Source organism: Phoenix dactylifera, chromosome 1 (genome assembly GCF_051530095.1).
Source record: "Phoenix dactylifera cultivar Ajwa chromosome 1, Ajwa_hap1_PhDact_Kaust_v1.1, whole genome shotgun sequence".
Taxonomy (NCBI): domain Eukaryota; kingdom Viridiplantae; phylum Streptophyta; class Magnoliopsida; order Arecales; family Arecaceae; genus Phoenix; species Phoenix dactylifera.
Window position 1 is genome coordinate 34,203,789 of NC_143190.1, and position 71,855 is coordinate 34,275,643.

The following is a 71,855-nucleotide window of genomic DNA, read 5'->3' on the forward strand; positions in this document are numbered from 1 at the left end:
CAATTCACCCCCCTCTTGGATTGTCTTCTTGGGCAACAAACTTGCATATATTAAATTTATTCAACTATTAGGAATATTATTTATACCATGAATATCAGCTTTGAATTATGATGAGATAAATTTATTTTTTAAAAAATAATCGAATAGCTAATAAAAATGCCAAATAAAAAATATTATCTTATGATTTTATACAATGTATCTACTATATGTTTTGCTGCAAAATGAACATTCTAAATTTTTCATATTTTTTTATCTCTAATTCTAGATTTTATTAAAATTTTCTGTATACATATCCTTCTAAATATTGAAGTTTACGCGAATATTCTCCTAAATTGATATTTGCATATATATATATTCTTATAAAGCACTAAGTTTCTATATATACATCCTTGTTTTTTCTTTTTTTTGTATATATACTCATATTATCTAACGTCATTAAGAAATTAGTAATTTAAATTGAAATAATTAAAATATTTTTAATGGATACATATACAAAAATAAATATTTATAAGAGTATACATGCAAATAATAATTTTGCAAAAGTATTGATATAAATTTCAATATTTAGAAGAATATTTACGTAAAAAATCTTTTTATTATAATTAATGTGTTAATTGAATATGATATACATAATTCAATTCCTATATTCAAGATATACATATGGTATTCCAAAGCACTTGTACGTAGATTATAAATTTAAGAATTACTTAATTAAGATTGAAAGATTTTTATGAAATACTAAATAGATTATTCATAGATATTCAAAGATTTTTTATCACTAAAATATAGCAATACCAGATGCAGTGATTTTAGATCATAATCAAATTATTTTGGAATAAAAATCACCAAAAATCTAAGCCTATTTGGGCCATCAAATGCCATCTTAATTTGCATATTATATATACATATATATGATTCATTTATACACATGTTGTCTAATGCCCGGAAGAAATTATACATTTAAAAGTGAATTAATTAATCGAAGGATTCCAGCTGCCAATATTATTGCTTGCTTTGAAAGCGTTGGGTTATAACGTTTGATATAACGGAAGGTCTATGAGACGTCAAAGAGGCAGGGTGGAAGCATCCTTGGATACGGAGGGGGCCACCGGATCCGACCCTCCAGGTTCCCGTCTGCTTCCGGACCTGTTTCACACGAATCATCCACCGTCCATTCGGGTAGGCCCCCACTCATTGGCGGCAGATTGGAAACAGGGGGTCCCACTTTGAATAAATTATTACTATAAAGCTGGCGGAGTTACCTGTGGGACGGAGAACAGTAACTTCCGTCGCAGTCAAAAGGCTGCCTCCGAGCACTGGCCTCGTGGGGCGTTCCATCCATCAATCATAGCGCGCGCAGGGCGGGTTGCTTTGGCTCTTGGAAGGTCCAAGGTGAAAACCAATGGTGAAACAGGGAAGATAAAAAGTGAAAGTGGGAATCTTGAAGTGCGGTTGCCCTGTACCAAAAAAAAAAGAAAAAAAAAAAAAAGTGCGGTCCCAAAAGGTTGACGAAGATTATAAGACTTTTTGAAGTGCGTGAATTCAGACCGCATATTGTACCATCGAAGACCGACAGATTGTATAGTCGAGGACCACTAGATATTCGTATATTACTGAAAATATAGCTTTATCAAGCCATACGTACCCGTAAAAAAGCAAACGGTGTCGTAAATTGAATTACTTCTTTTGTAACTTATTACTTTAAAAATTTTATCTGAATAAATTGCGAATTAGTGCCAAAGCTTTTATATAATTTTTTATTTTCTAATTTATTAATTACATCCATATTCATTGAGCCGCTGTTGTTAAAAAAAAAAAAAACTAAAGCCTTTGACAGCCTTTTTCTTAGCTTTGTTGAATTTTAATGTTGATTTATTGCCTCAGTTAGGTTTGAATTCGGGATCTCTCACCAAAGAAATGGACATTAATTAGTTGATGACGAAATTTAACGATTTGATGATTAAGAATTTCACATATATCAGCACAAAATCTATTAAATTATTGATTTTATAAGAAAGATTTATTTTTCTTAAATGATACAAATTTAAAGATCGCTGCATGATTTTGTCCCTGACCTAAATACAAGACAGATGATAATCTAAATAAATTTCTATTGCGATGTTAGATAAATGTATTTCAGATGTTTTAAATTCCCACGTCACGCATCTTGTACTTCGATTTGTCGTCAAAATCATTCAAAACCCTCTAAATGCACATCATTAAGCAAAAACTAAACGTTTTTACAATATCTATAAAATATGTGGATTTTGTAATGTAACATCATTATGCGACGTGCTTTTGGATTGACTCGCATTATATTAAGTTATAATTGAATAATTAAAAAAATTTTTGTTATTTTATTTTCTCTAACTTTTTTTTTACCAAAAAAATCAAGTTAAACTTATTCATTTGCGCTTTATATTAAGCGCATCAGTTGTGTTATTGCTAGTAACTAAAACTAAAACTAAAACTAACAAAAGTATTCATGTTCTTTCAGTATTTAAAAGTGTTAGTTATCATGATGATCTGCAAAGAACTCTTCCAACAGGCACATCATCATACCAAGGCTTCTTCGGTTCTTAATAAAAGTTTTATAAAATATGATAACTAGGTTAAACAAATAAAGCGAATAATTGCATTTGTGCGACACTGTGATTAGCAATACATGAGCTAAAACATACATAAACGTTAACTGTTAAATATATGAAAAGTTTTATGGTTTTATTTATTTCACAAAAGAACAAGAAAATATGAAAAAGCATTTCAATTTATTATTTGTTTTTTTTTCTCTTAAACATATAGAAACTAGATGTTGGCCATTCTTATGTTATTATATTTTATTTGGTAAGCTGGGTACATCATACCATTCTAGCATGACCGCATCTAAGAAAATCAGAAAAAGAAGATAACTGAGAGGAGGTGGAGCAGACTTATAGCTATCGCAAAGCTAGCCACCAGAGTGCTACGTAATATACGGGGCAACCCAATCAGCTGCAATGTTCGTCTCTCGATAAACATGAATAATTTGGAAGGCTACATAGTCTCTTAAAAAGTTGCAGTATAGCTCTCGATCTATATAATCATAGTTGTCATGTCTTCTTTTAGGTGGATATGATCTGCCTTTAAGGTGATTTGCTCGGCTTCAAAAGCAAAAATATTATGGAGCGGAGCACCTTTTTTTTATGATTAGTCTGTAATCAGCATCTCTTGTTCTATCTTTATTAGAACAACAAACAAAATGCTTGAATTATCGTGCAAGTTTTTCATAAAATCACGGCTCATAAACTGCGGTCCCACAATTGTGATGGAAGCAGATATTGCGGTGCTTTTCAACTGAGCCGTGCGACGAGAAGACCATGAGGAAGCCCACCCGACCGACTCCATGCAGAAGCGGACTGGAAAAAATAAAAAGAGAAAGGCAAAGTGCGATCCCCGTATCTCGAGAGACACAAGGGACAAAAGAAGGTGCATGCAGAGTACCCATCCGAATCACACAACATCCAGACACACCGAATAAGTTTCTGACACGTACCATTTTTAAATCAGCAATATTCTCGGGGCCCCACCCCGCCCCACCCCACGCAATCTGAGCCGGCTCACGAAGCCGGAGCCGGAGTCGAAGGGAGCTGGGGGGGGGGGGGGGGTGGGGGGGGGGGGGGGCGAGAGAAAAGAGAAAAAAATTTGCATCGCCCCCTCCCGTGACCAGAATCACAGCCCACCAATCTTCTTAAACTCCAAAAAATAATAATTTTTCAAGCACAACCCTACCAAAAACAGAAAAAATAATATCGACGTGTCTGCCCCATTATACTATTAATTATTATATAATATTTTATGAGTCCCAATAAATCTAAAAAATTAAAAAAATATATAAATATTTTTTTAAATATTAAATTTTACATAAATAGCCCCTCAAAATTAATATTTACATATATATTCTTGGTTAAAATATTAACCGTTTCAAATAAAATGAATAAAATATTATGCAAAAATATTTTAAAATTTTATTTTATTCTTAATTAAACAAATATGATTTTTATTAAGTAGATATAGAAATAAATATAAGTCTGAAATGGGTATTAATATAAATTTAAATTTTTAGGAGAACAAGTAACCTAAAACAAAAACACCCACCATTCTCTCTCCTTCTCTTCTCTCGGTCTTCTCATAGACTGCTTCAACTACTTTGAAATCCACAATCACCACCGTCTTTTTAGCCCTTTGCCGCCTCCCTACCCCACTCCCACTCTCTCATGCATTGCTCTCTGGCTCTCTTCTTTCTCTCTCTAAATGTGAGGAGGGGGGAAGAAGAGGAGGGAGCTCGATCCTCGGTTCTGTGGATATCTCCTTCGAGATTTTTTTCGAATGCGTGTTCTTGGACTTGGTAGTCTTCTTCTTCTTCTTCTATCATCAGTAGTACTGGATCTCGAGATCCAGGTACTTCTCTTTCTCCTGATTTCGCTGTTCTCACTGTTTTAACTGTTCTCGATTTCCTTCTTTTGGTTTTTATATAATGCTAGTGGATTTGCGGTCTGTTTCGATGTTTATGCTGGATTTTTTTGCTTTTTTCCTTCCATTTTTTAAAAGTTATTTTTCATTATAATGTCAGTCGATTTGGTGGTGCTTCGATCGTAAGATTTGGCGTTGGGTGATCCATGCGGGGAATTCTTTGAGGATTTTTTTTTCTTCAAAAAATTGCTGTGTTGATGGATTGCAAGTTTGGCGCTAAATTTGAACCACACTTCCAAAAAAATTGCTTTTTGACTGTGATTTCCCTCTGTTAGGACCGCTGGTATCTTTCGAGATTATTGTTTTGTTGTAAGAATAATCCGAGAGGCAAAATATTCCTGTAAATATTGCAGTTATAATTTATAATCACTGGGTGTAACTTTTTGCCTTTTCAGTTCCAGCGATATCTAGGCAACCTTTTTCATTTTTTTTAGTAAAAGTTACAATTTTATTCGAAGCGGCAAATAATCATAGTATCATACACCAAATCTTTTAGTCTATATATAATTCTTTCAAGCTAACATCTATGTTTCTTAATTTTTTTCTCAAAAAACCCTTAGCGATGTTCGCTTTTGATCCGCATTTCACCCTGCTGAAATAAATACCTACATCTCGCCTAGTGGTAAATTCATGGAGTTTCCTTTTTATATTTTTCTAAAACAGGTAGCATTGATTTCTCAAAAACTTTTAGGGGAGCCAATTTTTTCAGAAAAGCAGTGGGCAAGCCAAAGGTCCCAAAATGGATCAGTATGAGGTTTTGGAGCAGATAGGGAAGGGAGCATTCGGTTCAGCTCTACTAGTGAGGCATAAAGTTGAGAAAAAGAGGTGAGGAAGCCAGCAGCCAAACTCCATCTTTTCTGGTCTATTTCCTTGTATTCTCTTGTCCTACCGTTACCCCTTATTTAACTACTGCTTCAAACCCTCTCACTCTTTCTCATTATTTGCCAAAGGTATGTCTTGAAGAAGATCCGGCTTGCCCGCCAGACTGATAGATGCCGCAGGTCTGCTCACCAAGAAGTAAGCATCTTTGCTTAACCTACATTATGATTCAACATCTCATAATCCTGCATCACTATTATCTCAATGCCCTTTTGGGTTGATTAATTGAAGTTCTTGGCTGAGTTTATTTTCTCCCTCTTGTCATTTTTCTGTTTTTCACCTTAGTACTTTTGTTTAACTGAAGTCTTGCTTTCCTCAAATTCAGAGGAAAAAATCTTTTTTATTTTTTAAAACCAAAATATTGGCCAGGAAATTTGGTTATAAACTTGATGCAAAATGCTCATGATAACTTGGAGCTATCGCATGTATAGATATTACGATTTTGAAAAAGAATGCAGTCTTATTGATCGGTCATCAGAAAGTTGGTTATCATAGATAGTTCCAATGTTATTTATGACGCTTTTTTTCTTTTCTTTTTCTTTCATGGTTATTCTGCAGTTTCATGGAAGAGCATTCTTTATTTATGTAGATGATGTTTTGGAGATGCATATTGAAATGCCAATTTGATTTAATCCTGTATTTATTGTGCTTTCAACTTAATTTCTCATCTTCTTTGCTAGTGCAGATGGAGCTTATTTCTAAAGTACGGAACCCATTTATTGTGGAGTACAAAGATTCCTGGGTCGAGAAGGTCAGCAAAGCCCTTCCTTCCATGTGATCAGCAGATGAGAGTTCTAGTTTCCATTTATGGCTTATCTCATATGTTCTTGCATCAATAATGATCATCAGTGAGGTGCAGCTCCTAAAACTCTATTTATATTCTTGCTCCCAGGGATGTTATGTGTGCATTATAATCGGTTATTGCGAGGGAGGGGACATGTAAGTTTCTTTCTGCGGTGAAATCAAATTGAAGATCCTTTTTCCATGAACCTGCAAACCTTTCTCTGAATATGTAAACATCTCCTTTATTTGTACAGGGCAGAAGCGATAAAGAAGGCTAATGGAAGACATTTCCCTGAAGAGGTTGCTTGCTTCAGTGCACTCCCATTATATCTTTCTGACTGTGTGAGTTCTGCTTCAAATTAGCTTCACTCTCTTTGCATTCTTGAGTTCTTTTCAAATTTGTATGCAGAAGCTTTGCAAGTGGCTTGTGCAGCTCCTTATGGCACTCGATTACTTGCATGTGAACCATATTCTTCATCGTGATGTAAAGGTCAGTGTCAATTCTATGTTACTAGTGCGTGCCTTTTTTGGCGGAAAAATTTGAAATCGATGAATTGCTGTTTCCTCATAGTGCTTCATTATTGTTCCAGTGTTCAAATATTTTTCTTACAAAAGATCAAAACATACGGCTTGGTAAGGCATTTTTGTTTATGTTGGAGCAGTGTTGCATCTGTGCTTATTTGCATATTTATAATGATAATCTTAATTATAGCAAATTTAATATTCTGAAATTGTGTATATTGCAGGTGACTTTGGGCTTGCTAAAATGTTAACCTCGGATGATCTAGCTTGCTCAGTGAGTTATGAATTTGGCTAGCTTAACAATCCATATGACATATTTCTGGTTGCCTTGTTAGTGATAATTATTTGCTCCTAATTTAGGTTGTGGGAACTCCAAGCTACATGTGCCCAGAACTTCTTGCTGATATACCTTATGGTTCTAAATCTGATATCTGGTCTCTAGGTGATTTGTTTGTCATTTTCTTACACATGACTGATCTGTAATCATTCTCAGATTTTTAGATTCTATAATTAATTTCTCAATTTATCCAGGGTGCTGTATATATGAGATGACTGCTCTGAAGCCTGCATTTAAAGCTTTTGTAAGTTCCAGCAGCACCTATGTTCCATTTGCAAATACAAGTGCTTTCTATTACAGGCATTTCCTACAAAAATAGTACTAGATGCTTGTGTTCTGCTGCAGATACTATCTTGAATCACATGCTGGCTTGTATATGAGTGATTGCTTGTATTTTATCTTCCATAGAATTTTCATGTCTCAGATGACGCTTTTGAATTCTATATGTGTAGTATAAAAAACTTTTGGTATACAGTTTGGGCAGATTGTATTTTTTTTCTTACTTCATGGATCAAATTCTTGTAAGCTTGCGAATGCTAAGACTTACAAGCACACAGTAACCCCCATCCTTCCTGTTTCGCAACAGAACTAAGTGTTCCCTATTTCCTGACTGTATAATCATTGATGTAGCTATTTTATTTATTACTCTGAGTCTTGCATCAAACTTTGATCATAGTTGTATTCTCACATGAAATGGCTGATCTGTCGTTAACATTTTGAGAAAAACAGATTGTGGTTCTATATTTCGAATCCCCAAAAGTGATCAAGTTGAAATGCTAATCTTAGTCCCTTCTGTTTTGCATTCAACAATGGATGTGTTATTTGATTATTTGCTTTCTTTGTTTTTGTTTTTTTTTTTTCGTTTTTTGCTTTTGTGCAGGATATGCAAGCTCTTATAAACAAAATTAACAAGTCCATGGTGGCCCCTCTACCGAGTACATACTCTGGTGCATTGTAAGCCTGAGCCTTTTTCTGTTTCCATATTGTCTACTCATTTCGGCTATGCTGGTTCTAAAGGAAGACGGATCTTTTGATTGTTATTGATTACTCTGTGCAGTAGGGGACTCATCAAAAGCATGCTGCGTAAGAGCCCAGAACACAGGCCAAATGTATGTACTCACTAAGGGATTATATACTACTGCCGTATAAGCTTGCATGTGCACGTACACATCTATATAAGTGCAATAATTTTTATGTCCATTTTTTTTCCTCAAACAATTTACGGTCTCGTGATTATAATTCTATCACCAGGCTGCAGAACTGCTCAGGCACCCACACCTTCAGCCTTATGTGCTTCAAGTCCATTTAAAGACTAGCCCTACTAGCAATATGCTTCTTATTGAACATCCTGCAAGGAATCATCTAAAGAAAATTAGATTTCCTGACGAGGAAGATGGTTCTGTGTGCAAGGACAAGGAGAAAAGGCAATCTTTTGGCAATGAGAGGATCTTAAAACTGAACAAACCTGCAGCTGAACGGAACTCTATTAGTTCTACACAAAGCATTAATGACTATCCAAATTATCTAAACCAAAGGATAAAAGAATTCTCTGATGGCAGCAATCAAGTTGGAGAGATTGGTGTTGATAAAGCAATCAATACAAAGCTGCCGAACACCACGAAGACCCCTAGATATACTCCTGCCAAAACCTTCACAACTCCAAGGAAGCGAATGGAGCCATCAAAAGCGTTGCATGCTGGACCAAATCGTGATGTGGTAAGCATACTTACATGCTAATATAATTGTTAGGAATGCGATAAAACTATGCTATGCGTGTTTGATGATATGCATCTGTATGAATGAAAAATGAATAATAATTATACATGGTTTTTTGAATTCCTTCATTGAAAGTTATGATTAATGAAGAAACAAATAGACTCCATTACACACTTTGCTAGATATGCTGGTGTAGTAGGCACACTGTTTTCATCGATAATCATCTTTCTTCAGACCCTCATCTGTACTCTACATTGATATCGAGCATGGGCATTTTATATCATTAAGAAGCTATAACAATACTCTCTTTTTTCTTGTTGCAAATATAGGAGTACATTGTCTTTTGAATTTTTTTATAAGAAAGAAACTAAGATAAATGCTCACTGTCTCCTGCTATGTAAGGTTACTTCACCTAACATCTGATTATTTGTGTTTATTATAATGTTACAAATTATACTTTTTTAGCCTGTCCAAAGTTTTTTCCCCTTGAAAAGCTAAGGATTTTATGTGCCAGCATCTTGCATACACAATTTTATAAAATATATTGTATACTTTAATGTGAATCACTGTGTTCTAAAGCGCATGCACCTTATGCATTCTCAATTTTTTGTTGTGCTTCCGATGCAGCTCAAGGCATTGCAAACTCCAGCAGATAGAGCATCTCGACCTTCTAGAAGAGCATCTCTGCCTTTGCCTACATTTGGAACTCCCCATCGGCGTAATATCAGCATTCTTCACCGCATGGATTCTCCTGATGTTTCTGTCAATGCACCTAGAATTGATAGAATTGCTGAGTTCCCATTAGCCTCCTCTGAAGATCCCTTGTTCTCCATCCATAAACTCTCACCAGCTCAAGGCTCTTCTTCCGCTTGCCCTCATTATGGTGACTGTTCCATCACAAAGGATAAATGCACCATCCAAATCTTCCGGCCAGAAGCAGACAATGGGAGCGATTTGTCGGACCGAAATCCAACAGCTGTGGATGCTTCAAGCCGGGGATCATCAGAATCAAGGCAGAGGAGATTCGACACCTCGTCATACCAGCAGCGGGCAGAGGCCTTAGAAGGATTGCTTGAGTTCAGTGCACAGTTGTTACAGCAGGAAAGATTTGACGAGTTGGCAGTGCTCTTGAAGCCATTTGGTCCTGAAAAGGTCTCTCCGAGAGAGACAGCTATATGGCTGGCAAAGAGCTTCAAAGAAACAGCTTTATAATACAAAGGACTTTGGCCTGCTGCCTGCTGCTCTTAAACCAAAGTGTGGTGCTTACATACCACATTGTTAACACTAGGTGTCTCTGGACCTTTTCATCAGTTTTGTGATGTGAAGTAGCTGGAGAGGCTGACAATGTAGAATGAAGTTGGAAGTAGATTTTCTTCAACATCATACTTAGTAGGTTGCAGTGATTTCCTTGTTATTCTAGTCCCATCTCCCTCTTTTCTTGTGTACAAAGATCTCCAGTTTGTTTTGAGTTTAGAGAATATACAGGTGCAGATGCTGTGGAATATTATCAGACCTACAATTACTAAATCTTTTTTTTTTCATCTTTTTCTTGTAGCCGCACCAAAACCTAGTGAGTTGGTGCTAATTGATAAATTTTGGTTAGTGTCATGACGCCGGGCTTCTATCATGTTGGTTACGTGGGTCCATCTGCATCAGCAACCTTGTCAATGTGAGAAGAAACAGAATTGTTCTGACTCATAGTTTTCCTACGAATTTTCGAAACAGATGGGAGTACGCTTTTGAATTTGTGCTTGGAAAGTGATGGGACCTCTCAGAAAGGTTAACTACTCAGGATTCTGAAGTAAAATCATATGTTGCCAACATATGAAAAAAGGTGAATACTTTGTTTCTGGGGCGGTAATCTGGAGAATGCTTGTTTCTGGGGTCGGAGCCTGGTGTATGACTGGTATCTTGATTCGGTAGTGTTGCAACGAAAATTTGTAACCTAGTTTTGGTTCATGTGTAATCACACAGATTATCATCTGAAACAAGCCACTCCTAGTAGGAAGCTGATGTTGAAATTTTGATTTTGTGAATTTTGTACATTGTTGAAAAGCCACCAAATAGGGTTACTAGTTTGCTAATTACTATGGTTTAGGTGCTTATGCCGTGTAATTTAACTAAGCTAGAAGGAAAAAGACCTATTAAGAAAACAGTAGAATAACCAGAGTAGGTAGTGAGTTATCGGGCCAGTTTTGTAGTTGGTCTGTTGCAACATATAGCCTGCACATCCAATGCAAGAACGGCTAGCTCTTTTGCTTGTGACTGGGGGAATGAAGGGAAAGGCAGGGTTTCCACTTGGAGTTACTTTGTTCAATCAAAGAAGTGGAAAAAAGAAATCTGGGAATTGCAATGGCTAAGGGTATCATACCCAATTATAGTGCTGGTCTTTTGAGTAGTTAAGGGCTGCTTGGGAGGTTTTTTTTTTTTTTTTTCCTTTTTTTTGCTAAAACGGGGTATCATACCCGACGGGAACGGATACACCAAATAAGGTCAACAAATAGGATACTTCGAAGTGCCAAAGGCAACTCCCCATCATCAATCCACAAGGTGCCTTCGGAATGACAAGCTACATACGCAGCTATCCAATCCGCGGCACCATTACCTTCACGGTAAATATGCTTGGCCTGAAAGGCCCATCCATCCCTTGCCATCGCCCAAATATCACGAAACAAAGGATGATCACTGTCGCCATCCCTTGGACCTTCTGGATCCAACTGATGACAGTGGCTGAATCACCCTCCAGGATGATGGACTTAGCCTGTAAGACACACCGGGCATGGCAAAGGCCCGCCCAGGCTGCTCTCAGCTCCGCACTCGGAACCGAAGTGTCAAATAACTGACTGCCACCGGCAGCTACAACCCTGGCAGACGGGTCCCGAATAACAAAACCCGCGCCACCCCGTGTGCCACCATCCATGACAGACCCATCAAAGTTAACCTTGAGGAAACTCGGGGGTGGGGGCTCCCAGGTAAAAAACACCGTACGGAAAACTGCCGAAGCAGAATGAAAATCCCAGATGTCCCAAGCTATTAAGGTCCCTCCAACAGGGATGGTGTAACACAGCTCTGCCGCCTGAACGCGTGCATTTTCGACCATAAATCGCGGCAACATACGTCGTTCGTCGAAGGTGCGAGCATTCCTAGCCAGCTAGATCTGGTAGGCAGTGCAGCTCGCTCAAACAGCCTCCTGACGAAGCGTTGGGGATTCCGAGCCCTGACGCATGGCCTGTAAGAACAGGTTCCTACAGCGCCATACCTCCTATGGGACCCCTGCCAGACGCCAAGTACTCCTAGCCCATGAGCACCGAAACAGGGCATGGTCCACCGTCTCGGCCACACCACAATCCTCACACACCAATGGGATTCTCAAACCTCGACCTCCAAGTACAGCTCTCGTAGGAAGACGGTCCCAGACCACCTTCCAAAGGAACAACGCTACCCTCGGGTGAAGCTCCAATCGCCAGATCCAGACGCAATTTGGGCCAGGCTCGTACTCCCGCCTAAGGATGTGGGAGAGGTCGCCCATCCTGACCCTGGATCTGGACGAGGACCTCCACACACGTACATCAGGTCCACCACTCTGTAGAATAGAGAGTGAGCGGACCCGCTCCGCCAAATGCTGCCCGAAGTAACGGGCCAACCGAATCTCATCCCAGCCAACCGCCCCGGGAATCATGAGATCACAGACCAGTAGACCCTCCCCAGCCTCGACACTAACCATAGTCGGCTAAAGCCGCAGAGGAAGGCCATCGACCCACGGGTCCCCGGCCACGTCGATGCTACGCCCGTCACCTATCAGCCATCGGGTGTGACTCGACACCAATGGCAAGTACCTCGCTATCTCACGCCATAGAGAGGAGCATCTCCGCCCTCCCCAGGCCCAGCCCTCTGGGCCTGCCCCCCATAACGGATAGTCATGATCCGGCTCCAAAACCCCTGCGGCTCCAAGATGAAGCGGGAGGCATGCCGGGCAAGGAGCAGCTCTCGTCTCTCCCCAAGACCACCCTCCCTGAGGGGGAGGCAGATACTCTCCCACGCCACCAGGTGCACCACACGACCCCCACCCAATGAGCCCCATAAGAAGCCCTGAAGGAGTCGCTAATCCTCATTAGAACAGACCTTGGCACCACCGTATTTGCCATAAGGTAGATGGGCATGGAACCCAATACAGATCGAATCAGCGTGACTCTGCCCATCATAGATAGGGACGCTGTCCGCCAACCCTCTAGTCTGCTCTGAACCCTTTGCACCAGCCCGGTGCACTCGAAAACCCGCAATCTCCTACCCGAGATCGGAACACCCAGATAGGTCCAGGTCTCGTCCTGCTCAGGCATCTCCAGGATCCTCCGAATCCCCCGTCGAACCCGGATTGACGTACTTGGGCTGAAGGAGATGGAGGATTTCTGGGTATTCACTCTTTGACCGGATACAGTACAGTAGACGGCCAAAACCCTCCTAATAGCCTGAGCGTCCGCTATGCGAGCCCGGGTCAGGAGGAGGTAGTCATCGGCAAAGCTACAGCTTCTTTTGGTTCAGAGTTCAGACTATGAATTTATTGTTAAAGCGTGATGCAATGACCATAATTCATTGGAGCTTGGATTCAACGTTTTGCATTTAGGGCTGGGATCCTAGGGACTTTGGGGCTGAACTGGAGAGATGCAGTCTTGCAACCGTGGCCTTCCATGCAGCTTAATGACCATGACTGCATGGCCTAACGTGGTACATCGCACTGCATGCTGAACTCTTTGGAAAATGAGCCGATGTAATCTAAGATTTTGGATCTATGTAAGTATGTAACAGAGGATTATTTTTGTTGCTGCTCCGCACCCCACTTTATCTCATCTTGCTAGGGCAGACACCTTCTCTAACGTTGATGAGGCTCGACCTCGTTCCCTGCCAAAGGGGAAAAAGAAAAGAAGCTGGCTTTTGACAGCAAATTAGTTGCCCATTTCAAACCTAAATATTAAATGGATATATTATAGTCCCATCAGAAAATTTACCCCACGCTGTACTGTGAAGAAACTCAGTTTTGCTTGATCAAATATTAATCTGCCGCCTTTGTTCATTGTTTGGTTGCTAATGAAAGTGATGCCTGATTTCTCTCCTGCACCATTTCACAAAAAATGGTTCAGAATTAGGTCCACCCACCTTGAAAATGGTGTGCTATGCGAAGGACTTATATCAGAGTATGAATATAACCTAGGATCAAGTATCCTATTTAAGTGGTGATTCAAGGAACCTGACAAACTAATCTTCCTCCTTGCAACTCGTAATTTATTACTGATCAAAAAGTTCCCATCCAACTGCGCATATGTCACAACACATTTCAAAAAAGGAATGGCAAATTATTTTTCATCCACAGTTTTTTCATGTACACATGTTTTGGAGAAGCCTATTAAGTAATAATAACTCTTCCCATATCAGTAAGAGGTCATCATGGCTTCAAGCTATTGAAAATAATTCCTTGGCTAACATGTGTGCATGAAAATGCATCATTAAGTTCCAATATACAGAAAAGGAAACTCTTCTCAATTTCTTGATAGACAAAATTCAACTCTTGCATCACCACTAAACAGAATGGAAGGTGAAGAACACCTCCACATACCACAAAGGCAATTCAGGAAGTGCTACTGGCTTCAGTGTCAGCCTCCACATTATGGATTTGTGTTGAGTACTCGGTACCAATTTCAGAAGACGAATCTGTGGATGATGAGGATGATATGCCAGGTTGTGAGTTTAAGAATGAGGGTTTTCTCTGTGATTGACTCCTGAAACTTTGGGAGTTCAGAGGTGGAGGAGTTTGGTGAGGTTGATTATATCTCTGGCCCGCATCAGCAAGTCTTTTTAGAAGGTGCATAGTTGTAGGAAGAAACTTCGATGACAGTGAGAGAAGCCCTGAGAGCTGCATATGGACAAGCATCAGCCAAAAGGGTCATATAGACCAGAAAACTTGAGTGCAAACAGCATCATACATTGAATAGTTTCATAATGTTAATCATTCATACAAGTTGTTTTCAGATTTTCCTGATTTTACCATATTGCACCTGAGATATTTCTGCTGACAATTCTTGATATCTGTGGCATGATGTTCGCCCATTGCCATTTATGCGTATGAAGTACCACCACTGCAGGTGGCTAGCATATTCTGAAAGCTACCATTCTCTATTCCATTTGTCGTGAACAATATGACATAGCAAATGAAATGCCGTAGCAATGAAATGGTGACGGAATTTTCATCTTTTACATAAAAAAAGGAAAGAAAAGAAAAGAAAAGAAAACATCCACTAGATTTTCCAGGATATACTGGACATCACTAAACTAGTGTTTAAAAACAGTGGCATGTTTCATAGGTTGATTGTCAGATCACATAACAAGAAGGTTGTGGAATATATTGCAGTTGAGCTATGATCAAAAGTCTGAAACCATGACGTTGAATGTACAAAACATGCAACACTTTATACGTATAATAAATCTAATAACCATATCATACTATTACAAACAACAAATTTTCCCATGAAAATGTTTAACACTTATTTTTATTCATAATATTTCTATATCCTCTGAATAATTTGCATAATTTGAATAATAAGAGCTTGTTATAAATTTATGGTTTGTCAGTATATCTTATCCATGCACTTGTCTTATTGTAATGTAGTAGATATTGCCCTTGTATATTGACTCTTTGAATGTTACATACACGTTTCTTTACAAAGAAATATTTGTGAATTAGAATACCTCTAGTATCAACTGTTGTATCTTAGAATGAGAAATACTGATATTGTTCGAGCACTGTACTCACTTCCTCCACTAGACTGGGATATCATAAATCACTAGGTAAGTTGGTTATGATCATCTAGAAGAGTATCTTAATGACCAATAAATGTCATTGTTGGATTGCTTAAAGTATGCCGGGCATCATATTATCATGTTTGGTGGGTCCTCACCATAACTGCATATGGCATGTCTTCACAAACATGTAAACGGTTTGTTAATTAAAAAAGTAATTATTCTCTAACTAAAATTTCTCTATTAAGATGTCACGTTCCATAAGCACATTGTCTACTATCAATATACATCTTGTGATTTGTTTAGCTTCAAGAATAATCACATTTCTTCAATCCAAAAGCAAGTGGTATGCTGAGAGCAACAGTGCATACTGATTCATGATTGCTTTGCTTGAGGGGTATCGAAAAGGATGTAGTCAGGTCCACTGCTTTTAAAGTTTATAAGTTTCATCGCAGACTTAAATGCAAAACAAATTCTCATTGTTTGTTTGGTTTTATTTGTCTTTTAGTCTAAATTATGCAATTTAATTGATAGGATGATCGTGACTGTTACTCAGAATAGCTTTATCTATTTCGTCCAGTCAATGATTTAAAGGCAACAAGCAAAGGCATCTATATTAGGGCTTTTTCCTAGTGCATCAAGGATCACAATCAGGATCGGCTAACTCAGCAAGTCAATCTTTTTCTATTGGTTGGTTTTTCTAATGTTTCAAAATGAGTTGGAACACATGGCTATAAAATACATTGCTATGTGATTTCACCCCAAGGATCATTTGAACATTAGAAAGTGAAAGTGAGCCATAAAAGTTGCAATGATGGGACTAATTGCAAATCTTCAATCGTCCTCAAGTGGCTCAAGCAAGTCAATCTTTCATGGCTTCTTTTAATTGACCATTGTAAGTTGTTTTTTTTCTTGTTGTTTTTTCTTTTGTTCTATTGTTTTCTGAAAAAGGAAAGGGCAGAAGCATGAGACATATAAGGATTTTAGCTGAGAACTACAGTGGGAGAAAGCCCAGCTAAAATTGGTTGAGGGCAGGATTCAAACCCAGTTCACTTGTATCAATGCCTAGTGACTTTACCAATTGAGCCACTTGGCACCCTCAAGAGTCACAGGGTTCTATTGCTGCTCTTCTCCACAAAAAGATATATTTCATGTTTCTTAGTGAATATTTGTCTTGATTAGATTTAGAATTTGGTTGGCTTTGATTGTTAAAACCACAGATCAACTTTGTAGCATTCAACCCTTACCATTTCTAGCTTTGAACAAAGCAAAACCTTTAATTCTATGATCATGATTCCTATATCCCCCTTTCTTGCTTTGTGATTCTTTTTTGTTTTATTAGGAGTTCATACGATGATCCATATGCAATGTACCAATGGTGGACTTAGAGGGTGCCAAAAGTGACCATGACAAAAATGATAGACTGAAGACCTTCATACTCTTCCATCTCACATGGCCATACTCATAACAGTCTCACACTCACTTTGCATCCCCACCATTAGAAAGTCTTCCAGATCTAAAGCCAACCATCACTTGAATATCTCTTCCCGTTGCCATACACCCCATCACCGTTCCCTTCTTTTCCTTCTTAATATTAATGAGAAAAAGATATCGTCTTAGTAAGATAAACAGCCCTTTATTATGGTCAATGCCGTTGATACATGGGATCTCTAAGAAACCAAATATTAAAGGACCTTATTTAAAGGAAAATTTCTTGCTATATCATTTTCAGGAATAATGCCCAATTTGATTTCTCGTGATCATGAAAAGTAATATCTCAGTTGATGTTCTCAGACTCTTCATTTCTTTTTTTTTGGTTGTTTATTTATTAGAAATTTTATCCTTAAAATATAGAAATTATCATATGCATTTATTCATACTATGTTACGCTTTTCTTTTTAGTTTCTTTAACGTGATCGAATATTAGAGCATTAGCTCTGATGCTTAAGAATTTCTACTTAAACTCTATCAGGAAGGGTCTTTGCACACTGGAATCAGCAGCCCAGGCTTGAATTGCTTGTCTTGGCCTGATTCGGGGTGAATCCAGCATAGCATCTCACCCCGAAACAGAACTGAAATGAACACTACAACATCACATCACTTGAGTTGATTTTATTTTAATTGGTTTTTTAGCTTGTTCTCAACCATTTCAAGGTGGCAATGAGCTGAGGCAGAAGCCAGGAGTTATTCAATTCCACTTTCTGTGAGATCAAAGCAAGGATCATTGATCATTTATGTTAGGTCCACATTCCAGCTGAGCAACTCACCTCACCCCCCCTCCCCCCCCCCCCCCCCCCACCTTTCTGGTTCTTGAAAAATCCAAGAATAAATTAGTAATAAACTGAAGAAAACTTGGGGGGTTGGGGGTGGGTGGGTATACATTTTTGGTGGACTAAACGGCCTTTGATCACTGGATTCATGACTTAGAGAAAAAATCTGGGATCAGAATAAAGGAAATTTATTCATTTTAAAACAAAATTTAAATGTATCTTTAATTCCAAGCATGTTGATGTATATTCTTTGTTGATATAGTGTGTGATGTAACATGTACCTTCCCTTAGTTTACATGACTTGAAAACTCAATATTTGAATCTTGATCTCAGCATATATATATATTGACTGAAAATACATCTACAAGTTTGTCTTTTGACATTTGCTTGATCACTATCAGCATGCAGACTCTCCACGATTTATTCCCTTGTGCACCATTAATCTTGCTCATGTGCTTCTATAGCTAGGCACATGCTTGTGCAGCCTATCTACCGACCACAACCTATGAACAATGTCTCCTGGTGTGTCAACTTATGTATAGGCCTTATTGCACTTAATTGTAGCAATCATGAATCATTTTTGGTGATGCCTATGCTCAACCATTCAACTATGCCATCAAACAACTTCACAATGAAATTCTTACCAGATCAACTCATGACATTTCATTATCTCCATAATTTTCAAAGCGTCCTTTATTTCATACTTAACCAATGGCACTTATATCATTGTTCTACATCCAGCTCCAGCAGTCCTTATATATCCACCTGACGATCTTGCACATAGAGCACCCTAAAGTCATGCCTATAGTTTGCCAACTATCGACCTATGAGGCATGATTCACCTGGTCCTCTAACTTGTTATTATCAATTCCTAACTCATTTGCTCACCAAATCGATATGCCTAGCTAGCAACTAAAAAATATATAATTTTTGAATCAAGGCTTTGTTTCTCAACCATTCAAGAGCATACACCCTAAAAGTCATGATGACATTGATCAGATTAAATTTACAAAGCAATAACTTCATCCACCACAAGACTGACATCACATTTCCAACAGCTTGATGGAACTTTACATGAAGCTTCATCCTACAAGATATGTGACTCAAAACACTAGTCGCTGGATTTGCCGCATCATTTTCTTAGAGTCTCCATCACAAGGTCCATTTGCTACCTTCATGGCACCAATTGAGAGTACTCGTAATGGCTTCATCCCATCTCTTTAGCTCCACAGATATACCACTGAAGGCTGGGTTCAGCATCTTCAAATTGGGCTCCACCATTTTCATTTAACTCTAGCATCTCGAAGACCAAAAGCTGAAAATTGTAACTCATTTCACCTTAGACACCTAGCATCATGACCTATACATACTACTGTGGAGCTTGTCTGTAGTTACATCAATTATCAATCTCTCATGAAATGACAATTGAGATTGATTGTCATTTTGGCCATCAAATCTTATCCTCTTCCCCAATTTCACGGTTTGACAAATCTTGGTTATAATCCATCATGTGTTTGCAGGGTGTAAGACAGATCCAAACATTTGTCATTATATTGACATTTATATGCATAATACCTAGCACCATTTGTAGATGACTAACATGAATCTCTTATTTGTATCAAGCTTTCTGTCATGGCTTAAAAAATATAGAATGATAATTCAACTATATAAAGATAACCAGCCTCTCAACACTGCATTTATTATAACAACATATTGTTCTCACCGTGCCATTGCGAAATTCTCCAGAGATATCCATCTGTAACCATAGGGCTCTAGACAATAAGAAAATAACAAAAAGTACCAAGAGGTATAAAGGATTCCTGTTCATCATAAAATGAACAATAGCATTAGCTGAGAAACCGAATATCAATATGAGCAAGTTAATTTTATGGGTTGTAAGATAGCTTTTGCAGAGCTGCACATGATGGAGGTAACAAATGCAAATAATTACCTCAGAAGCATCATAAATTCATTAAAACCAAGAATTGCAATTGTAACAATTGCCCATGGAGGAGGTAACATGCTGTTACTGCGCTTGTGAGCTTCCTGGAAAAACAAGGAAGCAAATGCAGTGAAACATCAAGTAATATGAGAAAACTACTAGAACGACTACATAACCTACCTAATTGGCCACCGCGCTTAGCTGTGTCATGTGAACATGAAGTAATTGAAAGGAAAGTGCACACATGACATAAATGCAGAAAAACATTTTCTTTTTAAAATCGAAAATGATAAACATGGAAAATAAGCTTCCCTGTTAGATCTTATGACTGAGAGAGGAGTTCATTCATCTAGATACAACGGCAGGGGCACAACCATATTACAAGCAGGTGGGTCCAATCCTCTCCACGACCAGTTCAGATTTTCCCTAGGTGTCTTTATCATATCCCCCCCCCCCCCAAACCAAAAAAAGAAAAAATTCCATGTAGCCCCTCTAGGAACTCCAAAGAACATGGAACAGTGGCTTCTCAATGTGCACGAATTTCACCACATTCTTTTTGAGATACTTACAATAGGGGAAAAAAAATAATCTCCTTCCATAATAGATGTCCATATCAAGTAGAGATCTCCTCTCATAGGAGCCCATCTACTATGGGATAAACAAATCAGGATTTTTTTTTTCCCATTTAAAGCTTGCTTAATAGTGCCCAAATCATTCAGAACTCTAAAAGAACCTGTTTGAATATTTAAGAAAAATCAAAAATTTCTAAAAATATAAAATTCAATTATTGGAATGATAGGAAAGAAATAAAATATGGAAACCCACATTTTGTTTCCTCACAAGATCCCAGAAAATAATTTTTAAAAAATTTTATTTTTTTAATGGTGCAGAGATCTCCTTATGTTCCCCCCACAAACTTCATTTCTTCTCATTTTTCCACCCTATGCCCACTTTCATGTCCTTTGCCCTATCATGTAGTTTTGCCTCCCTGTAGCAGAGTCTAGTTTCTACAAAAGCCATTAAGCATTTTAAAGGTATGAAAATTGGGTCTTTCTTTCTTTCCTTCCTCGAGCCCTATTGCCTTTTGTTGATATCATGGAAATATAAAACTTGGGCTTAGTTTTCCATTTTTCTTTTATTGATCTCTTTATGGGATTTGAAGCTTTGATTTTCTTATAGATGACATATGTTGTTTTAAGCTTTAATAAAAATATGATATATGCAACCTTTGGATAAATTTTTTCTTTAATATCTTTTTTTTCTCTCTAAGCAAGTAAATAATGTGTTTTCCTATCTAAAATGTTGTAAAATGGACAATTTATATGTCCCACTAAGTGATTTTTTATTTTCACAAGAATTATATACTACAATACATGATTTAGCTGAAATTGATGTAAAGATAAGAGTTTTCTTAAGGAAAAAACAATGAAACAAAAGATTAAATCCTTTTGATCGATTTTTACAATTATTCTATACTTCTCTTTACAAGTAACTTTGCCCCCCAACAATGAATTCTAGCTCTGCCCCTGTAGATTGGTCCAAAGATAAGATGGAGAGAAAGAAGATATATTTCCCAAGCTATAGAGTTCTTAATGACTGCTTTCCTGACATGAATAACAGAGTTTCACAAACTCCTCAACAATCAAATTCCCTATCTCCCTGCACTACCATATTAGGTAAATTATCTCCTATTGTTCGCAGGCCTAACACGTAGGTCATCAAAGCTTTTGTATTTCCTAAGAATTCTCAACAAGACATGCAAATGCAGTCATATAAAGATCCATTTGTCATTGAAGGAAGAATTCTTGTCATCAAATGTCCAGATATGGAATGAGAAGATTGCTTTGCAGACCATGCATTTAATGGCACAGGAATATTCCTCAATTTATGTCTGTCATAAGAAAGTGAATCCATATGGGGCGAATAAAAACAGAAGCATTTGCAGATGATATATCTTCCTATAGTCTCTGCAACCTGCATTTTCATTTATCTCTTTCTCCAGAGAAGTAACCAGGGAATCTCATGATATTAGAATCTTATTGCAATCTACTGAAGATACTAGATGTATTATTGTTATACTCTACACGCTGTTGCAGCAATGGAGAGACCTTTGTAAATGGAATGATCACTAAGACAAAATAAAATAACTGTGCGACAATAGAATATTGGTCTTCGTTTCACATCTAAATGAGAATTCGAAATGATTCAAAACAAGTTCAGAAATTAAGACCAATAATTTTCCAAAGCAGTTACTCTGCATGTAGCAAATGTTAAAAATATTTTCTGGAAATTATGAAAAAAAAATAGATAGAAGGGATGAAAAGCATATAAAAGGTCAGTGAGTGGTTATTCTGTGCATAATAAACATTACTATCTTACTGGAAAGTAAAAATAGAACAAAAGAGGAAAAACATATAATAGGTCACGTGACATCAGGCAGCAATAGTTAAAGAGGAAGAAGTACCATACGGTTACTAAAGTAAATAAGTATGAAGGCAGAATGAAGAACACATACTTGTGCAGAAATTGCTTGGGTGATAGCAAAGTCAGTTTCTGTTTTGAATAGTCTCCATAAAGACTTGCACTGCACTGGAGTGATTAACGTATTCTTTGGAAGAATCTGGACCACACAAGCACTGAGTTATTATTCTACCATGGTTAATTTTTTAAACAAAGTATAAGTGGACAATAACTAAAAAGACCTCTTCCCATGTACTAGCAGCTAGTGGGTCTGTTGAGGCAGCAATACTCCTCTCTTGGGCTCTTGGACCATCTGCAAGTGTTGTATTAAGAATGTCTTCAATCCTATCAGGTTTGTCATCCAGACGTATGGCAGCTATTACAGATAAAAACTTCAGAGCCTGCATGTAAAATAGACCACACGATCATCATTTGAAAAAGCAAAAACACATGCAGACAAAATTATAGTGAGATACCACAGCACGGGCTTCTTTTGTGATCTTGCGGATATCTTCCTTTCCTGTCCAGACCCTAGGCATTGAATCCTTGTCATGGCTAAACACTGTTGAGAACCTGCAAGAAACGTGCTACAATCATAGAAGTGAGGGGAAAACTACAATATGACTGAAAATGGATATGGATATCTACCTGTCCTTCATATGCATCAAAGCCCTGCCTGCTTCTTCTCTTGCTTTCTTTTCCACCAGATTTTTGCCATACTCCTTTAGATTTGCCACCATTGTATCCAATTTTCCTATTTGCAGTTCAAACCCAGAAAGAGAAGTCGAGAACCCTGACAGAACATTCTCCATCTCACGTTTATAAAGCTTCCTTATTGATGGCCAAGTATCTTGACCAGCAGCATCAAAGAGAGACACCACAGGTTCAGCTAGGGCTGCTGTTAATTGTGTCTGTATAGCAACAAACTCTGAAATATTATCTTAGTTGGAACCAAGGTTCGCCGTACCAGTACCGGATCCCGTACCGGTGCCACACTATCATAGTATAGGTACGGTACGGTATGCGGTGCGCCACCAGTACCGGTACCAAACCCATATGGTACATCCGGTACCGTTCGGTACTGTACGGTACAGTATACCATGCTTGGAACTATACTTACTGCTGCAAATATGTTATAGACAACTAATGACTCAAAACATTTAGAGATAGCTAACAATTAGAGAATGATAACAGGCTCAACAAACCTCATAATGAGTTGTCAATTCCGACAATTTTTCACTACAGACAGAGGCTGCATGAGCTTCTATATCACGATGAAGCTTTTCTCGAACTTTGAAAGTGTCCCAATCGGCCTGTTTGATTGCCACATCTAAAATTGAAAAACTCAAATCAGTTTCTCTAATTTGCCATACTGCTGAATTTTGAAATAACTAAACTGCATGTTGTTTGCACACTGGAGAACTATATGGAGACACGGAAAGAGGGATGATTTGAAGTCAGCAGTAAATGCTGATACAAAGATAGAACTGCATGGAAATACAGATACCAAAACCATAACCAACAAGCCCCATTCAGTTTCCTAGAACACAAATTTATTAATTTTCCATTTCACCTCTCATTCCTATTAGTGGTGTCTCGTCTATCACTATACATAAATTCTCCTTGAAGCCTTCATTTATATTTGATCAAACCCAGCACTTTCCAGACCTGACACAAATCTAAGCCCATGCTATTACTAGCGCCATCTTAAGGATTCATTGATCATGAAAAACCACCTCTACTATATCTGCATCACTTCATCCTCCATTAGAATGACATTTGAGCTTCCAGAAAGCATTTATTCTGCATTACATGCCTCCAACTTTTATCAAGCACTGGTGTCACTATCACGACCCTTATCTAATGATATTAATCATGATTGTGTTTTAAAAAGTATCCTTGACTTACTATAGTGTTGTGATCACTCAAAACTCCAAAAGCACACTTAACATTGATCATCTGGTATAATGTCATTAGAAGCATATTCAACAGATGCGATAGCATTAAGGTATCAATTGGTCATTAATTTAGATCAAGAAAGCATTGTGTATAACCACAACTGCTAGGACTTGTCTAAACGATGTTGTTTTGTTTGTGAATCCTCATTCATCAAATTCCCATTAAGGCCAAACTCCCTGATATTGAGAAGCTTTTTCAAGATATTTCTCAGAGCTTACATTGTGTTAGCCCAAATATGCACCTTCTATTGCTAGGCTAATCAACAAAGCATGGTATGCCATACTAGCCCAAATTGGGCTGTATGGGGCATACTGTACCGTACCGATTCGGTACCGATATTCGGTATGAGTGGCGTACCTACACTCGGTACACTAAAAAAACCTAGTACCGTACCGATACTGTGCTAGTGTGGTACTAGCACAGGTTCGGTACCGAGACGGCAAACCTTGCAACAAAGATTTGAACACTTGTTTGAATTAGTGCTTCCTCATCTTTGTTGAAGGCAGCCATACCATCTTAATCAGTTCTCCATTAATTCATCCCTAATTGCTCCCCCTCCATCTCCTCTGACATACTTGTTCCTCCAACATGCATTGAACGTACCCAGTTGCTAGATCTATTATAAATGTCTTCATATCATTACATGTTTTTAATAATAAACCAAACACATTATGGTAACACTTGGTCTAAAAGTTGACTAAAACCTTGCTTCACTCCCAATTTAGATGCATATACTGTACCATCATTTTAGCTTATTGAATTTAGATCAAGATTCGCCGAACCGGTACCGGAACCCATACCGGTTGGCACCTGATATGGTTCGGTACCAGTTTGGTATTGTACCAAATTGGTATGGGTAGGGTGTGCCGGTTCACAGACCGGCACACCTATTTTTTTTAAGTTTTCAGGAATATTTAATTGGTAATCACTCTTTTTGAACTTTTTCAATGATTTTAGATCTAATTTTATGTTTTTTGATTTTGTTTGATATTTTTTGATGTTTCTATGATCCTGATTTAACCTAGATGCATCTTATTGCTTTAAAATGATACAAATCATAAAATGATTAGTGAAATGTTGCACTCTACAATAAACAACATAAAATATTCTCAAATCAAGTAGTGACATAAAAATTAAAAAATAATACAATCAATTACATACATCTAAATCCAACATATATACCGATATCTAAAATCGGGTCAAGTGACGATGCCTCTCGAAGATATCCAAATCATCAGCATAGTTAGGAGGCACATCAGCCCACTCCTCTAACCAAGCGACGTTGTAGTCTTATACGTTCATCTCATAAGGAATGTGCGCCGGGTTATAAACACTCTCGGATCTCTCGCTGAAGCACTAGCTCTAAAAGGTGTCCTCTGGCTGATAATACGGTTGTGGAGGGGCCCATCCAAATATGCTGGTAGCAAAATTTGCCCCGTAAGATACTTCGGACTGTATAGAGTAGTAGCCACTGGAAGATGCCTCAGTCACACCATATCCATATCCGTATCTGTATGGATCATAGGCTGTTTGTGGCTACAGATAATAGAATCCAGTATATGACTCAGAACCTGATATATCTATGAATCATACTCCACAGGTGAGGTCATTTGCAGCTACATCGTGTCCTCCTAAATGACCTCGAGAAGCCCATTTTCTATATGCAATCGTATCCTCGCAAGCTCTATCAGATCGTGCACCGTGGTCCCTATTCTGTGTAGCATGCGTAAACTAGAACTCACCGATGAATCGAAAATCATTCTACGGTCGTCTCTCATAAACGGTGGTCTCTTGTTCTCCATTCTCTCCCTGGCCAGCAGATCCATGACTACTAGAATTGTCATCACTGCTGCTCTTGATTTTTGAATCTGAGTGTACTAACTCCTCGACACTTTTTATTGGGGTTATAGGTGGCTTTTGTTTTTTTTTTGGTATGCTGGGCAGCTGTTTTCTTATCCTTCATGCCCCTCTTTGCCTGGTTATGCTACAAGGATGTATGTCGCCCTCCCGACCAAGTCGACCGGATAGCGTAGTGGCCTCGTCTAAGTATCTCTCGATCATATCTCTAAGAGTGTCTCGGACAAGCAGTCATATGGTGACCGGCTCTTCTGTGGATGTGGCTGATCAACTGGCTAATCATATGCCTAGCCATCTCATTCTGCTGCCACTGATCATCCAAGCTCGTCTGCATGGCATCCTGGATCTATGCCTTCTCGTCATTTGGAGCAGACACCTATTTTGACTCGCTAGAGTGATAGAAAAATTGCTCTGCCGCTCAGCATCCGCCTCCACCTTCTTAGAAACTCTCTCCTTTGTTACTCTGAAATCAGCAAAGTACTTCATCAGCTGCCGAACCTCTTGTGGGCATTTCTAGCACAAATATGTCGAGGTAACCACCAACTAAGTGCTGCTTCAACCTAGTTACCGCTCCTCAATTAAACTGTCCATAATCTCAGCCAATGTCATGCTCTGGATCCTTCTTTTTTCTTGATGACTGCATTCCTACAAGTTTATCAAGTACGTCAATTTATCAATTATTTAGAAATAGCAAAATTTTATTACAATGAAGATAATTTTTTATCTCAAAAAATACATTTGATTTATCTAATACATAACCCTAATTTTTATTATTTTATTTATCTATTTATATATTTTTAATAATTTTTAAATTTAAAAAATATGTTTAAATATTGTACATTCAGAAAGATATGATTTCTACCTCATAAATTACTTCTAAATTATGTAATACGTACTACTAAAGTTTTGTAATTTTTCATAATTTTTTGTATTATTTACATATTTTAAATTATTTTTTAAATATAAAAATATTTTTTAAATATTAATATGTTAAAAAATTAATTTCAGCTCAAATTCATGTAGAATCCAACAATGGATGCCATATGTATTTTTTTAGGCCCTTGGGCATGCAACAAAGGCTACTTATTTATCGATATTTTTTAAATTCAGGCCTACGTCACTGTGCGCATGATTGCATCAAAATTTGAATGAATGGACACCAAATTTTTATAAAGAGTAGCTTGCATGCCCCAAAATATGTTTCTGATTTTACAATTTTTTTAATTTTTACCTATTTTAAAAAAATTATTTTTTAATCTAAAAATATATTCTTAATTTTAAAAAAATATATATAATCCAAAAATCAAAAAATTTTATGTCAGCATGTAGATCATCCATAGATATACAACATATAAAAATTCAAGCCTAAATCAAAAATTTTGGCATGATCTTCTTTTATTTTGCAATTTTTGAGCTATTTTTTAACCTCCCCCCCAAAAAAAAGAAATGAGATAAGGGAGAGGAAGCATACCTTATTTAGCCTTGGACCTTCCTTCTAATAACCTGCAAATGCTGTTGGGAAGGCCTTCTCGTGCCTTCCCATCAGGTGGCTCCACAGTGTCAACCCGGTTTCGAACCGGGTTGACTCGATGCGAACCGGCCGGTTCCGGCCGATTCGGACACTTACCGGCAGGTTCTAGTCAGTAAGGGACCAGTTCCGGCCGCTTCAGTAGGATTTCGGCCGAAACCAAAATTATAAGGCCAACGGACCCGATTTCGCACTGTGTCGGCTCGGCATTGTCCAAACTGGGCGGTTCAGCCCAATTCGGTAGACCATGATTTAAACCCTCATCCTCCTAGGCCTTCTTCTAATGTTTTAGTTTAGCATTTGACCTTGTCCTCTTCTCATCATTTAGTTCTGTATCATATGCAATTAGTGCCAATCTATCACTATCATTCTTGCATATTTCTGGTTATGAAAAAGGGAAAAACAATATAAGCATCATCAACTTCAGTAATATCAATAGATATCCTATTAATAATAGCATATAGTATTAATAACATAGAAAATGTTACTATCAGTACTTATATCTGATCTTATACCTGATCATAGAAACATAATCTAAAGAATGGTACTTCTCAATTTTTTTTAAAGACTAGATTAAAGGTTCCAATCCATGAAATCCTCAAGTACCTATCCAAGAGGTTGGATATAGGGAAAAGAGAATGTAAGCTGATAGACCTACTTTCAACAAGAAGTAATTGGCTAGCAAATATGAATAAAAAAAAATAATGCATTTCATCAGTTTAGTAATAAATGTGTACACCAAGTTTTCCCAATGACTTGTAAGAGCACAATTCAATATAATATCGACATTGTAAGAGTATATATAAAACAGAAGAAAGACACTTATGGGGTAAAAGAAATGCCCTGGAGGATATGCAGCAGCTTTTTTGATAAAGGGCAGCCTAATATACAAACAAAAATCAAAATCTAGCATTCATTCTCTTCAGTATAAATGTATTGGGATGTTACCAGCACATTCTTGATCAAATACAAGCAATGAAGAGTGAATGCAATCACGAACGGATGCCGCAAATCCTTTTCCTGTCTTAAGTGACCGTTCCAGATCATTTTTAAATTTGTCAAGAGCTTTGGTACGCATATGTCCCAACATTGCATGGAATGCAGGATGTACAAGCTGCAAAGAACACGAATGATGAGTACTAGACAGTTATTAAATCACAATTAGACAGAATCATCACATGAATAGAACTGGAAGTTTAACTAAGAACCTGGTGGTGTGCCATAATGTGTTCATACAAGTAAATCTTGGTCAATCCTCAAAAGAAAAAAGAGTAAATCTCTGGTCACAAATTATAGTCTTCCAGGATTAATATTTTGTATAGACCAGCTGCAATCTTCCGCATCTTTTTCTACAGTAACTACTTCCCTTCAAATTGTTCTCATTCTTTACAACAACAGAAAAAACGTTCGATGTGGACAAGAGTTGCAACAATTATTTACTGACTGAAACCAACAAGCCCCAAATAACAGTCCTTAAGAGTGAAGGAAAGAACATGTTTTACTGCCTTTCAAAAAGCCATTTACTAACTGCAAAAATAAAAAAGATTAATTCGAGACCTTTATCTCATTACACCAACAAAAAGGCTGACAGCTGACTTGAAAGGCCACATAACTTCCTAAGCCCCTCTCCAAGTCCAAACCCAGTACTCAGGCTTAACTTAAACTCTTGATTTATCAGATCCAAAACATTTTGAATACTGCAATCTATTTGAGCTGCAAACTGATTATCTCTTGACAAGGTCCTATTCCACCATGAAAATTCCTGTGGCGGTATATGCTAGAATGGTTGCAATTCTTTTCTGCTTTACCATTTCATTAAACCATCCTTCCACTCTCTAAATGATACTTAGGTGGTTTGCTTCAGAAGTTGATGTCTATGTTCGAAGTCACCTTATCAATCAATAGTAACATGTGGAAAGGTAAAAGTTTGTAAAAATTAAAAAGGTATTCCAACAATCCAAGCAACGTGAAATCTTCTCATCCATAATTGTAAACGTGTAATTCACTAATGTTTCACCTCAAAGGCTCAAACTTTTCAGATATGCGTAACTTGTAAAGCAAGCAGCTTACTCAATTTAATCAGTGAGTCCATGTGCATGTAAAAAAGTCCCTTTGTAATAGTTTTAGCAAAACATTTATCAAAATACTCTGAACTCCTTTCATATTCCATGTTTTACAAACTTTTGAAATGCAACTGTGAAATATCTAAATGCACTTGGCAGATTTTGCAAGCATGATGCTCCATGTTTTGAGGTTCTGCTCTAATCTACTTCTTAAAGCCTTTTGAGTACTTTTGTCATGTCATAAAGTACATTTTCAGTCCATTTTCACTTTCAAATTCTTCTGTTCTTTACCTTCATCTACCAAGCCTGAAGCAATCATCTGCCTCAATCATTTCACAGGATAAATGAATCAGAAAAATACAGTTTCTCCATTGATGGGTTCTATAAAGTAGAAATCAAGAATTCAAAAGTATACATTCCCTTAAAATAAGAGGCAATATCTAGACAAGTCATCCCCTTTTTCTTTACACTCTTAAGTGGTTCACAAAATTTTTACTAAAGACTGCAATTTCATTTGAAGATTGTGCTATAATTTGACGCTTGGGATTTTATTGTACATTAGAAATAAAATATAGTTCTCATATCAAACCCTGTCATTTTCCACTTTTATCTGGACTCTTTCCAATTCTAGAGAAATTTTAGATAGCCGCTGCTTAATTACATAAGCTAGAAATACAAGCAACGTGTTTGGCCTCTCTACACACCAACCACCAATCTAGGTTTGATGACTGACATGGCTCTTGCTTGCAGTTGCCTTGGCCAAGACTTAGCCGTGAGGCCCAGCCTCACGATAAGCCAGCCCAGCCCCTTGGCCCAGCCTTGTGTGAGGAAGGAAGGCCCAAAGGCCTGCTCTAGAAAAAAAGAGAGTAGAGCCCTACTCAAAGAGAAGACAGAAGGGGACTCCGTCTCCTCCTCAAACTCCGACTAGGAGTCGTTTGCCGGCCTCTGCTCCTACTCTATTTAAAGCCCTTCCACCTCCCCTTCGATTTCACACCAAAGACCCGAAGTTCGATGGGGGTTTGACTGAGTTTTCGTTCGGACATCGTCCGACACCATCACGGCCAAAACACCATCGGAAGCTAGGTAAAGATCCTAAAATCTCTTAAATAATCCTTACCACACCCTCCTTGACCCCCTAATTCATTGTTTTTGGCCGGATTGTCGCCATATTTAGGTTGGGAAGAAGGGCCCTGTTTCGGTTTAAATTTTTCTTGTTTTTCAGCCATTTGTTTTTGATTTTTTTTGTACACCGATCATCACCACTGACCGCCAGTTGGAGGATCTTCGATTGTGCCTTCGTTGCCCGCATCACCGGCCATAGCCATCGCAGGCCACGAGGCCTCTCCTGTTTCAGAAAAAGGGTGAGCATGAGCTCCCTTGTTTCGCCAAGCAGCCAAGGAGAGAGGAAAAAAAAGAAGAAGAGAGAGAGAGAGAGAGAGAGAGAGAGAGAGAGAGAGAAGTTCCGTTTCTCTCTTCTCTTCTTCTCCCTTTTATCTCTTCTCTCTCTACTAGGGTTTGTTAGAACCTAGAGAAGGATCTTTTTCTCAATAATTTTGATCGACCTTGGTGAAGGAGGTCCTTATCCATGGCCGCCAAACAGAGTACCAGCCCCCACCCCAATCCAAGTCGGGCACTGCTGAGTGTTATTTGCATCTTAGCATGACTCTGGAATTGTAGTTGATCAATTGGATGATCTAAATTGGACCGACCAAAACGTCAGGCACTCCTGCTTGGCCAACCCTATGAGTTGTTGGAATTTAGGATTTCTATTCTTAAGAATAGCCATGACGAAATTTTGATGAGTATATAATTTTTGAATATTAGGCTTTGAGAGGAACTTTCAGAATTTATTGGATCTGTCAATTAGTTTCGCTTGCAAGGTAATCAATCTAACTCTTTTTCTAGATTTATCGATAAATTATAAAATATTTTCTATATGGAATTATTAATGATTTATGAAATTGATGCATAGTATTTTTAATTATTGAATATGCTCTTGTTTGAAATATTAAATGACTCATGATCGGAAGTATTAATTTAATATGGATCATGTCTGATCGATTTTCATGTCACATAGTTTTATGAATTTTTCAATTTGGAACATGAAATATGTTTTTGAGAAAAAAAGTTTTAATTCGAGATAGATTTGGACTCGCAGCCAGACAACGTTTCGATACTCTGCCAACGGGGGTTGTATGTTGACATTTTGATACCCTGCAAGTGGGGGTTACATGTTAGTACTTCGATATCCTGCAAGTGCAAGTTATATGTTGGCACTTCGATACCCTACTAGTGGAGTTTATATGCTGGCATTTTGATACCCTATCAGTGAAGGTTATATGTTGGCAATTTTATACCCTGCCATTGGGGGTTATATAATGGCACTTTGATTACCACTAAGCTGATATTTTGGCCTAGCCACAGGGTATAAATGTGGTCATAGTGTCTGGCTATAGAGATGAACTTGATGTTGTGAAAGAAATTAACTTATGAACAAAATTTGAATTTTGAAGTGACTGGATTCGCTTGTATATTGTTTCTGATAGTGTTGTATATTTAGATTTGATTTTGAATTGATATACCTTTCATGCTTATTTTCAGTATGTTATTATTTATTTTATTGCTTGAATTATCTAGCTAAAGTGTTCATTGCTTATTAGGTTGTTTAGTTCCTTATTTTCTATTCCATTATTTTTACAGATTCGGACAACTAGTTTGACTGGGATTTCGTTATAGGAGAGCGACTACACACAGAATTTTGGCAATTATTATTTTAGATTAGGGTTTATTAAAGTTGATGCAATATTTTAGAATATTGCTAGTTTTGTGAGACATTTAACTTCAATTTAGTTATTTAAATTAAAAGTTCGAACGCTAATTATTTAAATTTATTTCACTACTTGTTTATGATATCATGTTGAGATACTTTGCATACTTGTGGGGAGAATTCTTTATGAGTACATGGCGGTTGCCGCGACCCCCGGCTTGCAATCTCGAATTGGGGGCATGACATCAGCATTAATATTTAGAGATTTGACAACTTGACATCGATGGAAAGACAATTATATAAATCTAGTCAATCCTTCTATGGAGACTTTGGGATGTTGTGCTCCAAACGTAATATCTGACTCCAGCAACAATGGTGATGACAATGCTGAGGATTGCAATCTTGATTAGATGACATAGTTAAATGCATGTGTTTATATTGTACAAAATGGCAAAGCAAAAGATGTTTAGACAACATCTGAAGTTCACCTTCATTAACCAGAAGACGTGCAACCGCATCTTCCATTTTAATGTGTTGGAAATTGGAACCTCACTCAGAAGTAGATTTGATTGTGGATGCTCTGCAATTGCTTGTCTTTTACTCGCCTTTCCTCGTGTAATATTTTTTCCATTGCCTACTAAGCTCATGGCCACTTATACCATTCATGTAGCATTTCTTTACTCATTTCTATAGCAACATAAGCTTTTGGCTTGAAGTTGAAAACCTGTCCTATGCTTGTGTTTATATCTGAAACAGTGATTGAATATATCACTTTAGTTCTTTTTTTTTGTGTCCTCTAATATATGACCTAGTAATGCTAGAGTCATACTGATTGACAGTGCCAGTTGCTAAGAATTTACTGTACCAGGGTCAGCAAAGAATACATTAGTGACATGATTCACCCAAAAATCCATTTGAGAGGTTCTTGATAAGAGTTAATTACATCCTATAGGATAAATAGAAAAAGAATTTCACTTCCTATTCCAGAAGAAAGAATAAAAAAAAAGGTATTTCTAGGGGACACGGGGAAAAATGAAGTGGTGAGTCTCCTCACTTGCAATACTCTGGATTCCAGCTGTTGCCGTTTTGCAGTCCTGACACCTTCATCAAAGTAGACAGCTTCCCCATCATACCTATAAGAGAAGGAATGCATACAAGATTTTTAGCAGAAGTGAAAAATTCAAGTCCAACTGAAATTCAACTGATTCAGGCAACTGTCTTGAAAAAAGTTCCACAAGCAAAAACAAATGCACATACCAAGATACAAAGAGAATATATTAGTTGACAGAATAAAAAACTAGAAGGAAAAGCCTCCATGAAGAAATGACTTTGGCAAATAGTTGGCCAGTTAGTCCTGATTTTAAAATGATGCAGCTAAGAGAGAGACACTACGATTTCATAAGTCAGTTTTAAGCATTATAGAAGTACATATTGTACAAGATTATGAGTGTATTATATAACCCAGCAATAAACAGAATCAATTCTAATCACCACAAAGATGTGTGGTAGATCAAGGTCACATTCTTTTATAAGAGACATCATCTAAAGATTCTAAACCATATGTACATTGCATATACTAAGTGCTTCACCACTGTGAAGAAGTTCTAGGTTGAGCTTCAGAGCTTTAGATTTTTAAAAAAATTAAGCATGTTGTCTGTTTTCAACCACTTACATTCATGAACACAGATCAAAATACAACTACTGATGCAAAATTGATAAAACACAGATACAACATGAAATAGTGCGTTACTAAGGTTGCATCATTGAGTTATGGCTCTCTACACAAGCCATATCAGCACTATTTTAGCACTGTCATAATTAAAAAGAAACAATTCTTTAGTGCAATATGCTATCTATCTGTATGTACAAGTGCATGCAAAGCATGCTAAAACAATACTAAAACACATTCAAATTTTAAATAATAGTTTTAAATCTCAACTACTTGGTTTGTGCTGGTGTTGTATTGGTGTATTTCTGGGAGGTAATGATAAAAAATCAGTACATTCTCTTATAAACTGCTAGAAATAGTAAATTGGATGAGGTATGTATTCATGCTAATACAGTGCCAGCACACTTATTTCCAATTAATAGTTTTAGAGTTTGATTGCTTGATTCACGCGGAGCTTGTCTTAATTGCGTGCTGGGAATTAATGATCAAGAATTGAAGTATTATTTTATGAATTAAAACTGAATGAATTGGAGCAAACAGCTAGCAGAACTCATGAATTGTTAGACTGCTGCACATCTTGGGTGCAAGAAAAGTATAATATAAAGCAGAATTTGTGAAAGACTTACTCTGACATATAGGCATCCAGAATTGATCCAAGTTTTCTCCCAAAGCCCGAAACATGACCAGATTGAACAGTCTTTTCCAATGCCAACCAACCCTAAACCACATTGCAAAGATATCATATATCAACATTTGGAGAAGCTTGCCCACAAGAACAACAGCTATGAAACTCTAAATGCTTGATTACCTCGTCAGAGGTTAAACAATTGAACTTCTCATTCGCAATCTCTTCACACCGAACTGTAGCAACCATAACCTGGTAAATTGCAGCAGAGTGAACATGTGGAAGGGCAAACAATGAAAATCTTCGCTGCTCAGCAAGTTCTATTGCTTATATTCATCAAATGAGTGATTTAAGCAGAAGGAATAAGTGATATATGGCTGTAATCCCATTGAGATAATGGGTTTGTCACCATAGTAGCTGTCCTGGTACATGTATTTCTCTTGTTTCTGTCTCTAAGAAAAATTATCCTGAGAGAGATGCAATCAAACTGGGTTTATTTGCTATATATATTGGAATGTTTTATGAAGGATTCACAGCAGCAGTTAGCTTCAACCAAGCTCCGACATATAAAACAGAAACAAAAAAATCAATACCTTGTGAGCAGGAAGGTCAAGGTCCTTATTTTCTCGTATAACTTTCCAAATTTGTTCTGCACTAAATGAAAACCCTGAAGCAGGCACAACACCTCTTCTATCGCCTGCAAGACCTCCTGGAGCAATTGAATGGACAAATCTCTGCCTTAATTGCACAACCTGCTTAAAACAAGGAAAATAAGGCATTCCAGAAACCTGATAAGCATTAAATATATATATATATATATACACAAACACAAAATAAAGAAACTAATTGATACTTTAGACATTGTTCAGAGCAGCATCATTATATCAACGATAAGATAGGTGAAGTCACATCATATATAAACAGGGTTTTGTTGTTTATCGCCACCATATATGCTGTTTAAAAAGAAAATGGGCATTTTTGGAAGATTGATATATTGGTCGATTGGCAGGTACCTGCTCTTTGAATTGTTCTTCCTTCTCTTCATAACTAGGCAAAGCTGTGACCTCCACCTTTATGTCATAAAACAAAGATATAAGAAATGGATATGTCAACTTTCCTAGGTACATCAGAATACTTACATTAAAAAATTCACTGAGTGAAGTGTCCTCGTGAGCCTTGGGCTTAGGAACAGTATCCCATATCTGCAGAAAATGGCAGCAATCATAAAACCAAAGAGACAGGAACTAAAAAACCTAGTAAAGAAAGAAAAGGTGAAGAGGTACCTTTTGTATATCCTCCCTTAAAACTGGTTCCAAATGTTCAAGTGGAGTCTATAAGGAGCAAGAATAAACACAACAAAAACAACTAAAATAGTAAACAATAAGCAAGAGATGTATCTGAAGCAAAGGAATGATTATAAGTAGGCACCGCAACTTCTGAAGAAGATAAATTAATTGAGACTAGCCAAGAAAAGAAACAGAAAGAAAATTGAAGATTTGAACCTTTGTTTTGTCACGAATAACAAATAGTAATGTTGTCTTGCGAGGACTGAACAAATGCATCATAACCTAGAAGAAAAGAATATAAGATCAGTATATCTGGGTCTACAAGTTGAGACTTTTTACTACAAAGAGTAAAGAAAGAACACCTGAAACACCGTTTTCAGAAGTGGCTTGTTAGCAGCTTGCTCCCGGCCAATATCATGGCACCACCTGGACAAATCACATTTAACAATAAAGGAAGATGAAATCTGGAAGACTGCATCAAAAACTGGCATGCTGCAATATGTAGCAATCTCAGTTGAAAAAAAAAGTTGTTAGATACAGCAAAATGAAGCTAAAGTCGTCGACTCACATATTTATCAAAACAATATCTGAAACTGCCAGAGCAAAAAGTGCAGTTTGCTTCTCAAATGCAGTATCATCCTGAAGATGAAACACCAATATACTCATCATGAGAAACAAGTGAATGACAGAAGTACAACTATATATTAATGCTCAGAGAAATGCTAGGTCATCCAGACTCATCAACTCCATCGAAATAATGATAATGCATTTTAAGAACTACAGAAAAGACAAATTTAGTGAGGGACATGCATAATCAGGGAAAAACAATATATACCTTGTTAACAGATGCGCACAAGACTTTCTGTTGTGATGTTTGAAAAACAAAAATTTACAAGATTACAGATTCCAAATGAACAAATAATTGGAGAGGCAAAATAATTTTTTGGTGAGGGACATGAAGACAAGGGAATCTATAAAGAAGTAGAAGTAATAAACTTTTTAGCATTTTATGCCATATTTAACTTGGTGCATAGTAACTGGAATAAATATCTACAGGCTCCACATGATCAGAACATGCCACTGAAAAGAAAGATGCCAAAATTCAACATTAAGACAGACTTCAAAGCTTGAATAGAGTTTCAAATGCTAAATTTGGTTTTGCAGCAAACAAAATAATGACTATCTTTTTAATGCAAAGAACTTGGTGTACAGTTAATTATATAAGTAGACTCACAAACAGATCAACACGAACAAGAGCTAGGTGGTGTCAGCATACTAGCAACTTTATTTCAATTTGGCATTCCCATGACATCATAAAATAAATATTTGTTGAACACCTGTTTGGACTTTTTCCTAGAAAATAGCAGCCATGAGCATGGTAAAAATTTGTTTGTTGCTTTGTCATAAATTGTACGACCATAAATGAGCTGAAATAAGTAGGAGTACATAATTAGCTCATCACACAATGACATGTTAAGTCCAGCTTTTTTTTCCTTAACTAAACAATCCAAGCTTGAGCTCAAGTTTAATTTTGGCTCAAAGACTTGTTATAGGTTGGATATAATCAAAAGATTTTTAAAAAAATTATTGATATGGTTTTTATAACAAAAGACAGCCCAGTTAACTCAATAAAACATGATGATTTATGACATAATAGAGACTCATATAGTTAGCACCACCATAAGCGGTAAGCTCAAAAACCATCCAAGCCTAGCTGGTGAATATTTGGGCTTGGCTCATTTAAAACTAGAACATAGACACGTAATGTGGCTTGAGTTGGTTCATTTTCTAGTTGCATGAACTGGTATCTGTGGTGAGCCTGATCCCATCATGAGCAATTCAATTGAATTGCAGTCCCACTTGGTAATGTGGAGCAACTGTATTATAGTTTGACAGATAAAAACTGCGCCAAGTTACATTAAGTACTTGAACTAAAAACAATATTATCTAAATAAATTTCCTAAAAAATAAAACATTGAACATAAGAGAAGCATAAGCTCAATTTTTCAACTGACCAAATCATGGCATGGAAATCATAATGACTACATATAAATTACAGATCATCCAGAAAGTTTTTACAAAAAAAAATTCCTAGCTGCGACAATTATGATAAGCAAGTCATGTTCTATGGAAGAAGTGGAAGCGTTGAATGTTATTCCAAATAAAGTTACTAGATTAAATTGAGGTTGACATTTAATCTTCATGAAAAGTGTGGATTATATGCTTACTTATATACATCTTCCTTCCATAAGAAGCAACAACTTAACTAGAAGAGAAAAAAAAGCAAGACAATGTAGTCAATGCACCCATTGAAAATAATTATCTCTTTCTGTGTTGACAGAAAAAACAAATAAAATACATGTAATTCACCTCTCCTCTTTCCCTTCCATCAGTACCCTCCAAATCCATGACAATTGTACAAGGGTCAATGCCAACACACCTTGCTATCCAAATACCCTTCGTAGTTTGGCTCCTGGTGGAAAAGAAAGGGGGAAAATATACATGAAGAACACCAAAAATCAACAAGTAAGGATAAAATAATATGAACAAATCTTATTTTAAAACAAGAGACCTACCTTCCGCTGAAAGCATCCATCTCACTAAAGTCAGTGCCAAAAAGATGGTTAAGAAGGGTGCTTTTCCCTGCTTGGGGAGAAATGGACCATTTTCTAAATTAGACAAATATTGATGAGAAATTTTAAAATTTAAAGGGTGCATGGATGTATTGATAATATTTCATGTTAAGCATTTAAAGCAGCTACAATGTAGGAAACCTAGAAACAAGGAATTCTGACATTAAAATCAAAGGTCCCCAAATTATTACCCTCGGTTAAAAACTGACATATTATATATATCTACATTGATTCATATGGCCTGCGATGCAATTTGGCATCATAGCTCTACTGATATTATCCATTTTATGCGTATACAATGCATACATAAGAAACCTTTATAAGCCTGATTTTCAGCTTCAAGATAATCTAGATGTTACTGTTCATGACTAACAACATAAAATGAAGAAATAAAAAAATATATTTTTATTGATTGAATTGTAGCTCAACTCCCTCTCTCTCTCTCTCTGTGTGCATAGGTGTGTGTTTGTGTGCATGGATAAATGCGTGTTTACAAATGAGCATGCATACACACACATGTTCAACTCTCTCCCTCCCCCCCAATCTTGGGAAAGTTTGTGCACATGTGTGTCTGTCAGTGTGTTTGCGGGTGTGCGTGAATGTGTGTTCACACATGAATGCATGTACTAATACCTTTAACCCTTCAGCAACAAGGATGAAAGCCATATCCATTTTGTCAAGAAGGGTCTCTTGAGGGGAATATTTGAGACCTTCCATCATCAGTTTATCTTTTTTTTTCATGTGTGTTTATAGGTTCGAGTAATGATTCCAATGTTGGATCCCATCCTCACTGCCTTCTGACCCTTCTCCAAGTAGTACGTTCTAATCCTAAAAACTAAACATTCTTTCTTTTTCCATCAAATCATGAATCCAATCCAAATTGCAAATCACGAATAGACAGAATATTCAGAGCACTTAATTAGGAAATCCTAGTCAGTAGTGCAGAAATCCGGGGAACGAGTCTTATCAAACTAAAATTTGAACTCCACCATACGCTGCACCCACCGCCAATTTAACTATTCAAGATTTCGAACCGATTACTTTATATAAAAAAGGACAAAAGATAAGACAACTTGAACCCGTAAACAATGCAAGACCTAAAATTCCAATTCATGTACAGCATTGAAGGCATCCAAGCTTATAACTATCAAATAGCATTCGAACCCAAAAAAGAACTCTTTCTTTTCCAAAGAATCTCAACAGACTAGTAACTAAAACATTTAAAGAACGAGAACAAATCAAAACAATTATTCAGAGCCATGGAACGTGATCGTTTTGCCTCACCGCTGCTTTGGGGTCCCATGATGGAGACAACCGCATAGGAAAGCCCACACTCGGCGAGCCTCACGGCCTTCATCAAGCTTTCCATGCCCAAGGCGTTGAACTCCCCCTCCCCATTGATCAGTTGCGTTGAACAGCACTGCTCGCCCATCCCCGATCAAACGCGGATAAAGACCTAGAAGAACAAGAAGATAAAAACCTAAACAAATTGCCGGAAAGCGGAGGAGAAGAGATCAAACGCGGCTCGCCGGATATTGCAGAACGCGAAGGGAACGAAGGGAGAGAAAGGAAGAGGTCACCGATTCCGATTAAACAGCAAGAAGAGGCGGTGGCTCGTTCCTGCGTTTTAAAGTGGAAAATGCGCTCGGGTATCGGGATCGCATTGGTGCGGTACACGTAGTCTGTGGATTAATATATAACAGGACGCAAACAGATTACTGAGGCCGTCTGATCAAACAGAGAGTTAAGTCTCGATCCTGCATTGGCCACTTCAAGATTCGTGTAAGAGAAGTTCGGAATGCTCTGAGAACTGTGCAGAGAGTGATCCAAAGGTCATCAATCATTCTTTCATACGAATGATACAACCCGTACTTAGCCTTAAAGCAATGTAATTTCCGTAAGCCCATGGCGACTTGCACGGAATTGGTTCCACCATAGGAAAAGATATAGATCAACTATGTAACCTTTTTTTTCGGTATGCTCATGAAATTTTTATGTCGCCGGCCTCTCCTTTTGCCATGACATGTAATGATGTTTGCAATGGAACAATAGGGCCACACAGTGACAATTGCATTAGTTGATGTGATGAGTGTGATCATTATGCTTCAAGATTGAATATATAGTTTTATTTTTTTACACAATTATTTGATGAATGCCTCTATTATGACCATTATAGTTTGAAAATAATCAAATTATGGTATGGCAAAGTTGGCAAGAACTCGAAAATCTGATTTTAAAGATAGTTTATGAATTTAAAAAAAAATTGGTCTATTTTACAAATGATTGAAATTCTTTGTTAGGTTGATTGACTAGATATTTATCTCGTATTTCATCATTCTTGTTGTTTGCTTGAAGCAATGTGATGTATAAAAATGATTAATATTGCAAGAAAGTCATACTATAAATTATTTCATAAGTGAACAAATAAACACGTTAATTATTATAATTTTATAATTTTTTAACAAGAAATACCAAAAAAAATCCATCAATATTTCACCGTTATCATGCAATATAGTGAAGATCATCTATACTCCAGATAAAAAACTTGGCAAATTTATATTTCCTTCCAATCTCTTATCCTATTCTCTCACTTTTTATCCTATTAGATATGTATTCATTATATTGATGAACCAAGTTGTATATAAGCTGTCATCCTCTTTATTGGCTATTAATATGGATAACGAATATCACATCATCTTAACCCTCCTTTTTACCGTATTGACTTAGTTTCATTCATCAATCATGATATATGATTAGCGATTAGATGTTAAATTATTTTAAGTATATATACATATATAATAAAGACTTTTTGATTTATCGATAATGAAAATGTTCTATGTAGTATAAGGTATGAAATGATAATATATATATATATATATATACAACTTATATATATATTAAAAATTCTATTTCTCGAATAGTGCCAATGTGGCACTCGTTAATCCAGCTAACTAGCATGTATCTCGCTAACCTTTGCCTATCTCACCAATTATCACTGGCCATGCGGTGCACAGAACTTGTTGTATTATATCAGGGAATTAAATAAATTGTATATATTCTGCAAGGATTTACATGGTAGACTTTTATTATTAATTTCAAGCTAGTCTCGGCACCTCCATTGACGAGACTAGTTCAAATCCACTGAAGGGTCTGCAAATGGGCAAGCGATCCTATACCACGAAAATAAAAGATTTGCATACAACGAGGATTCATATGTAAAATACCCAAGAAACGCGGCGTGGCGCGACTGTTCAGAAATTACCAAAGCGCTTACGGATGGTGGGGTGATGGGAACTCAAATGAAATATCAATCCAACACGGAGGTTTACATGTAAAACGTCCAATGCCGAGACTAGTCCAGGAACTGGCCAAGGTTTGCCGAATCGTTTGCACGTGGTGGGGTGATCTTCAAGACAGGAACTCAAATAAAATATCAATGTAGTAGGGGCATCTACACGCAAAACGTCAAAGAGCTAGCCTCGTCATCCCGAGTGCCGAGACTAGTTCATTAACTACGAGAGCGTTCCCTCGCGATGGAGTGATCTTTAATAATAGATCAACAAAATATGGGTCTAAATGCAAAACATCTAAGAAACAGTCTTAGCATGGGAATGCCGAGACTAGTTCAATAAATACCAAAGCGTTTCCACGCGACGACGGAGTGCCCGTAAGATAGGAACTCAAATAAAATATCAACAACACAGAATGGGGCTCTATATGCAAATTTCAAAGGACTAGTTCCCACACGCTAAGTGCCGATAGGGATGGCAATGGGCTAGAAAGGCCCTGTCCATACCCGCCCCTACTTGCCTCGGAGCGAGGGAGGATAGATAGAGTCTCAGGATGGAGCAGGTTGAATAGAGTTAGATGGGATGAGTTGGATGAATCAGTTCGGGTAAAGGTACTTTTTCTTTTTGCCTTGAGGAGGAGATTTTTGAAGAGTTATTATACATATATCTCGGCTGGATTGGGTGTGGATTTTGCCATTATCCACAACCACCTCGGAGGTTGGGTAAAACCTGCCCATTAGGATTGGGCGGGGCACTGGATGGGATGCAATAAATTGCCATCCCTAGCTGCTAAGATTGGTTAAGAAACTAGTAAACTACCAAGTGTTCGGGGGATGAAGGAGAATTTCTATAATAGCCACTCAAATAAATATTTACATACGACAGGGGTTTATATGTAAAATATCAAGTTTAAAAGTTAAAACCATGAAGCCTCCTTACCCTCTCCCCCACCTCTCTTTCTCTCTCAAATCTAAACCACTTTCTCTCTCATGCTGCCCTCCTCCCAAAGTCCTAGCCAGCCCTATGAGAACTTGTGTGTGTTTAGTCCCACATTGGTTATGCACAGGATAGATCTCGGTATTTATGTATAACCAAAAAATCTAAATAACACCTTCTGGCTAGCTTTTTGAGTGAGGACCTGGGTTGTTATAAATGGTATCAGAGTTGTTATGATCCATGGCCTATATCAACTATCCATTTGGGTTAACTATAGGCTGATTTGTCGTGTTTACAATTGAATTTATGATGTTTGTGATTGCCTTGAACGTGTTTGGACCTTTAGCATGGTAAGGATGCCAAGATTTAAATAAGAGGATATGTGAGGACCCCTGCAGACATGTGTTTAGTCTCATAGTAGCTATGCGCTAGATAGATCTTGGATATTTATATAGGGCCAAAGAATCTAAATAATGTCTTTTGACTAACTTTTTTAGATAAGGTCTTGGGTCATTACATAATCATTTTCCCTAAGTACGTTTAGAAGCGCTTTGAGCAAGAAAGAATCAAGAGTTCTTGTTGGATCGTCACTCGACGGCCATCAAAAATCCATGCTAGTGTATAATGCAAATAATATTTTTAATGTGGATAGAAAAAGTCTCAGTCGTCTAGAGCCTTTGAGAAAAGGTCAAGAATTATGGTGGTTTCGAAGGTATACATTGATCTTGATGTAACAGATTTAGGACTCATTTGGTTCGTAGGAAAAGGAGAGGAGAAGTGTGGTCAAAGGAAAAATTGAGAAAAAGCTTATGTTTGGTTCGAGTTTTTCAATAAGAAAGATTGAAAAGTAGCATTCTCATGGAAATAAGATTTCCATATTTTATAAAAAAAAATCTATATGAACATGGAAAAGTTCAATTCCCACTAGCTAGAAATTTGGGTAATTTTTTTCTAAATATACCCTTAAGCTTTTTAATAGAATGGAGTAAGGTCTTTCCCTTTATTAAGGGCATAACATGTATTTTATGCAACTTTTCCAAAAAAGTATATGCTCAACCAAACATAAATTATTATGGAATATACCCTTTTTTTATGGTCAATCAAATATGCAAAAATCATTTTTCCATGCATTAGCCTCCTAAAAAAGTATTCCAATGAAAATTTTTACGAACCAAATGAGTCCTTAGGTATTCTGAAACTTACATGAAGCCCTGCAAGATTCATAACTTGATGACCTGAATCATATTGAAATGCTATTTCTACATAAAGAAAGTGGGTGAAACCAGGCCTTGATTAAGGGGAAAAAAAAGCACCCTAAAAGCATGCTGTTATGCCTTGTGAAATTAGAAACCACTACAGTTCTCATCTTACCCAAAATTATTTTGATGTTGATATTGTAACAACCCAGGACCTCACAGCTAGGCGGAAGGTATCATTTGAGTTCCTTGATCCTGTATAAATACCCAATATCTCCTCGGCGAATAACCAATATGCGACTAAACACACGTCCGCATAGATCCTCACATACTCTCTCCGTAAAAGCCCTGACGTCCTTGTCAGGCTAAGGGTTCAAATCTATTCAAATCCAATCACAAACACCACAATAGGCCTATGGTCAGCCTTCATGAACTTGACTGTAGTGTTTTCTAGTCTACATAGGCTATGAGCCGAGTTCGCTCTGATACCATTTGTAACAATTCAGGACCTCACCCAAAATAGCTAGCCGGAAGGTATTATTTGAGTTCCTTAATCTTGTATAAGTATCCAAGATCTTTTCGGCGAATAACCAATGTAGAACTAAACACACGCCCGTACGGATCTTCACAGATATTTAGTTCAATTTAGATCCTAAAATGATATCTAAAATCTAGTCAAAATTTTGTGCATGTCTTTTCAAATCCAACCTAGAACCTTGATCATATATGACTCACCTATGTATGAGCATCATGATATTGTATATGTACAGCAGGTACCTTAGATATCACTTGAGTATATTGTAAGCTCCAATTCTTTGGGTACTCTGTAATAATGGCCCAACACTTTTTTTTTTTTTTGGTGAAAACGGCATTTCATATATCTCTAACTTGAGTACATGCAACCATATCAAAAGAAAGTAAAGATAACAACGGGGTGGGACACTCAGCTACTGATGTCCAAAGAAACCCTCCCGAGTGCCGGGCAACATAGGAGGCGATCCAGTCAGCAGCTCTGTTCGCCTCCCGATACACATGTATAGCATGAAAGTCACCCATCTCCTGAGCCAGTCTCCTAGTCTCAAGGATGAGTGGATGGCCATCACCGTACCTATCCACCCCCTGAATCCAGTCGATCACCACCGAAGAGTCTCCCTCGAGATGCACCCGGGCAGCATCGAGAGCCCTCCTCGCAAAGGATAAGCCCTCCCAAGCAGCACACAACTCTGCCCCGACAACGGTAGGTCCTGAAATGCTACGACCCCCAGCGGCTATCAATCTACCCCCACAGTCTCTGATCACAAATCCCACACCTCCAGAGACACCATCCACCAACCGACTACCATCAAAATTCACCTTGAGATGACCAAGGGGTGGGGGTACCCAAGAAACAAGGGCGAACCTGGGCGCTATAACAGCGGAAAGAGTACCCCAGATGTCCCTGAAAAATGTAAGAATCAACCATAATAAATAACAGATAGTCATAACAAAATATAAAAACTCTACAAAGTAGAAGAAAAATTAGAGTAAAAAAGGAGTGAGCTGGAAAAATTAGCTTATGCGCCATTTTAAGATTATAATACCAATCTAATGCACCAAAAATAAACATCCATGTTGCAACAACGAGAATTTTCTTTATATTTTTATAATGACATATGCTAATTTATGAATTTCAGTTAATTGTGATACTTCAACAGAATGCAGATGAGGTTTATAGGATCTTGTTAGTTTAAATCGATGTAAAATAATGACATATCTCTCCTTATTTTCTCTATCAATCTAACAAACACACATGTATAAATCCCCATGAAACTCACAAATATATAGTCTGTTCTTCAAATAAATGCTTTCAGAATTCTTAATTTTTCTCCCAGGAGCAACCTCGACTCAGAAAATTGAGACATGAATCTAATGTTCTGCTGCTGTTAATTGTTTATCACTTCACTACAAGAAAAACTATCTTTTCCGACTTTTGTCTGCCGACGCTAAGTAGAAGCGTCGGTAATTTTTTAGGAAGTCTGGCTTCCGCCGACGCTTATAAGCGTCGTCGCAACCCATAGCTTGGGCCGACGCTTTTAAGCGTCGGCGGAAGCAAAAATTCCTTTTTTTTTATTTTTTTCCTCCCAACGACGCTTTAGAAAGCGTCGTCAGAGGTCATTATCCCCCCCTCCCCTCCTCCCTGCAAATTCCTCCCGATCCCGAACCCATCCAGCCGCCCCCCTCCCCTTCTCTCTCCGCCGCTCGCCCCCTCCCCCCTCCTCTCTACAAATCCCCTCCCCTCTCCCGATCCCTCGACAAGGTCGCCCGCGCCCGCTCCCTCTCACTCCTCTCTCGCCCCCATGACCACCTCGTCTACCTCACCTTCTCCGCCCTTGCCCTCCTCAAGCTTCGCCGCCCTGCCGACGCCCTCGCCGAGCTCGACTCCCTCCAACCCCTCCCCACCTCCCCCGACCCCTTCGGCTCCCCCCGCTTCCTCTTCGAGTCCTACCCCCATCTCTACCCCGGCCGCTAGGGCTCCATGCTCCCATTCTCCCTCCGCCTCCTCTACGCCAGCCTCCCCCAGTCCCTCGGTGATCGCCCCGAAACCCTAGATCGTCTCTATTCCCTCCTCGATTTCGTCCGCTCCAAGAACCGCGGCCACCAACGGCCGTCGAAGGAGAAAGACTCCTCCTTCGCCGCCGATCGGTGGCGGAGGAGGGAGGTGCTGGTGATGAGCTCTCTCATCTGCAACCACTTCTGCCACCGCGAGTTCGACGTCGCCCTGGTGCTGATCTGCGATTTGCTGCTCCGATCGCCCTTCGATCCGGTGCTCCTCTCGAGACTGGCCTACATCCAGCTCCAAATTGGGGACCTCGATGGAGCCAATGCTACGTTTGCGAAGGTGGAGGGGTTGAGGAGTGAGGAAATGGGGGTAGAGTTCGAGAATTTGGTGGGGAGGAACCGGGCACTGGGGTTCTTGGTGGCGAAGGACTTTGCATCGGCGGCGAGGGAGTACAATGAGTGTATCGAGAGAGATCCGGGGGATGTGGTGGCTGTGAACAACAATGTCGCATCGGGCATTTGCAAGGGCTGTGTGCAGAGTGCTTCGGCGGCGGACAATCCAGAAGTGGCAGAGGCGGAGATGGCGGGGATCATGAGGAGGCGACGGCGGCCACGGCGATGGCTTCGGCGGCGGTTTTCTTGGGTATTTTTATATTTTTTTTTCTGTAAAAAAATTTATGACGACGCTTTAAAGCGTCGCTAATTGAACTGGTTGAGAAATTTTAGCGACGCTTAAAAGCGTCGCTAAAAATAACCTTTAGCGACGCTTTTCAAATGCGTCAGCAATTTTTTTTCCACTCCGACATAGCCGACGCTTTGGTGACGCTTTGAAAAGCGTCGGAAAGAAAATTACCAACGCTTATAAGCGTCGGTAAAAGCCTCAAAAAACATCGTCAAAGCTCCTTTTTCTTGTAGTGCTTATTGCCAAAATAATTTTATCTTCAAGAATTATCAGCTCGACACGAAAAAGAGCTATCATAATATATACATGTAGGGTGTTCACCAACAGCATTCTGGTAATAATGGGCATTGTCAAAGGAGTTGGAGTTTATTCTGCGGGGATTTCTTGTTGGTTTTCAGCTCAGCATCACAAAGCTACAGATAAAATGAGACTAGAACTTTTAAGAGATGTTATGATCCTAATTAGATACAGGTTGTGGACAACCCTGTTTGTAAGCAATCAGCATTTGTTCAATTACATCATGATCTCCAGTCAGAACAAAATGATGCATCACTTGTTTCTCCTCCAAGCCTTCTGAAAAAAGAAAAGTGGGGGACCAGAAACAGCCCAAGCTAAAACCAAACATTGGAATGTTCAAATTCAAGGGTCCCATGGGTCAACAAAATCTAATCCCAGAGTACTCAATAAGTTTCTTCACTTGCATTTCTTCTGGAATCCTTTGCCCAAGAAAACTTTTACAGTTCACATAATTCCTACAACTTGTTGCCATTGCACATTCCGGATTCCAAAAGTTGACAGGGTGACACAAACTTCAGTTAATGGAAGTTAGGAGAGATGGATATGGAGAGAGAGTATTTAATATCATGAACCTGAAACCATCAAGAGCATAACATTTTAGTGAACCATATCCCTCTTGAAAATGCAGCCACCCCACAGAAGTAAGGGATTGCTCATGGATTATTATGTACTAAGCTCATATGCCATTAGAGATCTAAAGTGGTTGGTGGTACTCAGCACAGTGCTTGTTGAACCACGTTTACCGTCCTTAAGAGGCACGCTGGACTTATCGAGCTCGATCGACCATGGATACTGATAAGCTGTTGAGCCAGCATGCGAAGATGATCGTTGCACTCGTACACTTTGCGGAGTATTCCTTCCTTCCACCCATGTCCTCCTTCTGCTTGGTTGCCTCTCGCATGAATTGGGTCGTTGCTTAGGTGCGCTCTGCGACCGAGCCTTAGCTCTTGAAGATTCTGTGTAGGCCATGTAATTAGGATAGAAGGTTGTTTCATAAGGTGTAAAAGAAGCTGATAAGTATTGAGGGCTGCTCTGTGCTGTGGGGAAGGAAAAGTCTTCAAAGTCCCCACTGTAAGCTCTTGGGCCCATATCAGTTAAAGCTGATGGCGAAGGTGACACCTGTTGGAGGGGATCAACCTTAGAAGGTCGACGCTTATGGCCATATTCTGATTCCGTTCTCTCAGTTTGTTTAACAGTGTAGCTGTTTCTGCTCCTCGAACTACTCCATGACACTCCATGATCCATCTCCACAATTTTTATGTTCTCTTCCACATTCCTATCCACCTCCTAAACACATGAGGCATAAGTTTAGGTGGAATCTATTGAGATACTTTCAATTAAATCTCTGTAGCATTGATTTTATGCCTTTTTTCTTCATAACTAGTCCAGAAAATGCAGGCAACAGCATTATTCCAGGAAGGATTACTTACATGCGATTGCCGGTTTCGGGGTGATCTTCTGGAATTGGATTGCCCGTGCGAGCTGCTATGTGCTTTCTCAAGCATTCGAATCCGCTGGGCACGAGCTCTGGCTTGTGCTGTCAGCAAAGCCTGCATACGCCGGAGAGTATTGGCGGCTCGCTTCCTCACCAGGTGTCCTCTCACCATGGCTTGCATTTTCACTAGACTCTTGAGAGCGCATAAAGCTTTCCTAGCCTGCAAGAACGTTTAGGTTTTACCTTTATAATATATCCATTGTCAATTTTATTCTAGCTAATTATTTCTTTCTACTCTTATATTCTTCATGTTAATTGTCACACGCCCGATCCGAGTTTGTGAACCAGAGGTTGTGTCAACCGCCGCATACTCAAAAAGAACCCTCCTCACAAGCATGCGGGGCATCTCAACATGATCTCATAAATATGTTGTGGAATAATAATAATATGCAAACTTTATTTTAATAACTAGCTTAACATTTAAATGTCTTGCGATTCTAACAAGAATAGTACATCATTTCAAATAAACTCTATTCTAAAATAATATGTGCCAAAGTTTTAGTAGTCGTTCTTCCCTATTGAAAGTTCCGATCATGCTAATTCTCTGAATCTGTAAAATAATAAGAAATCGTATAATGAGCTAGATAGTCTAGTAAGCAATGATCACTTTAGCTAAATAAATCAGGCAATTAAATAGATAATAATTTATAGAAAATGAGCAAATGCAGTACTAATATACAAATAAATCTTTCTTAAAATATTAAATTTCGTTCATGCATTCAAATTCTTTCAAATATTCAATTCATCTTATCGATTCTGAGCTATGACCAAATCATCCTGTAGTAGGGTCATAACACCGACTAATCTTCTTGCGGTGAGCTATGCATTATCTTACAGTAAAGTCCTTCAGAACTATTAGTCTGCTGACATTATGTCGTTAATTATTTTGGACACAACCTTCAGAACAAATATGTGCCAATATATTAGCTTCTGTTGGTGGGGTCCTCAATGTAGCAAGGTCGAAATTCAAATAGTTTTAGATTTTATATTTTAGTTCTAAAATCATGAGTTGTCAAAATCAATCAATCATATCCATAATAAGATTACATATTGTCATATTATTTCAAAATAATATTTTTCATAATAATATACTATCCATCAAATTCATCATATTGTGATACATTACTTATTAGCGAGCAAATCCAAAGAATCAGTCCAATCAATTTCAAAAAAATCCTTCTAAGATCCCAATATTTAAAAATTATATTTTTATCAGAATTCATCATGTTTATTCCAAAAATAGAAACCCCAATTCCAATATCCTTATAGGGCTAACCAAACGGGAGTGCCCGACACTCCGGTTGGTCAATCAAGGCAAAAGTCATATGATCATATTTGAACTAGGTTACAAATGGTTCAATAGAGATCGGAGATAACCAAATTTAATAATATCCTAGAAGGGCTTAGATGAGGGATTGGCGTGTCTGATGAGTTACGCCCTGTTCGATGTGACGTTCGCAGCGGAATTCGAACGGAACGTCGTTCATCGTATGAATGCGCCTCGGATCGTAGAATTCAAAAAATTTTCTGGATTCAAATCCAGATGATCTTTGAACTCATTAGGAAAAAAAAATTAGGATATGAGGAGGGTTGATTAAGATTTATAAAACTGAAACAAAAATCAGAAGTTATAAATTTGAAGATTTCATCTTCAAAAATTCTGCAAGTGTAAAACACCGCAGCCCGATGATCTTTCTAGGTTCCTGGTTAAGCCGCACATGTGTCTGGCCTCTATAGGTATCCACAGAAGGATCTAATCATTTGAGATAAGGTCTTACCGGAGTGCTAGCTCCTTGCAAAGATCTCTCATGACTATCAAATAGATTGAAAGAAATCTGCAATATACCTCCTTGAAGAAGAACCCTTTCTTCTTTGATCTTACTCGCAACGGAGGAAGAGGAAGGAGGAACCTTTACGCGTGGATCTTCCTAGCCTTGATGCCGTGGAAGAAGAGGATGCAGAGGACCCCCTTGCTGCCATGGAGGAGGAAGAATGGGCTTGGGCGTGGAGGAAAAAACTCCTTCCTTCCTCCTAGGTTCTTCTTCTTTCTTTCTTTCCAACACTTAGAAGAAGATGAACTTGATCTCCCTTGCTGCCGTGGGAAGAAGAGGGGAAGCCTCTTGCCACCGTGGGAAGGGAGAAGAAAAGAGAAAGGGAGGCGTGGAGAGGAAGAGGAGAGAATTGATTCATAATGTCTTCCTTGCTACCCTTTTATAGATTGGTTTTAGGGCTTCTCCTAATCTTATTAGGAGTATGAGACTATAATCCACCCTTGAATTAATGCCAAGTGTCCAATCCTTGTGCTCATAGATACATGACATGTGTCCACTTAATCAATTGATTAATTTTCTAATCACATTAGGATTCCTAATCTCATTAGGAGAATTAATTGATTTGGGAGCATGCATCCTACGACGCCATGTGGACTTTAAAGTCCATATAGTGTGAACATAACTTAAGTCATATTTATCCTACGACGACATGTGGTCTTTCAAATCCATCCAAACCTTGGTTTAATCAAATTGACCCAATCATGAACCCAAATCAATTTGGTTCGAACTCAATTTGATTTGGTTCATTAAATCAGTCCAATTGCAATCCAATTGCAATTAATTTCACTTATTTTTCTTTCATTAACTCACTAACACTTAGTGGGTTAATTCAATCACTAATCATATTGATAATTGATTTCAATTGAGATTCTAAATCACAATTATGATAGTCTGACTAATTAAATCTTCTATATGTGTGACCCCGTAGATTCTATTCTGACTGATAGTGAGACATATTGAGATCTCCATCTCAATATCACTGAAACTCTTTTCAGTGGACTGAAATGATTTCAGTTCTATTCTCAGGGTTCACTGATCACCAAGTGAATGCCTTCGAGTCTCACAATCCACTAGTGACACCTAGCAATATGTGGTGACAATCCAGCAGAATGGAATGTCTGAACCTCTTGGTGCAGTTAACGTATGATACAGTCCCTCTATCATGCATCCCAACGTGACGGAGGTTATGGATATCTCGTCAAACCTCATTGTCCGTCATATGTCAAATTTATACGACTTCCAATTAAAGATCTGAAAAACTCTTTTTCCAAAATATCTGGCTAGAAATTTATCGAACTCAGTCTCATAAATCACATAGGATCACTCTTAATCTATCAAGGTCGATAGATCCGATCTAGATGCAACTCTATTCCAAAATAAACCTACTGTAGCCAATCCGTACTACAAGGACCTGAATGGCTAGAGCCCAAGTTCACATGCTCGTCAAACTACAGCAACCTCACAGTGAATAGCTGAGGCATCGCAGGTCAAAGGACCAGTCATACAACTGCAGCATAAGTAGTCACTGATAAGTGAATAGACATCCATGTGACTAATATCTTTGGTCACACTTAGTAACTTGTTCTCTAACAAGTACTTGCATAATCACTCCAGTGTCTCTACACCGTGGACTCGAGACTCGTCCATCTGACTAAGTGATCTGTGCACTAATCTCAGCAGATCGATCACCGTCCCTCGTGATGGATCCATCGATCAAGAGCATTTAGAAATTAATCCCTAATGACACATGCCTCAAATTCTCAACTTTTTGAGAATATGTGTCATCATCTATTAATTTCTTGGACGATTCATGGACACATACAAACATGAATAAAAAATAAATTGCCCAATCTTATTTATTAATAAGTGTCAAATTACAAATTTGTGCCCAAGATTACAAATATGCGTCAGCCACGTTGGCTTTTAGGGCATACTTCTAACAGTGTCATCCGCCGAACATGTATTAGTGCCCTTCACCGGGGTAGATCTAGAATCATAAAGAGAGGTGCTATGCTAGATCTAACTTCTCTTGAGAGAGTAGAGAGAGAAAGTTCAATAGGGAGAGTTCAGTAGAGAGGATCAAGAGAGAGCAAAGATGGAGAAGAGAGAGAAAGAGAGAGAACAAGCTTCTCTCTCCAACCAAGGAAGAGGAAGGGAAGGGGGTGGTTGTAGGTGGTGCCCGGGGTCAAAGACCCATGGCCAGCTAAAAGGCGGTCGGTGACGACTGGTGATTGGTAGCGCCAAAATTAACAAAAGCAGGGGTTCCGACCCCTTAAACGGTGAAATCCACGGCATGTTGGCGGCTTGAGTTTCGGCCATGGCTTCCAGCCACTACGAGAAATTCGAGGAAGGCCTCTGGCGACAAGCACCGGCGATGGAGGCAGCCAAAATCGGAAGAAAACAAGGCCAATTTCCGAAAAAAGGGGAAGCAGAGCATCCCCTTTGTGTCCAACATCCGACGATCATCGGCCGACATCAAGGCTTCAAAGAATCCGAAAGGAGAGAGAGGATGGCTCGAGGGGGGCAGGTTTTTTACGTGGTTTCCAGCAGCATTTGGACACGGCAGTGACGGGATGGTGATCGAGCTTCAGAGAGAACAAGAGAGATCTTCGGCCAAGAGCTCCGATTGGGGCTGGTTCCTTGGTGAGGTAGAAGAGAGGATGGGGAGGAGCTCTAAATAGAGCTCGGCCACAACCGGAATCCAACCCGAAATTAGATTTTGTCCGACCATTTTTTTGCGGCACGTGCTAAATCTTTTTTTTTTTTTTGGGGGGGGGGGGGGAGCCGAGTTAATGGTTTTTTTTTCTTTTTTTTTTCTTCATCTCATTCGCTTTCCTGGGAGTCTAGGTTGATGATGTTTTGTCGTGATCGTTTTGTATTCAAGCATCTTAATGGTACAACAAAGTGGAAAGTAATTAGTTTTTGTAATTATAACCTAGCAGCATATATTTATCGTCATTTTTACTCTTGATTATGTTATTCAAATTGGTATTACCATGAAAATCTTATAACAGAAAAAAAAAAATCTATTAATTCTTTTGTAGCAGCAGATATTTAGCTTTACAAGATGGTTTGGATATATGAGAATTTTAGATTCAGTAATAGCAAACCAGAAGCCTGGATTTCGGATACAAATATCCACAGGTGGAGAGAGGTAAAGAGCGTACCAAGTAAGATCGGAAGGCCGCTTGAATCCTAATGGCAGCGGCCTCCTCCTCGCCGGAACTGCTTCTAGTGGGGGCTGCGGTGGTCAGACGGATGACAGCCGCTGCAGCCCGTGCTGCTGCTACTGCAGCATCAGCGGCCGCCGCTGCCACGGCCATGGCATGCCTATTCCGGTCGATGTCCGAGTCCAAGAACCCAGGGCTTGATGCAGGCGCAAGCATGTCTTGAGAATTGAAGTCCTTCCCCATGACTGCTGATCTGCGGAAGCTCCATCTCCTTTTCTCGTTAGCGGCCGGCACTGATCTGCTGATCTTCTCCTTGTCCTTCTTGTCCTTCTCCTTCTTGCCAAATAAGAAGCTTCGAAGCCATTTGCCAGTCTTCCCCATTGCTCCTCTACAACTTTCTGAATGCAGAGGTCACAAAGCAAAGAGACTACGTGAGATCAAGGAAGCAAGAAAACCAAGGGATGGCAGAAAGATCTGCATCTACTTCAGACTTGATCTGTATCTATTGTTTTCTCCCTCCTTCCTCTCTGTCACAATCTGTCTCTGCGTGCATGATCTAGGCTCTTGTTTTTTCTTGGAAGTGCAGGCCTGTTGGAAGAGAGGAGAGGAGAGCAAACTATGGGGGATTTCTTTGGGACGCCACTTGCCCGGCTCCAGTAGATTTCACTAAAAAAGATTCCTATTGACCAACCTTTTCCTCTCAACTACCCTCTTCCTCATGGAATCACCAAGAAACAATCCCTTCGTCAGAGGGCATTTATTAAGACCTTTTGGGGAATTCTAGTTGAACACTTGTGGATGGAATCAGAAGGCCATGTGGGAGGAGACCTTGCCGGCCTACATCCGAAACACTCTTATTGCGAGGTAGCCAGCCGGCCCTCCTCGCCGACATTTGTGCTGTAATTAGCTAGAAATCCTGGGCCCGGGTTTTGTGATCTTTGTGTTACCAGTCACGATCTGACACGTGGGCTTTGGTGGCATCACGTACCAACTACTTTTGGCTCGGGATCCAAGAACGCCTACTAGATCCTGTTCTGCCTCTTCATTCACTGGGGGCGCTTTCGGAAGTAGTTATGTGGTGCGGTTGAATTCCCTGGGTCTCAGATAAGTTGGCTTGGAGGAATTTGTGTGGGAGTCCATTGGTGCGAGGGGGAACTAAATGTGAGAGCCTGGATTGCCACACGATGCAGTGAATCAAATTAAGGATTGTTGGGAAGAATTTACCCTAATAAGGGACCAGTTTATCTCATTAAAATTGGGCAGCTTTGATGTTGAGGTGGTTGGTGGAGGTTTTAAGGGTTGCTACTACTATCCGGTAGGATAAAGATCCGTTTAGTTCGCGGAAGTAATTTATTCTTACTGAAATATAATTTTTGAAAATATAATATTTGGAAAAATAATTTTGGCATATTTAATTGATCATGAAAAAGTAGCACATTTAAAGTGACTTATGTTTGGTTGAGCATCTATCTTCTTAGAAAAGTTATATGAAATACCTATTATATTTTTAATAAAGGAAAAAACATTATCCATGGATTTTGATGGCTTAAGCGTACTTTTGGAAAAAAAAAAAGATCCCAATTTTCAACCGGTGAGAAAGTAGTTTTTTCATGCCTCTTATGCGTTTTTCTTTCCCATGAAACATGTAAATGTTTTTGCTATGTGAATGTTACTTTTTCATCTCTTTCCTTTGAAAACTCCAATCAAATAAGAAGCATTTTTTTGTTTTTTCGTTGACCATACTTTTTTCCTTCTTTTTCTGCAAACCAAACAAAGCCTAAGTGTTGTTTGAGATGGCAGCCGCATGGACATGAGAAGTAGCACAGACAGTTGATGCATGAACCTCCTGTTTTGGTTAGTGCACTCACTCTGTCTATCCAAGAGAGCAACAAATGAATGTTGTTTAATTTGAAGATAGTTTAATGGTTATAAATAATATGTTCTTAGTGTTACCTCAATGGTCATACCTGCTACTTATAACAAGGCTCCAGAATTCTGTCTTGGAGTGATACTATCCCTGAAATTTGGGAGTTCCTGGTTGATTTATGTATGGGTTTGGCTCCCGGCAGTACTCCCTCCTATTCTCAAAGAATAATGGTCGGGGATAACAGTAGGGTAAATAGAGATGTGCAATAGCTCTCAGAGAACTCCCAAAACTTAGCACTATGAAAGTGGGATAAAGGTAGGAGTGTACTGAAATACTAGTGCTGGTAGATGCAACGATTTGATTTAGCCAAGAGGAAGTAGCATTCAAATGGCATATTTTTTTGATGACAACCGAGGCCCAAAAAAAGGCCACCCAGCCAAAGTTTAGCAGTATATTAATATGTTCTTTTTTCTTGTTATATATACTGGAGAATGCATTTAGGTTTTGTTGTTGTGATGGTTGCCATTTAGTCGTCAGATCTTAATCAGAATGAAAACAAATATTAGTTCCAAAATATCAGCTCCTTGTCGATGAGCTTGACCCAGGTTCTCCATCAAAGCACATAATTGCGTTGTCTTCCTGGCCCCAATTAAATGGAGCCAGTTGTGGTTGGCAAACCACATGCTGTTGTTTATCCTACTTATTACGTGGTGGGAAGAGCGTGGCAGAAGTACTCCTGAGTGCTGAGTTTGACCATGACCAAGTTGATAGCTCTCATTTAAGAGTTCTCCATGTAGTCTCCCAAACGTGTCAACAGATCTTTCCTCAGGATAATGGCTTAAACAACCAAAACTTATTCTAATGATGTCTACGATCATGGACAACGGAGAACAATTTTAATCATTTTTCTTTAACAGACAAACAGCTAATCATCTGCTTAAATCTGGACTTCCTTTGCAGTGTACATGTTATTAAGTATTGCAGACCTTCCTCCAAAGGGGATTAAGAGTAGCATGATCAACTAGGGACTGTCATTAGCCACTGCATTTTATTGCACCTAGCACATGCAAGAGCTTTTGCCGGGTGGGTCATCTTTCAATTTATCCTCTCAACTAAATAATAATTTAGTGGTTCAGAAATATATTTTGAGAAACTCACTAAGCTGGTGTGGAGGTTGCCATTGTTGCTGTGCCTGCCAAGATGTCCAAGGAGCAAGTGAAAAGTTTTGTAACCTATCTGTCCAAGGAGCAAGCAAGAAGAAATAAGATGCACATAACAAAAAAGAAATTTGTGGCATGAGATGCGAGAGTCAGGAGATTTTTCTTTTTTTTTGGATTAAACTGAATATTTATTTCTTGGTGTTTACATTTTGGTTAGAATGATTTAAGGAGCCAACTGAATAACGGGTTTGAAGCTTGTTGGTCGTGTTTATTATGCAGTGCTGGAATGCATATACTTGGTGTCTACTAAAATTACAAGTTCAAATTTAATATCGTTCAATCACTTGTTCATCATTTCTTTCCTGCTATTCTTTACTTCAGTTAATGACGGGCCTCTTGAGCTAGGCAAATGGATTCTTGCTTACAGAGAGGAACAATATTGGAACGGATGCCTACTTAAGTTCTTGGCTTACTGATATGCGCGCTAAGTGTGGACGTATTCAGCTATCACTTGAAGTGTTCGATAGAATGGCGGCCACAAAGGATCCATTAGCTTGGAGTACCATGACTGTATATAGGATTGGCCATGCATGGCCACAGAAAGCTTGCTCTAGAATTCTTTTAGGAAGATGGAAGGATACGGAGTGTAACCAGACTCCTGTTACATTTGTCGGATTTTTGAGCGCTTTTTGTCGGTCCAGTTTAGAAGATCAAGGCCAAGAGTATTTTGATATGATGGTTAAAAAGCATGATATTGATCCTACCACTGAACGTTGTAGTTGCATGGTGGATATGTGGCCGCCGAGCCCTCTTGAAGGAGGTCGAGGGATTCGAGACAAGACAAACATTTCATTAAAAGGGGAGGCTATTTGGGGAGCTTTGCTTGGTGCCTGCAAGCTTCATGGAAATGTTGAACTGGCTGAGTATGCTACAGGCCATCTTACCGAAGTGGATCGAGATGTGTGCTTCCGTCCAACGTATACGCTGATGCTTTACAGTGGGATGATGTTGGACGGTTTCGAAATACAATGTAGGAGAAAGAAATTGATAAGGTTTCTGGTTGTAGCATATGTTTAGTTTTGTATTGGTTATTCGTCTGTCTGAGAGATTTTGGATACTTATATAAAACCATGAAACCCAAAAATATCTTTCGGGTAGCCTTTTTGGGCGAGGTCCTAAGTTGTTACAAATGACGTCGAAGAAAATCCAGCCCATAGCCCATGTAGACTAGGGAACACTACAATATAGACTAATTGAGGCTGACCATAGGCCGATCATGATGCTTGTAATAAATTTTGAATGGATTTGGACCTGATGTGGACACCAGAGTTTAAGTGGAAGAGTACGTGAGGACCGGTGCAAGCGTGTGTTTGTCTCATACCAATTATTCATCGAAGAGATTTTGGGTATTTATACAGGACTAAAGATGTGAAACCCCCCCCCCCCCAAAAAAAAAGGGAAAGGGTTAACGGGCCGGCCCGAAAATACCGGGCCCGTCTCCCTTTTACGATCGTGCCTAGGGCACGATCGTGGAAGAGGGGTTGCAAGGGGGGGAGGCGGCGGCGTGAGGGGAGGCCGGTCGTCGGGGGAGGCGACTCGCCGGAGGAGACCGAGATCCGGCCGGCCGCGGGGGGGGGGGGGGAGCCTTCCTCTTCCCTTCGGTGAAGACCCTCCACAGCTTGGGATCTGATGGTTTTCTCAAGGCTTCCCCTCCAATTTTAAGAGCTCGAAACAGGGTACCCCTATTCGGCCTCTTCTTTTCGGATTTTGCTGCCGCCGGCCACCGGCCACCAGGGTTGGCCAGGATTCATGGCGGGTGGGGTTTGTCGGTTCTGTATGAGGGTCGGAGAGGGTTTTCTAGAGCTTTGTTGGGGATGGAAAGTGGTGAACCGAGGTCTTCTCCTCGTGGTTCCACCTTCTTCCCCTCTTCCTCTCGTCTGTTGGCCGCCGGCCGGCGACGACGGAGAGGTGGCTGCCGTCGGGTGAAGGCCGAGCCACCATGTTCTTCCGTGGATGAAGGAGGAGGGGGAAGGGAGGAAAGAAGTCCATCTGTTGATGTTGGAGGAGGGGGAGGAAAATCATGCCTGTTCTTGGGAGGAAGAAGAAGAGGAGATCTCTTGATGACCCAAAGATTGATTTAAAGATTGATTTTGATGATCACAAAACCTTGAAGTATAAATACTAACGTTTGTGTTGCAAGGAGAAAGATATTTATTTTGCAAGGAACATAGCAAGTTGGAAGAATACAAGAAGGCCTCCAAAGCTCTCAAGAAAAGTTGGAAGAAAGCTACAATTTATTGGCCCAAGTCTCAAGTTCAAAGGATTCAATTTAGAAGAGCAAGTTTTAAGAAAAATTCAAAGGAAAGGCACTCGAGTCGACTCCTACAGTTCCGAGTCGACTCCAAGGAGCAACAGACAGACGGACAGAAAGATTCATCTCAGAACCTGTCAACGAGTCGACTTCTGAAGAGCGCGAGTCGACTCCGATGTTCACCGAGTCGACTCCAGGGTAGTATGAGTCGACTCCTAGGAGTCACAGGCAGAAAAGTCAGAGAGCAGTTTTTGGGTCTGAGATTCGAGTCGACTCCAGTGGAACGCGAGTCGACTCCGATGGTTGGCAAGTCGACTCCAAAGAAAGTGAGAGTCGACTCTCAGAGGAACACAAGGAAAAAGACAGAAGACCAATTTACTGACTCTGAGATTCGAGTCGACTCCCGCAATACGCGAGTCGACTCCTAGACACCGCAACCCAAAGACAGAAGACGGTATTTTCGTCTCTGAGAGGCGAGTCGACTCCAAGACAGTTCGAGTCGACTCCAAGGCAGCGCGACCCCAAAAATGCAGAGGATCAGTTTTCGGGCTCTGAGAGCCGAGTCGACTCCAAGAGAATCCGAGTCGACTCGAGGAAGAAAATCAGAAAGTATGTCCTCTGGATTCATGGGATGAGCCAACTCCGAAATTGCCAAGTCTGCTCCAGAAGTTAACGAGTCGACTTCGGGTTAAGACGAGTCGACTCCCAGTCGAGGATGCACCATAATTCAAATTTGGAACAGTGGCCGAGTCGTCTCCAGTAAAGCACGAGTCGACTCCTGCAACAGGCGAGTCGACTCCTGATCGCGCGAGTCGACTCCGATCCCAACGGTAATATTGTCAGGAAGTGCAGACTGTGTCCAACGGCTCTATTTTTGTCTCTAACGGCTAGATTCTTGTTTCCACGCCATCAAAAGCTATAAAAACAAGAGGAGAGCTAGGGGAGAAGGTATGGAAGTGGGAGAGAACATTTAGGAAAGAGATTTAGAAGAGATTACAAGGAAAATCTCCCTAAAGCACAAAAGGGCCATTCAAAGCAAAATAGAGAGAAGAAGAGCATCCAAGTGAATCCCAAAGCTTCCTCTTCAACTGTGTGCTGCCTCGGTGATCCTCTACTTCGTGCAAAATCAGAAGAGGGTCAAGTGAAGAAGAAGCCGAGTTCCTCCATCTACGAATTAGTTTGAGGGCTTCTTCTCTTTACCTTACTTATTTATATTTGCTATATCTGCTTAAGTGAGAAGCTTGTATTTGTCTTTAAACCTTTGTTTTAATATCTTGTAACTTGATTCAATCAGGGGATTGAATCAAGGTGTTAAGGTTTGTTGGTGAGCCAAAGGGAAAACCAACGTTGTAAGGTTGTGGTTGGTGAGCCTTTGGGGGAAAACCAACTGGGTTGATTGTGAACCCGGAAAACAATCGTTGTAAGGTTATGGTTGGTGAGCCTGTGGGGAAAACCAACTGGGTTTGATTGTGAACCCGGGAAAACAATCGGTTGGTTCTAGTCGGTGAGCTTGTGAAAACCGACCGAGTTCGTTGTTATCTCGCAAAACAACAAGTTGGGTTGTGAGCTTGTAAAACAACCCGCTGTAATCTGGAGGATTATAGTGAAATTCCCAAGAGGTCTTGGGGAGTGGATGTAGGTGCTGGGGTGCACCGAACCACTATATGTTTGTTGTGTTTGTGATGCTTTTTGTCATTGTCTAACTTGCTCACTTACTTACTTAGATAAATTGCTTGCTTAACTCTTATCTGCGCATCCTTTAGTTGCAAGCATATTTAATTTACTTAATCAAGTCTCATTCAATAAATCAAACTGTTGCTAAGTTTAAATTCCACTGTGCATCTATACAACTTAGCATAATTAATTGAAAAGTTTTAGAAGTAGTATAAAAGTTTTAAAAGACCCAATTCACCCCCCCTCTTGGGTTGTATCTACTGGGCAACAAGTGGTATCAGAGCAGGTGCTCAAATATTATTTGTAGTCTTAACCGACTAGAGCCAAAGATCATGACAACCCCACATAACGTATTACTTGCTGAGGGACTTTCCACAAACAGACCTCCACTGTTTGATGGATCTAACTATATTCAATGGAAAGCAAGAATGAAAATCTTTACTCAATCACAAAACTATGAGTTATGGAATGTCATAACAAATGGCCTACACACACCCACGAAATTAATTGAAAGTATGTTCGATAAAAATTTGGCTGAACTAAATGCTAAGGCTATGAACCTTCTCTACTGTGCATTTAATAAAAATATTTTCAACCAAATTTGTATATGTTCATCTGCCAAACAAATATGGGATACTCTTGAAGCAACTTATGATATTTCCGAAGAACCCCATGTTAGTTTACTTGAGGATAATTACAAGACTAACATTGAGCATGCAGGAAACACTCTAAATCAGGAAGAAAGATTCAAAAGCTTCCTAAAGACAAAGAAGAAGAGGAAGGTAGAAGAAAGGAAGAAAGAGTCAAGCAAAAAATTAAAAGTTAGGAGCAACAATGATGATATTAGCTCCAAGGAACTACAAGAGGTAACTAACTCGTGCTTTATGGCACAAGAAGACAAGGTAAAATCTGAATCTACTCTTACCTCAAATAATTTTCAAGAAGAATTCTCTTATGATGAATTATTAAATGCTTTTCATGATTTGTATGGTGAATGTAGAAAATTAGCGGTGAAGAGTAAAAATCTTAAGAAACTAAATCTGAAAATTTCAAAAGAAAGAAATTCTAATGATGAAATACAAGATAAACTAAATTCTGAAATTGAAATTTTAAGGTTAAATTCAGAACAATTAATTCAGAAAAATCAGAATTTAATTAAAGAAAATCAAAACTTAAGTAAAGAAATTAACCAATTGAAGTCTTTTATTAACAAATTTACTGTAAGTTCAGAAAGATTAAAAATGATGTTTGAAAGCCAACATGCTGATTTTGATAAATCAAAATTTGGCTTAACTCCTTCACTTAGCAATGAATCCCTAAAGAAAAAGGTTATCAATTCACCAAGCAAACCATTAAATAAGATAACTTATTTCAAACATGAAAAGAATGGGCATAACAACTTTACCTATCGTTCTAACATAATTAAATCAAGTAGTAAAGTTATTATAATTAAACAAATTTGGATTCCAAAAGGAACTATATGTCCTAACTCTCAAGGACCCAAGCAAGCTTGGGTACCCAAAATGAAAATATGAGGATGTAGATGAAGGTGTGCCAAGATACCCATGAAACAAATGGAACTTTCATACAAATGGGTGATCTAGACACACATTAAAGAGTGAAACTTAAAATATAATCAAGAAAAGTAATTAATATAGAAGAAATAAAATCAAAGTTCTTCATCTTTCTATACTTTTCTATATTAAGGGATACTATGTTAATGATTAATCAACCTCCTTAAATTATCCTTTTGAGTCCTCTATATGCTTGATTGAGAGTTCGTATCCATGGCATTATCCTCTATTGATCATAAACATAATAATGTGTATTTGGTATGCATGTTAACTAAGGAAACAAACAAGAATCAATTTCTAAATCTAAAGATGTTGTTTCCATCACTAAGTTTTTCAAAAGCTTACATTGGATTTGTTCTTGGCAAATAAAATTGAAGTATTTTCTGTATTTGCTAAATCCTGTAAAAGTGTTTCAAATGAAAAAGGTTTCCAAACTGTGAAGAGTATCATGGCACAGTGTTGAAAACCAAAATCCTGATAAAGTTTATACAGAAAATAATTATTTCAGCACCAAGGACACCTTAAGTAAAATAGGGTTAATAGAATTCTTGAAGAAATGAAAAAGACAATTGTGTATGATAGTCATTTACTTAAAAGCTATCATCACTGCTTGTCATACATATGATTTCTATTAGATCTATTTTTGATGAAAACTCCTTTTGATCTTCTGAAAAATAGAAAATGATCTATTGCATATCTTTCATATTTTTCAGTAGTTTATGTTATGCTTGATATGGTTTTTTGAAAATAATGCCAAATCTGATAAAGATATTTCTATCCTTGGATATCATTCATCAAGCAATGCATATAGAACATTCAATGAAAAGATTCGAGTTGTAGAAATATCAATTCATTTTATTCTTTATGAAACTAATGATTTATTATCAAGAAACTGAAATTTAATTATATATGTATATGGTTAATCTCTTACATATAACAATCTGAAAACTTGTTAATCACTAGAACCAAATTGAGTTTTTCAGAAATGCACTTAATGAAGAAAAATTGATCTTGATGAAATTCTTGCATAATTAGAAGTAAAGATCACTATTATCATTTGCTTGCTTCATGAGCTTTATATTCTGTCAAATGAATGTGTAGAAAACACTTATTACAAATATGATAAAGCAATATGTGATTTGAAACAAGCACCAAAAACATGATATAAAAGCTTGAGTAACTTTTTGATAGAAAGTAATAGTGATAAATCTATGCATCAAAAAGAAGAATTTGTGATATCACTCTTAGTTCTACAAACGAGGATTTATATGAAGATTTTACTAAGCTCATGCAAGGTGAGTTTGAAATATGTATGATGAATGAATTAACATTTTCTCTCAAACTCCAAATTAAGAGAAACAAGAAAGAGGATCTTCATTGACCAAAGTTAATCCACAAGAAAACTCTTATAGAAGATTGGCATGAAGAAGGTATTCTATGACCTCATCTTGTAGAATTTGAAAAGGATGAGCAAGGTAGATCTAGTGTTTTTAAAGCTGTATTGAAGCATGATAGAATAATTATTTTATCATATAGCTAGTAGACCAGATTGTATGCTCATTATGTGCAAGATTTCAATCTAACTCTAATGAATCATAATTTATTGATAACAAATAAATCATAATCTAAATTTTGATAGAAACAACTGTTTAAGATAATTTGATAAAACTTAGCTAGCATGTCTTATTGATAATTATCTTAAGCAAATAAAATCTAAACTAAATTGATTTTGAAAATAAGAAATTGATTTGACCTTGATAAATCTTCCTATTGCCTCACATACTTGTCCTTGAATCATCTTGGTTAATGAAACTATCTCTTTAGTTCAAGTGATATGTGCTTGCTTATATTTAGGCAATCTCTTGAGTAAAGTGACTCAACATTCAACTAGTGTCATATCTTATATTGAGTCATCTAGTTAAAAATATGGTGGATGAATGTTTTGTATCTTGAAGAAACTAATGACTTTCTTTCAAGAAAGAAAAGGTGTTTGCAGGATCCTTGAGCAAGAAAATGAGAGATTTCAACTTGAAGGACACCTCCATAAAAGGTACAATAAACATTCACATGCAAACAAGAGAGAGGACTTTCTTCAGCCAAAAGGTTACACATAAGAAATCTAGTAGGTATTTGACTTAAGAATGCAGAATGATTCGGTAATTTTAAATACCTCTCTCATAAATTAGCTGAGCAAAGTCATTAACTTAAATCTTACTATGGCATGGATAAAATCTTTAATTATTAATTCCTTGATATCATGTCTATATATGTATTGATTGACTTATGCTTTTAGAAATTGTTTCATGGTTTGCTCAAACTAAAATATTCCTTTGCCTATATCATAACCATGAAATACACAAGTATATACTTAAAATGTTGATTTAAAATGACTTGTGAGAAGCTATGAATTCTTGAGCATAATGAAAATGTTGTTTGCTTGATATACCTCTATATGATACATTTGATTATTTCTTTATTCTGCTCTTTCAAGTAAATTACTTGAGAATAACAAAAAGAAAGAGAGATAAAGAAAAGATAATGGATATTATTCAAGAGAAGTAAAATCTAAGTAAAGGCAAATACTCCAATCTTAAGAAAAAGCAAAACAAGCATAATATATTCAGCATATTTGTGAGACTTGTGTGAGCATTCTTTTGGAAGGATAAAATCCGTAATGAATTACACTTAAATAGAGGGAGAATTTAAAGTGAACATTTTAACCTTTCTATATTGCTCATCATAGGGATGGTGCCAATGGGGAGGCTAGTGGTAGTACCCGGCACTATTTGACCCAACTATTCGGTGTAGAGTATATTAGGGACGGCACAAGAGGGAGGCTAGTGGTAGTACCTCGTGCCCCTTCCAACTCCACCGGATAGGGAGCAAATAGAGTATAGAGCATAAGAAAGTAAAAATGAATAACAAAGTAAATGAAAGTATATAAGAAGGATCAAGTCAAGCTTTAATTACTTGGAAACACACTTTAAGGATAAAATTAGTGGAAGATTATATTTAAATAGGGGGAGTTAATTCGAAAAGAATTGATTTTGATTCTTGACATGCTTGGTCTTAATATGTTAATGCATGACTTAACATATAATATATTTTGCATGTGGCATGATGCTTTAAATTACGGACTCTCAATATTGTGTAATGCTCCATGCTTAAATAATTTGATTGAATGTTTTATTCTGGTACTATTGAAAAGAAATTTCAGATTTGTCATTCACGATTATCTTTGAAAGTTAAATAGAGTTGCAAAAAGAAGAAGAGAAGGATATTTCTATTTTGAATTGATCTTGATCTATCTTTCTACTTGCCTAACTTTGATACATAATGTCCTAATACTTGTTAAAATATCCTCCATTGTGTATCGAAACTCAATATTAAATATAAAGATCCTGAAAGTGCTCTAATGTTATTGAAATATGTGTTTTCAATCATAATGATTTAAGATGAGCTACAATGTGGAAGATACATATCTCAAATTATGACTTTGAAAGACTCTATTGAAAATCTTTATGAAATTCAGAATCGGATTTTGTATAAAAGCTTAAACTCAATATGATCTCTAAATAAAATCTTAATGTAAGAAAAACAAAATTAATTTTGATGCCTTGGTTGATTGCTCCGATACGCATCCGAAACATATCATTTCTTATCTTTAAAGTATACTAATATTGGTCTAAATGATGTGTCTTTCAATGATCTTAATTGCAAACAAATATTTTTAAATATATGATTTTATTTTGATATTAAAAAGATTTATTGTGCTTCATGTATACATTGCTGAAAAACTATAATTAAGAAATTGAGTTCTATAAATATATATACTTCAATGATCATCTATATATTTTTCTCTCCTACATTATTAAAGACTACCATCAATATATATATATATATATTATTAAGAGAGTGAATGATCTTAAGTCTAGAAACATTTCAGCTCACTCAAATGATTCTTAAAAGAAAGAAAATGTAAATGCTTTTAAAAGAATTTGAGCTTCAAATGAATCATTTTCTGATTAATATTTAGGTACATTTTCTCAAAGATTAAGAGGAAGCATAACTTGTTCTTGAAAGATTAAAAAGAGTGATTGCTATAAATTTTGAATAATTCTAGATCACTCTACATTCTTGATATCATAAAGTTTCAGTTTTATTCACGTTTATCATTAAAATCTGAAATTCAACAAAAGAAAAGAATGATTAAAGAAGAATGCATCTTTTGAGGGGGAGCTTTAGATATTCAGTATCTTTTTATGGATTGATTTTAATGAACCTCCTTATATTGCAAGACTTGCTTTAATTATATAATGAGTTTATACCTTGAGATGAGTTCTATAAAGGTTGTCTTATCTCAAACATTGAGTCTTATGAAAATAAGCTGAAACTTATAGAAAATATTTTTTTTGAGATTGACAATTTTACTGAACATTATCTTCAAATTCTAAACTCTTAAATGGAATGATCAATTGAGGGGGGAAAGAAAATCTTAGAAGGAGAGATCTTATGGAACTTAATCGCATAAATCTATAACTAAAAGAGAGAGAAAGCATACTAAATGAAAAGTGATCCTAATGCTCTCCAATATGTATCATCTGAAATTTAATCTGAAAATCTTTATGATACACCTTGAGGCTTGTTATTTGGTTAATATATCTTATGCATAAATCATGAACCAAATTGTAATTCAAATAGTTGATCTTAAGAGCCTCTAATTTAATAAAAAAGGGGGAGTATGATATGTTGAATTTGCTTGAGTATCTTTTAGAAAATCCATTTTGAAATTCACTAATGAGTCCTAATTGGCTTGCTCTTTAGAACTTCAAATTTTATGCCAATTCATATTTTTATATATCAAATTGTGCTTATTTTCTAAAGAAATAAAAGAAAGTCTTTAAATGAGCTCTAAGATGTATCAAAAATTGCATATTTTGGTATTTGTGCCCCAATATTCTTATTATCATAAAAGAACTTTGAAGTCATTAAGAATTAATGATCCAACATGATGATATGTTTTTCAAGTATATGAGTTTTGCACTTATACTCTGAAAATTAATTAAATTGCTCTCATGTTGATAAAATACTTAATATATTGGGCAAAAGATCTTAAATGAACGAGCTTTCATACTTATTATTGAAGAGAGGTTAGATTTCCATTCGTGCTTTCTTTGAATATCATTCGTGGTACTTCTTGAATTAACTTAAGAAAGATTCCATCTACACTTGAGTTGAAAACTATCCTTGGAATCACATTCGATGTGTTCTGCTCTGAAATTATCTTAATTGGCTCTGATCTATGCTCATTAATCTTATTCTAATATTATTGCCTTGAGTTATATGATTCATATCCTTGCAATAATTTGACATGCAAATCAGAGTACAATAAGAAAAAGAAATATTTGAGTAGTCTTATCTTTGTGCTTAATGTTTCACTATCTTTTTGATGTTGTCAAAAAGGGGGAGAAATACCTAACTATATGCTCATAATGCTTTATATTCTGTATGTTCTGAATTGAATACAAACCAGCTTAAATTTAGATATGTTGATTATGTTAAGCTGATTAAATCTAAAGCATTATCATGAAGTATGTTTTAAATATATATATTTTCTACTTCATGCAACTTAGCTATGCACTACTTCTAGAACACAATATATTTTATATTGCATATACTCCAAGTTATACTCCAAGTTTTGTCATCATCAAAAAGGGGGAGACTGATGACCCAAAGATTGATTTAAAGATTGATTTTGATGATCACAAAACCTTGAAGTATAAATACTAACGTATGTGTTGCAAGGAGAAAGATATTTATTTTGCAAGGAACATAGCAAGTTGGAAGAACACAAGAAGGCCTCCAAAGCTCTCAAGAAAAGTTGGAAGAAAGCTACAATTTATTGGCCCAAGTCTCAAGTTCAAAGGATTCAATTTAGAAGAGCAAGTTTTAAGAAAAATTCAAAGGAAAGGCACTCGAGTCGACTCCTACAGTTCCGAGTCGACTCCAAGGAGCAACAGACAGACGGACAGAAAGATTCATCTCAGAACCTGTCAACGAGTCGACTCCTGAAGAGCGCGAGTCGACTCCGATGTTCACCGAGTCGACTCCAGGGTAGTATGAGTCGACTCCTAGGAGTCACAGGCAGAAAAGTCAGAGAGCAGTTTTTGGGTCTGAGATTCGAGTCGACTCCAGTGGAACGCGAGTCGACTCCGATGGTTGGCAAGTCGACTCCAAAGAAAGTGAGAGTCGACTCTCAGAGGAACACAAGAAAAAAGACAGAAGACCAATTTACTGACTCTGAGATTCGAGTCGACTCCCGCAATACGCGAGTCGACTCCTAGACACCGCAACCCAAAGACAGAAGACGGTATTTTCGTCTCTGAGAGGCGAGTCGACTCCAAGACAGTTCGAGTCGACTCCAAGGCAGCGCGACCCCAAAAATGCAGAGGATCAGTTTTCGGGCTCTGAGAGCCGAGTCGACTCCAAGAGAATCCAAGTCGACTCGAGGAAGAAAATCAGAAAGTATGTCCTCTGGATTCATGGGATGAGCCAACTCCGAAATTGCCAAGTCTACTCCAGAAGTTGACGAGTCGACTCCGGGTTAAGACGAGTCGACTCCCAGTCGAGGATGCACCATAATTCAAATTTGGAACAGTGGCCGAGTCGTCTCCAATAAAGCACGAGTCGACTCCTGCAACAGGCGAGTCGACTCCTGATCGCGCGAGTCGACTCCGATCCCAACGGTAATATTGTCAGGAAGTGCAGACTGTATCCAACGGCTCTATTTTTGTCTCTAACGGCTAGATTCTTGTTTCCACGCCATCAAAAGCTATAAAAACAAGAGGAGAGCTAGGGGAGAAGGTATGAAAGTGGGAGAGAACATTTAGGAAAGAGATTTAGAAGAGATTACAAGAAAAATCTTCCTAAAGCACAAAAGGGCCATTCAAAGCAAAATAGAGAGAAGAAGAGCATCCAAGTGAATCCCAAAGCTTCCTCTTCAACTGTGTGCTGCCTCGGTGATCCTCTACTTCGTGCAAAAGAGGGTCAAGTGAAGAAGAAGCCGAGTTCCTCCATCTACGAATTAGTTTGAGGGCTTCTTCTCTTTACCTTACTTATTTATATTTGCTATATCTGCTTAAGTGAGAAGCTTGTATTTGTCTTTAAACCTTTGTTTTAATATCTTGTAACTTGATTCAATCAGGGGATTGAATCAAGGTGTTAAGGTTTGTTGGTGAGCCAAAGGAAAAACCAACGTTGTAAGGTTGTGGTTGGTGAGCCTTTGGGGGAAAACCAACTGGGTTGATTGTGAACCCGGAAAACAATCGTTGTAAGGTTGTGGTTGGTGAGCCTGTGGGGAAAACCAACTGGGTTTGATTGTGAACCCGGGAAAACAATCGGTTGGTTCTAGTCGGTGAGCCTGTGAAAACCGACCGAGTTCGTTGTTATCTCGTAAAACAACAAGTTGGGTTGTGAGCTTGTAAAACAACCCGCTGTAATCTGGAGGATTATAGTGAAATTTCCAAGAGGTCTTGGGGAGTGGATGTAGGTGCTGGGGTGCACCGAACCACTATATGTTTGTTGTGTTTGTGATGCTTTTTGTCATTGTCTAACTTGCTCACTTACTTACTTAGATAAATTGCTTGCTTAACTCTTATCTGCGCATCCTTTAGTTGCAAGCATATTTAATTTACTTAATCAAGTCTCATTCAATAAATCAAACTGTTGCTAAGTTTAAATTCCACTGTGCATCTATACAACTTAGCATAATTAATTGAAAAGTTTTAGAAGTAGTATAAAAATTTTAAAAGACCCAATTCACCCCCCCTCTTGGGTTGTATCTACTGGGCAACATCTCTTCTTCTCTCTTTCCCTTGAACGGCCACCATCGCCGACGACTGCAATAGTGGCGGCCAGTGATGGTTCGGCCAGTGGTGTTGTCGGGTTGGGGAAGGAGAGGGCATAGCCACCATGGCTGTTGCCCTTGGATCAAGAAGATTTGGGGGAGGGAGATGTACTCCCAACCGTGAAGAGAGAGGGATCTTCCTTTCTTTTGGTCTTTTCACCGAGACCGGCCATCGTCGTCGGCATGGCAGCGGCCCCGGCTGGCGACGATATAGGCCGGAGGTACAAGGATGGGAGTTGGGCCACTCCGACTGTCCTAGATCTGGAAGGATTGAGATGTTTGGGGACCTGGTGATAGACCCCATAGTAGATGTGAATTATGTTTTGAAATATTTAAATATTGGATAATTTAGTTTGTGAAATATAATTGATGTTGTAGGAAAAAAGTCAGCGGTACCAGGAGATTTTGATCAGGGGACTCAGCACCCCAGCGCATAGGTTGTGATTCGGACCGTGTTTGAGTCAGTCTACAATTTCTGTAAGAATTCCTACATCTGAGCACTTTTATTTATGCATATATTGGATTTATCGTTGGATATATTTTATCAGTATGTTGCTATTTGTTTTTGAGCTTGTATGACACTATGAGGTGTGCATTTTGTTTATTATGAAAGTATTAGAATAATTAAATTGGGAAGGAATAACATATTTTTGAGAAATTATGAAAATATGTGATGTGATTGAAATATGATTAAACATGTAAAACTAGACATGTAAAATGGGTTGGACTAACCTTGTCATGAGATAGCCTCTACGAGCTTATGCATAGGATAGCTGCCACGAGCTTATGCGTGGGATAGCCTCTACGAGCTTATGCGTAGGATAGCCTCCACGGGCTTACGCATGGGATAGCCTCTACGAGCTTATGCGTAGGATAGCCTCCACGGGCTTATGCGTGGGATAGCTGCCACGAGCTTATGCGTGGGATTTGTGCAGTCTTGGATTGGGTCATGAACTTGGTTACTCCAAAGCCAGAAGTGAAAAGTCTGAAAACTTGAGAATCAGAGTAATACGGGAATGGATCACATAATGTGAAAAAGGATTTGTGTATATGTACTGATTATATACACTTGTTGTTTGTTGAGCTTTTGAAAAGATGAAATGGCATTTATTTGATATTTTGATTATTTTATTATTATTACTGTGTATGGCTGTTGGGATTCTTACTGGGTTGGAAAAGCTCATACTACTCTTACTTTCTTTTTCAGAGGCACTGAATTTGTAGAGTTCAGCGGGTGGGACGAGAAATGAGATCGACAAGGAGTCTGACTGCTAGATAGTAGAAGCAGCATATCTTTTATTGATGGATATTTGAAATTATGTAAGAAATCAAT

At 38.1% G+C, this 71,855-nt stretch overlaps 3 protein-coding genes and 1 pseudogene across 8 annotated transcripts; 2 read left to right on the forward strand and 2 right to left on the reverse strand.

The window, feature by feature from the left end:
• The first annotated feature begins 4,108 nt into the window (after positions 1 to 4,108).
• LOC103713347 (serine/threonine-protein kinase Nek2-like) lies at positions 4,109 to 10,287 on the forward strand. Of its 2 annotated transcripts, none has more exons than XM_008800236.6 (15): positions 4,109 to 4,437; positions 5,173 to 5,334; positions 5,460 to 5,526; positions 6,074 to 6,139; positions 6,281 to 6,327; positions 6,426 to 6,471; positions 6,581 to 6,661; positions 6,762 to 6,804; positions 6,918 to 6,967; positions 7,054 to 7,135; positions 7,225 to 7,274; positions 7,911 to 7,984; positions 8,088 to 8,139; positions 8,282 to 8,746; positions 9,374 to 10,287. In XM_008800236.6, the coding sequence occupies exons 2-15, from the start codon at positions 5,249 to 5,251 to the stop codon at positions 9,956 to 9,958; spliced, it is 1,794 nt and encodes a 597-aa protein (XP_008798458.4). In that variant the 5' UTR covers positions 4,109 to 4,437; positions 5,173 to 5,248; the 3' UTR covers positions 9,959 to 10,287. The 2 variants fall into 2 exon arrangements, with proteins under 2 accessions (XP_008798458.4, XP_038982032.3); XM_039126104.3 differs by having other exon boundaries at positions 4,225 to 4,437; positions 5,201 to 5,334.
• A 3,786-nt stretch (positions 10,288 to 14,073) lies between these two features.
• LOC103713348 (protein ROOT HAIR DEFECTIVE 3 homolog 1-like) lies at positions 14,074 to 40,262 on the reverse strand. 3 transcript variants are annotated; one of them, XM_088721897.2, is made up of 23 exons: positions 40,175 to 40,262; positions 39,879 to 40,050; positions 38,538 to 38,604; positions 38,332 to 38,434; positions 36,530 to 36,600; positions 36,324 to 36,387; positions 36,178 to 36,243; positions 35,959 to 36,006; positions 35,815 to 35,877; positions 35,689 to 35,745; positions 35,269 to 35,427; positions 34,859 to 34,927; positions 34,677 to 34,768; positions 33,436 to 33,514; positions 28,500 to 28,665; positions 23,413 to 23,537; positions 22,856 to 23,118; positions 22,684 to 22,780; positions 22,450 to 22,608; positions 22,263 to 22,367; positions 19,757 to 19,851; positions 19,529 to 19,625; positions 14,074 to 14,651 (listed from the first exon to the last, which is right to left on the reverse strand). In XM_088721897.2, exons 2-23 carry the CDS (start codon positions 40,024 to 40,026, stop codon positions 14,367 to 14,369), a joined length of 2,478 nt encoding a protein of 825 aa, XP_088578023.2. In that variant the 5' UTR covers positions 40,027 to 40,050; positions 40,175 to 40,262; the 3' UTR covers positions 14,074 to 14,366. The 3 variants fall into 3 exon arrangements, with proteins under 3 accessions (XP_088578023.2, XP_088578019.2, XP_088578025.2); XM_088721893.2 differs by having other exon boundaries at positions 39,879 to 40,198; XM_088721899.2 differs by lacking the exon at positions 19,529 to 19,625 and having other exon boundaries at positions 39,879 to 40,195.
• Positions 40,263 to 41,937: 1,675 nt separating this feature from the next.
• LOC148715171 (uncharacterized) lies at positions 41,938 to 47,504 on the forward strand (annotated as a pseudogene).
• Positions 47,505 to 47,924: 420 nt separating this feature from the next.
• LOC103713370 (protein IQ-DOMAIN 19-like) lies at positions 47,925 to 57,809 on the reverse strand. 3 transcript variants are annotated; one of them, XM_089930562.1, is made up of 4 exons: positions 57,056 to 57,809; positions 54,028 to 54,428; positions 48,964 to 49,188; positions 47,925 to 48,820 (listed from the first exon to the last, which is right to left on the reverse strand). In XM_089930562.1, the coding sequence occupies exons 1-4, from the start codon at positions 57,192 to 57,194 to the stop codon at positions 48,197 to 48,199; spliced, it is 1,389 nt and encodes a 462-aa protein (XP_089786688.1). In that variant the 5' UTR covers positions 57,195 to 57,809; the 3' UTR covers positions 47,925 to 48,196. The 3 variants fall into 3 exon arrangements, with proteins under 3 accessions (XP_089786688.1, XP_088578009.2, XP_038982031.2); XM_088721883.2 differs by lacking the exon at positions 57,056 to 57,809 and adding an exon at positions 54,515 to 54,950; XM_039126103.3 differs by lacking the exon at positions 57,056 to 57,809 and adding an exon at positions 54,522 to 54,948.
• Positions 57,810 to 71,855: the final 14,046 nt, after the last annotated feature.

Coding starts and splice junctions, on each gene's coding strand:
- LOC103713370 (XM_089930562.1), bottom strand. CDS start 57,194: ATGCCACAAATTTCTTTTTTGTTATGTGCATCTTATTTCTTCTTGCTT. Junction 49,189..54,027: donor CGGCCTTCCGATCTTACTTG/GTACGCTCTTTA, acceptor ACGTTCTTGCAG/GCTAGGAAAGCTTTATGCGC. Junction 48,821..48,963: donor CCCGAAACCGGCAATCGCAT/GTAAGTAATCCT, acceptor TCATGTGTTTAG/GAGGTGGATAGGAATGTGGA.
- LOC103713348 (XM_088721897.2), bottom strand. CDS start 40,026: ATGGGCGAGCAGTGCTGTTCAACGCAACTGATCAATGGGGAGGGGGAG. Junction 36,601..38,331: donor ATGGAAGGGAAAGAGGAGAG/GTGAATTACATG, acceptor TTTCATCTTCAG/GATGATACTGCATTTGAGAA. Junction 19,852..22,262: donor CCCAAGCAATTTCTGCACAA/GTATGTGTTCTT, acceptor TTGTTTTTCCAG/GAAGCTCACAAGCGCAGTAA.
- LOC103713347 (XM_039126104.3), top strand. CDS start 4,366: ATGCGTGTTCTTGGACTTGGTAGTCTTCTTCTTCTTCTTCTATCATCA. Junction 6,968..7,053: donor CGGATGATCTAGCTTGCTCA/GTGAGTTATGAA, acceptor CTCCTAATTTAG/GTTGTGGGAACTCCAAGCTA. Junction 8,140..8,281: donor GCCCAGAACACAGGCCAAAT/GTATGTACTCAC, acceptor TTCTATCACCAG/GCTGCAGAACTGCTCAGGCA.